The 72,089-nt window shown below is 33.9% G+C and overlaps 2 protein-coding genes across 4 annotated transcripts; one reads left to right on the top strand and one right to left on the bottom strand.

Moving 5' to 3' along the window:
- Positions 1-3,532: 3,532 nt before the first annotated feature.
- Positions 3,533-15,841, bottom strand: LOC131020046 (QWRF motif-containing protein 7). 2 transcript variants are annotated; one of them, XM_057948680.1, is made up of 5 exons: positions 15,228-15,841; positions 8,898-9,134; positions 8,242-8,331; positions 6,255-6,362; positions 3,533-3,846 (listed from the first exon to the last, which is right to left on the bottom strand). In XM_057948680.1, the coding sequence occupies exons 1-5, from the start codon at positions 15,726-15,728 to the stop codon at positions 3,835-3,837; spliced, it is 948 nt and encodes a 315-aa protein (XP_057804663.1). In that variant the 5' UTR covers positions 15,729-15,841; the 3' UTR covers positions 3,533-3,834. The 2 variants fall into 2 exon arrangements, with proteins under 2 accessions (XP_057804663.1, XP_057804662.1); XM_057948679.1 differs by having other exon boundaries at positions 3,533-3,770; positions 15,228-15,840.
- A 26,537-nt stretch (positions 15,842-42,378) lies between these two features.
- On the top strand, positions 42,379-66,392 carry LOC131020045 (structural maintenance of chromosomes protein 6B-like). Of its 2 annotated transcripts, none has more exons than XM_057948676.1 (28): positions 42,379-42,640; positions 42,775-42,880; positions 43,698-43,834; positions 44,766-44,821; positions 47,561-47,647; positions 47,796-48,116; positions 48,568-48,687; positions 49,060-49,194; positions 51,050-51,126; positions 51,217-51,292; positions 54,642-54,716; positions 54,799-54,903; positions 55,879-56,048; positions 56,137-56,239; positions 56,660-56,772; positions 57,338-57,542; positions 57,923-58,054; positions 58,205-58,319; positions 58,398-58,483; positions 58,574-58,669; positions 58,970-59,103; positions 59,197-59,299; positions 59,402-59,481; positions 59,598-59,676; positions 59,815-59,872; positions 64,047-64,144; positions 65,384-65,478; positions 66,108-66,392. In XM_057948676.1, the coding sequence occupies exons 1-28, from the start codon at positions 42,481-42,483 to the stop codon at positions 66,163-66,165; spliced, it is 3,180 nt and encodes a 1,059-aa protein (XP_057804659.1). In that variant the 5' UTR covers positions 42,379-42,480; the 3' UTR covers positions 66,166-66,392. The 2 variants fall into 2 exon arrangements, with proteins under 2 accessions (XP_057804659.1, XP_057804660.1); XM_057948677.1 differs by having other exon boundaries at positions 42,620-42,674.
- The last annotated feature ends 5,697 nt before the right edge of the window (positions 66,393-72,089 follow it).

Genomic DNA, 72,089 nt, shown 5'->3' with positions numbered 1-72,089 from the left:
TTTTTAGAAATTATAATGAGTTATATTAATTTTTCATTTTCGAAAGTGCCCTATTGAAATGAGACATCTATATAAGGAACATGGCCTATATTGTGCATCATTTGAGTCTTCCTTGGACAATCGTATTTTTTCATCTTCTTGTGCATCTATATTACAAGATTAGAAAAAAGATACAAATATTAACATCTTAATAAAAAAAATATAAATAAAAAATAAGTATATTAAATTATAAATACAAATATTAATAACTTAATAAGTGATTCAATTTTTTATTACTTTTCTATTTTAATATTTTTCTTAATGTATAGTTAATTATAAAACAAGGTCAGAAAATCCAAAATCCTTGGACTTTTAGCCCCAGGCTCAATTAGTCCGACGGGTCAGAAAACCCAAAATCCTTGGACTTTTAGCCCCAAGCTCAATTAGTCTGACGGGCCAGCTGGACGAATATTTTAGGTCTGGTTCTTTTTCTCTATCTATTAGGTCTAATCCAACCCTAAACTCGAGCGGATCGAGCCAACCCATTGAACCGAGTCAATTTTGATAGTTGTAGTTATTGCGCTAATTCGTTTGGGTCATGAAATAGAAATAATTTTGTATATTTGATTTTGTGTTACTAATGAAAATTACCGATTTTAATTTTGGGTTAATTGCATGAAAATACATGAACTATAGTCACATTTTCATTCTGCATACGAACTTTGAAACTTACATTTTTAATCATGAACTTTGCATTTGTTCCAATTTTTCCATAAAATTGATTTACCCCAAATTTGATGATGATGTGGCGCTTATGTGGCAGTCGGAAGTGTGCCATTTAAACCGTCGTCCGACAAATTAAAAGACGTCGTTTTTATAAGTGATAAACGACGTCGTTTTGCTCCAAAAATGGCTGAAAATATAGCCCAAGCAGCCTTTGGATCGGAATTGGCGCGCCCACGCCCAGATCCATGCTTCAGCCCAGGCCCCTTTGACCCCTTCCCTGTTGACCCGCAGCAATTAGGGTTCTGCGGCGCCGCCTTGCCTGCTTCTGTCGTTCCACCGCCCACTACGACGTCGCTCGCCCCATGCTGGTCAAGTTCACCATCAACAACAGCAGCTCCAGTGACGCCTAGCCGAAGCAAGAACGCGTGTGCGAGGCCGTTTGTGCGCAACCCCGCCTCAGAAAATGCAACGATGCACAAGTCCTCCACGGCGGTTGGGCTGTCAAGGTTTGCCAACCTAGCCCTAAATCGCCGAAGACCCTGCCTTCTTTTCCTCCATCGAGCATCGACTTCCAGACCGCCGGACTTCGCCGCGCAAAAAATGCGGTTGCAAGACTGTGCTCCCCCACCGCCCATAGAACTAGTGCCGCCATCACTGCACGGCCGTCGAGTTGGTAAGGGACGTCTGAGCATCCCCAACCGCCGATGCCTGAAAAGCAGATGCTGCGCCTGCCGTCAGACAGAACAAGTGAGCGCGTCGGGAACTCGCCGAAGCAACAGACATGGCCCCTGCTCGCCAGAGCACCGGGCTCCATTCTAATCTACAGCGAAACGCAGTGTTTTGACAGCCAGTATTAAAACAACGTCGCTTCCATGTCACGTCGTTTTAATTAATGACGTGTTACATACGCATGGCATGTATAAAGACATGTCAGCTTTCCGGCTGCCGGACTTCAATTTTATGGAAAAATTGGAACAAATGCAAAGTTCATGATTAAAAATGTAAATTTCAAAGTTCGTATGCAGAATGAAAAAGTGACTATAGTTCGTGTATTTTCATGCAATTAACCCTTTAATTTTTAAGGAAAAATATTACTCATTCTTCCTAAAATATACTCCAATTCATGTTTACTTATCGGAGTACAAAGACAATATCTATGTTTACTTATCGGCAACAAAATGCAATTCAACTGGTAACATTCTTTCGCTCCAATTCATTAGGTCGGGGAGCTTGAGTCATCACATGGGAGAAGAAATGAGGAACTATTATATCTTTAGAAAAATTAAAAAAAAAAAAAAATCTCCTCTGCAATATTTTTTTTCTGTAATTTTAGAAAAGTAAAATAATAAAGCAAAGGTTTTCATTAAATATGATCTTTTTTGTACATATTATATCATGAACTTGTATAATATATTGATGAATTAATTAAATAATAATCATGCTATTGCCTATTACAAATTAATAACCAAATAAGTACAACCCAATAAACCAAATAAAATACAATCCACACACCACCAATGAGAGATTCATGCCTCGGCTTTGCTACTTGAGATGAAGATTAAAAATTATATTTTTAAAGATAATATATAATAATAATAATAATAATAATAATAATAATAATAATAATAATAATAATAATAATAATAATAATAATAATAATAATAATAATAATAATAATAATAATAATAACACAACTCTAATAAATTATATAATGTCATTAATTTATTTATTTAAATAGAACTTAAACCATGAAAAAAAACTTTATAGTACATATTCTCTATAGAAACTGAGTTATATGAAGTCACGTAAATAGAACATATGAATTCAATACACATAATATTACATTTTTCAAAGTTATAACTTAAATATAACTTTACTGTTTATTCATCTAATATTATTTATAAAATAGAGTAAAATTTTGGAATAGCCAAAATGAATCATAAAACACAAATTATGGCCACTCATTGAAAAAACATAAATTTTGGCCATTTTTATAGCTTTGGGACGTTTTTGCCCTTAATTGGGCGGACTGGGTAGGGTCAGGAGCGCGGGTCGTGTGCCGGGTAGGATCAGGCACGCGGGTCGGGTTAGGCACTTATGGCACTATTAGTGCCATAAGTGTCAACGAAAATTTTTTTTTACTCCCCCTGCCCTGTCTACCCCCCAGACCCCCGACCCCACCCACCCCAAGCCAAAAACAAAAAAAAAATTACTCCCCCTAGATAAAAATAAATCAAATTTTACTTTTGTTATTTTATTTTATGGCATTAATAATGCCATAAGTGCCAACGAAAATCCAAAATAAAATAAAGTAAAATGGTCTTTTTAGCACTTATGGCACTATTATAGTGCCATAAGTGCCAAACATGCAGAACAAATATAGAAACAACAACATCATCTAAACCCTAAATGGAACATTTAAACCCTAAATGGATAATCTAAACCCTAGGGGAAGTGTTTAAAAAATTCCTTTTGGCTTGGGGGTGGGTGGGGTCGGGGGTAGACATGGCAGGGGGAGTAAAAAAAAATTCGTTGGCACTTATGGCACTAATAGTGCCATAAGTGCCTAACCCGACCCGCGTGTTTGATCCTACCCGGCACGCGACCCGCGCTCCTGACCCTACCCAGTCCGCCCAATTAGGGGTATATTAGGCATATTACCTAATTAATGGCCATAATTTGTGTTTTTTCATTTAGTGGCCAAATATTGTGTTTGCATGTTCAATGTGGCCATTTGACACCATTGTTTCTATAAAATATTTAATTTATTTGACAATTATATATGATATCAGAGCTTTTTTAATAACACGTTCGTGTATTGCACGAGTGTACTAATTTTTTTATTAGAAAAAAAAAATTGAAGTACTCCCACATGCGAGTGATACACTATTATAGAATTAATTTGGCAAAATTATGATTGTTACAAAGGGTGAGGCGCATGCAGAAATTGTTAATGAACCGAAACTAATTTAGTGAAAGCATTCCATATATGTAATGGTCTTTTCTTTTCCTTTCAGTTCCTTCACCAATTGAATATGTTGCACTCTCAAACCTCTTTCTTCATCCTGCACCAATTCATCTTGAAATATTCAACTTGAAAGAAAGGCAAAATAATACTCCCTTCGTCCACTAATTCATGACCTATGGAAGAAAAGATGGGTTTTAAAAAAATATATTATTTATTAGTTGAGTGAATAAAGAGATCCAGAAAATGTATTATATTAGTTGAGTGCAGAAAAAATGTATTATTTATTGGAATCCACCAAATAAAAAATATGTAAATAATTACTAAAAATGAATAGGATATAAATTGGTGGACGAATAAAAAAAAGTAGGACATGAATTGGTGAACGGATGGGAGGGAGTAATAATCTAACCCATTTGATTTCATGTTCCTAGTGCTAACTAATACATATAAAGTTTTGTAACTCTCACTTATCTCAATTTTGAAACTTTTGGAGATTTTTTCTTTCTTTCTTTCTTAATTAACTTACTTTTTATTTGGCAAATATAAGCACCTAAGGGCATCCATTATGGAGGAAAATAAATTGTTTTTCAACTTATTTCTCTTTGAATCAAGTTAATTAGATTTAGTGTTTTTTATTTATACTCTATACAGATTTGGCTTTTGATTTTACTTTCCTTATTTTATTTCTTTTTTTTTTTTGTCTTTTACTTTTCCTGCCTAAATGAGCATTATTTCTTCTTTTTCTTCTTCTTCTTTTAAATCTAATTTTCATCTTATTAAAAAATGAAAATGATATCATATTTATTTTGAATATGAATCTTTGTCTTTGTTTGAATTCAATTTTCAGCATATTTTATTATACAATATTAATTTATAATAAAATAAAATTTTATTAAGTAAATATAAATAAAAATCTTTAAATATATAAATATATAAAATTTAAAAGTATTATGACAGTTTGATACATAAATAGTTAAGTTTTGAGAAATATTGTAACAGATGAAATTAAAATTAAGTAAATATATTTAGGTGCTAGAGATGTGGTATCAATTTGGAGAAGTATAGCCGTGCTCTAATGCTAAATTCAAAATGCTATTTGTGTATTAATTAATTAATTCAATCAAAGAAGAGATTTATTATGTGAACAGCTCAGCCCGGTTCAAAAATGCTACTTGTTGGGCTTAAAAGCCTTAAACTGAAGAGTAAACACAAAAATATAGGACAGCCGTATGGCCGACTCTTTTTTTGTGGACAAATAAATGTATCAAAATTGACAACTTTTTTGCCTTAAAAAAGTACTATATTTGAGTTTAAACTAATACTATTATTTTCTTAAATTATTCAAGAAAATTATAATTCGATATACTAAGTGGACAGTATAAATAAATGTATAAATTATATTTATAATATTTTTAAATATAAACTAAATCTTTTTCATAAAAATAATGTTCGAACTATAATTTAATACTCCCTCTGTTTCATTAATAAATTTCTAATTTTATTTTTGGATTGTACCAATTTTTGTGCGCTTTCAAGGATTGTCTTTAAAAAAAAATTCTCTCTTTTTCTTTATATAATCGTAATCTAATAATTCTTTTTATCTCTCTCCTCAAGGCCAACCTTTCCATTGGGCCCAAGAGGCAAGGGGCTATGGCCCCTAAATCTAGGGGGATCCAAAATAAAAATAAAATTTTATTAATCATAACCATATTTTAAAAAAATATATCTAACACAACTCTTCATTTTTTTAAACTACAAGTGCTATAAATGTGTTGAAATATAGTTGTTTGGTGAAGCCAATGAGACCTAACTCAAGTAGCAAAGGAGTAGCAAAGCTGAGACATCCAAATACTCTCTTTTTTAAAAGATCTTTGGTTCTTGAAATACCTCTTGTAATTCTAAAAGGAAAAAAAAAAAGTTGTTTGGTGAAGTTCTTGAATTTGTGAAAGTTTCAGATTGATTCCCTAATGTTTCCATGGCATAAAGAATTTTGCTAATTATACCAGTTATTTATTGTAGCTTCAGCAAAAGGAAATTTTTCAAAATCTAAAATTGATAAAATCGTATTTGCATTCTACTATGTCTCAAGAAAGGTTAAATGGGTTAGCGATTTTATGCATTAAACATGAGGTATTAAAAAATTAAAGCTTGATCTTCAAAAGGTCATTGATAATTTTGCTTCTCAAAATGTTAGAAAATCTAATTTATTTCTATAACTATTCGATCATTGTTCAATGATTTATTGCACTTATAGTTAATGTTACAATTATACAACTCTCTCAAGTTTGCTACAAAACTCTCGAAGCTTCATTTTCTGAGACCCTTTTTCCTTTTTGTCTAGGGCCCTTGAATTTGAAATGTCATGATCGGTCTTGTTTCTTCCTCTCCTCATCTATTTTATTTTTATTTACTTTTCTACTGCTATCTCTATTTTTTTCTGTATTTGTTTTATTTATACTTTCTTAAATTACGTGTCGTATTATTTGAAATTTTATAAACGAGAGGAAGAAAGTAATAAATAAAATGCTAATTAAATACGAGCATGCAGAAGAAAAGAAAACGTGCGTTGGCAGTTGCATACCTGAAGTGATGCAACAAGAGCAACTGGGTTTTCCAGTTCTTGGAAGAATTGTTTGCATTGTTTGAGCATCACCGACAGCTCCGTTACCAGAAAACATGTCTTCTCAACCTTTAAAAATGCACCATTATTAATTACTAGTACATTATACTCCCTTCTAAAATAATTTTATTTCTTTTAGATACGAATATTAAGATATAAGTGATTAATGTTTGGAAATGTGCATGCAGATTTATGTCGCAATTTAAAGAGTTACGTTCGTCGTGTATCGAGTTTCATGTCTACCCATTAGATAGTTTATGAAATAATCGTTGATCATAATTCATTTAAAGATGATTGTAATTCGTAAATCTAATAGTAACTAATAATAATAACGTACGTAACGTAAAGAAAACTTAAACTAGATTTAGTATATTTTTTAGATTATTAATTATACTTCACTAATCCAAACAGAATGTATAATTAATACTATTACTAAAGTTAATTTTATTATATTTTAATTAATCCATAGTTCGAGTAAATATAATTTTTATATTTTAAATTTTAATGATAAATATTAATTATAATATTATAGAGATATTTTGCCGTAAAATATACGAACTTTCAATAAATTCTGATTTTTTTCCATGACCTTTAAAATTTGGAAAAATAAATAAATTACAGCATCTTTTGATTTTTTCTAATTTTTTTTTTCCACAGGTATAAAATACTCCCAAATAAAAGCTAATATTAGGGCTTTTGACTTAAATTTTTTGATACTTAAGCGTGAGGGATTTTCAACACAAATACATCGACTTTATTATGCCACCTTTATTATTCCTCACGCTTAGGTATAAAAAAATCTAAGTCAAAAGCCCTAAAATCAGCTTTTATATGGGGTAGTTCATACTCGTGAAAAAATAAAAAAAAATAAAAAAAAAATTATGTATTTTTTTTTCAAATTTTAAAGATTATGAGAAAAATTAGAATTTGTTGAAAATTCGAGTATTTTACGACAAATATCCCTTATTGCTATATAATTACCTTTTATTTTTATAACAAATCTTTATAATTATGGTGGGACAAAAGAATAAGTAAAAAAGGATTCCATCGAAGATCAATATATTTTTAAACTTCTCAAGAAACACAAACATACTTTTTTTTTATCAAGAAACACAAACATACTTTTTTTTTTATCCATGTTATTGAATTACTAAATTTTTCCTTAAACTTCTCAAGAAACACAAACATACTTTTTTTTTTATCAAGTTGGGAAATAATGAATTGACAAATTGTATCCTGATTATTCATCTTTTAAAAGAAAGGAATTATATTGAACTACAATTAATGTCAGGTGAAAAACACAAGCGTGCTTAATTAATTACACATTTATAAATTGCTATACTAGATTTGCTCTTTGTGCCATGCATGAAAAATTAATGTTTTATATTTTTATATTTTTATATTTTAAATTATATATAAAATTATATTGAGGATGTATGTAAGAAACTTAAAAATCATATACATGATGTAACTGTGTAATAAACTTAAAATTATAATTTTAAATATTATGAAAAGGCAAAAAAAGCTTTTAAAAAATGAAAATAAAAATAAAAAATAGAAAAACAGATTTATTCAAAAAAAGATGGGAAGAGGTGAGAGAATTTTTTTAAATTTGAATCTTTCAATAAATATAAATTTTTATTTAAAATTAAATATTTCACATGAAATATATCAAATTAAAGCTTTTATCGTGATCTTTAATTTGATATGCATATTAAATATTTTTTTAATTTGTCGAATTACATAGTTTTAGAAATAAATAAAACAGAAAAAAATAAGAAGATAAAATAAAATTAAATATAAAGAAAAATTTAATTTACAAATAAATCTTCAATTTTTTATAACTATAATATTATCAGTCAAATTTTAAAATTAATTTTAAATTAAAATCTTGACTTCTTGCATATAATAGATTTACTTGAATTAATATATATTCATTTTCAATTACCTGGCAATACATATCCAAGATAATTGCTTTGATATTTTCAACCACCTCGGAGGCGGTGGATATTGCATCATAGACGGTCATCACGTCTGCCTAAATAATCAAGCAAAATAGTATAGTTGAGATTTGAGAAAACAAACTACTATCTGCACTTCTTTTTACAAATGAAAAACAAACGAGGAAGGAATGTTAGTCTACACGTACGTTTTCTTGCATCAATCGTGAATACATTCGCATAAATTTGATAATATAATATGTGGGGTGGTCTAATTGCAAGCAAACAAAATTCTACTCGTCCTTAAATATTATTCCACCAAATAAAATTTTATTTTAATTTTTTTTTACATTTTTACTTTTCTTCTTTTCCTATATTTACCATTCTTTGTTACTAATGGACCACCACAAATAATTAACTTCTATAATTATCCACTCCAATTACTCCACTAATTCAGTAATTAGTGGACCCATCTTTATTAACCGATAAAGGTAAAAACACACAAAAAATATGCATCTTGTAAAACTGTTTTCCTAATGAAAGCTTAGCAAAACTAATCTAATATCTTAATCGTTATTTTTTTATCCAATTCACAACACCTTCTTCAATTTTATTAATCTCCGTATTCATCATTAAATAGGTTTTGTTTGATGGAGGAAGGTACCTGTGCGTCTTCAAGAAGAGGAAGACAGAGTGAAATGGCGGATAATTTTCTGACGACTCTCCCAACTGCTTCTACATTCCTAGCCTCAATTCTCGACCATTCATTCAGCAGTCCCATTTCTGAGCTCAATATATGCAACAACTTCATTTCTTGTTTTACCTTTTCTATTTCACATCGATTCTCCACTATTAACTTTCTCATCACTGAAATTCTTATCCACCCATTCAACAACTTTCCCTGCTTGGCTATCAATTAGTTAAACTTCTCATCAAATATATATGTAAAAAAACGTACTCCAAATTGTATCTATCTAAATCAGAGCCAGATAGATAAGCAACCACATATTGACATTATTAATATTTATATAAAAAAATATTACACCCTATATTCACAAAGAGTATATATAACATTGAGTTCCTCATTAATTTTAATAAAATACTTGATGGTTGTGTATTTAGTGGATATAGGATCCCATCATGTAAAAATGAGTGATTGTTGTTGAATTGAGTGTAAGCAAAAATAATTTCTTTTGTAAATAAAAATCGCTTGTAAGATTGAAATATAAAGATAGAGTGTGAGTCTTGTCCTTAAAAAAATCTAGTATTCCTAAAGAAAGTCGTCACAGGTTTTAAGAAAAATTAGTTGTATATTTGGTGAGTAGAGGAGGGAGGGGTCTCACCATTAGAAAAAATTGTGATAGTTAGTGGAGTTACTTTTAAAAGTGGTGGGTTCATTAGTGATAATGTGTGTAAATATATGAGAATTGTAAGGGTGATAGTTAATGAAATTATTTCTAAAAATAAATTAGGAATATGTTACGTGAAGTTGAAAATAAAAAAATAGAAAAATGTTTTGTGGACGAAAAGAGTATTTACTTTGTAGACATTAAAGAAAAATGATTATTTTTTTTAGATTTTTTTTTTGTAAAAAAAAAAAACAATTGTTTATTTGTTGTATACTATTTGTGAACAAAGATTGTAATTTTTTCGTGAAATAGGTATACTACTTTATTCAATTTCAAGTAAATTATAAATATATCGCCACTTATTTGTATCTTGGATTATTTCAAATTACAGTGCGGAACTCTTTGAGGCTACCCCAACTAGGGGTGTGCAGCGGGTCGGACCCGAACCGATCCGCCAGGTTCGCACACCCGAAAATTTCAAAAAAATTGATCGACCCGGATCGAAACATTCGTGCGGGCCGACCCGGGACCGAACCGAACCCGGGCAACGGGTCCGGTTCAGTCCGGGTCAGACCCGCTGATAACCTACTTTTTTTTTTCTATTTTTGCACCTATTTTTCAGATCTAAAACATAAATATTAATATTATTATAAATATTAAATATATAAATTAATTGAAGTTTTAATTAATATTATTATAAATTAATTTAATAGTTGTGAAGTTCCCTCTCCCCAAACGTGAAGTAGTGAAGTAGGGCTAGAAATTTAATTTAAGTTTTAATTAATATTATTATAAATATTAAATATATAAATTAAATATTAAATTTATAAGAGTCGGGTCGGTTTCGGATTCGGCGGGTTCGACCGGGTTTCGACCCGGACCGACCCGAAAAATATTCGGTCTAGAAAATGGACCCAACCCAGACCGATGACATACAATGGGCCGGTCCGGTCCGAGCGGGTTCAGTGGGTCTGGGTTGGGTTTGCTCACCCCTAACCCCAACTTACGTTTGGCTCTATCACACTACGTACTTCATCAAAAAATTTAAAAATTCGGAACGTTGTTCTATAATTTAATATTTATTTCGTCCATAAAGAGTATGCTATGGAATGGAGGGCACGAGTTTTAATAAAATAGTTAAAAATATAATTTTAGTGTTGAAGGTAGTATTGGGTCCACCAAATTATAAAAATAAAATATGGATATTTTGTATGTTCTAAATACACCAACTTTCCTCCAATTTCTAATTTTAACACGAACTTTCATTTTTTTTTTTCAAAATACATGAATTTTGATATCTTACTCGATTAATTTAGATGAAATGGGGGTCAGTGTTACAAATCGAGTAAGTATCAAAGTTCATGTATTTTAATAAAAAAATTAAAAAATCATGTTAATATTCGAAATTAGGGTTAAATTAATGTATTTAAAAACCCATAAAAATAAGGGTGAAAATGACATCTGTCCAATTTAAAAGACAAAACATAAAAATTACCCACTTTTTACAAAATATACAAACTATATTTCATTCATCCACAAATAATAATTTTAGAAGGGGACAATACATGTTTTAATAAAAATGATTGATGTCTCACTTAAAAGTTAGTGTTAATAATGATAATTAATTGTATTATGAGTGAATAAAAGGGTCATGCATGTGCAGAGAAGGGTAAATAAGTAAATGTATTGAGGATAATAAGTTGTGAGGTATATTGTTCAAAAAATGGAACTAGACTAATTTTTGCGGAAGTTCCAAAATGACAAAAAGGGTTAATTGCATATAAATATCATGAACTTTGTCCGAAATCCATTTTCCCCACAATCTTTAAAAATTCCATTTTTATCAAATACTTTGACATTTGTTCAATTTCGCCCGATTTTTTTTTTCGATGACCGGAAAAATGACATAACAGTGACGTGGATTTAATTTTACACGTAACACTAACGTATAATATATATGAATTTTAAATTATACATATAATATTAAATCCTAATAAAAAAAGCCCTAATTTCTTTTAATTTCTCATTTTTATCAGGCAAAAGGAGATCAAAGATTGCTTTTGGCGCTAGAAAAAAAAAACGATTGCTTTCCTTTCCACCACCTCTGTAGAAGGGTTCCTCTCCAGACCAGTGCGGAAGTCTTCACGTCAAGGTCTTCCAAACCAGTGGCGCCGATTGCTCGCTGATTGTTGGCGTTGATTGCTTCGTGTTTCTACTCTTCCAAACTAGTACGCCGATTGTTGGTGTCGGTGCTTTGCCCATTGGCGGCGTTGATTGCTGAAACGAAGGTTTTAATTTTTAAACTTAAACGCATCGTTTAATTTATTGGAATGGCGTGTGTCGGTGAGCCACATCAGCGCCACGTCGATTCCGATTTGAGGGTAAGAAAAATCGAGGGGAAATTGAACAAATGTCAAAGTATTTGATAAAAAATGAAATTTTTAAAGATCGTGGGGAAAATGGATTTCATGCAAAGTTCGTGATATTATATACAATTAACCCTAACAAAAAATGACTATTTTTTTGTGGAGGGATGAAGTATTATTTAGGACTATTTTACGCTTACGTCGAGCATTAGTGCATTTTCTACAAATGTTTGATTGCTCAACTCGCAATGGCCAATTATGTCGAGCATTAATATATACATTTTCTACGACTGCTCGATTATTGGTTCTCGACATGTGGTGGTCGAGCATGTTAAACATTAATGCATTTACTACTATTACTCGATTCGTTTTGGTTGAATATGTCGAGTAAAGTTTGCGATTCAAGTAAATATAGAACAGTGAGATGAAGCTTCAAATTTATTAAGTAAGGGCAATTTTGTCCTTTCATGCTAAAAATAGATAATTTCTAAAGTATTTTACAATATGAGTTTTTTTTTTATGTCTTTTAATTTTGGAAGTGAGTTAAAAAAAATACCATTAACTCTGAAAAATAGTATAGGCTATTCTATTTTGATGAATTATTTAATGTTCAACTTGCTTGACCATCTTATCATTCGAATTCTCGATCATATGTCTTATCTATCTATCGTGTTAAACAAAGTAAACACCCCTCCTTGACTAATCCTCACCGATAATTAAACAACCCTTATTGAATTGCACATGGGATCTTTTAATCACTTTTGATGTCTTGCTCTGTTTGGCTAACATATTTTTTATATAACTTTAATAGAAAATTTTAATTTTAATTTATAGTGTTTTAGTTTAATTTCAAAATTATTTATTGATCAAGTTCTCTAATTCAATTAAATTTTAGTGTCAATGTATTAAACTACCCACTTTCATATAACAAAATTAAAATTTATCCACTCAAATAAAAACTTAAAAAAATACCCACTTTTTATATTGAATGACTAAATTGCCCCTAAGATAAAAGTTAAAAAAATACCCACATTTCACTCTCTCCTCTCCGTCTCTCTTTCGGTCGCTCTGTTATCTCTCTCTCTCGCCAGTAACTGCGCGGCGGTGGTGGCGTCGAAGCTGACGGCGACTCGCAGTCCCAAGCTTCGGCGGGAGATGAGTGGAGGAAGACGGCGACGCTGACCTTGGCGGTGGCATCATAGATGGCTTGACAGAACCGTCTCGATCTGCCGGCGAAGGACGCCGCCATGCGCACCATCGACTTATAATCAGATCTAGTTCTGAATATAATCAGATCTCCGCCGCCCCTCGACTTCTCGGAGCAATCTCCGGCGCTCAGGAGATCGGCGCAGCAGATGACTCCAGCGAAATTTCGAATTTGTATTTTTCAATTTTGTATAAAAATTGGGGAAATTAGTTAGAATGAATGGTTGTTAATTGGGGAAATTGGAGTGGACAGTTGATTTCTGGAGCCGGCTTGATTCGCCCTTTCTCAGTCACCGATTTTCCATAAACAGAGTTATTGAGAGAGAGAGAGAGAGAGCTGCAATTCTATTGATTACCATTTTAGCGTTTACTTGTTTTCAATTAGCGGAGGAGAGGCCTGACATTAAAGAGGCAGCACAACAGATTGAGGAGGTGAGGGAGAGAGATACAGTTTGAATTTAATTAGAGCTAATTGATTAAGAAATTAATGAAAATCGCGCAATTTTGTACAAATGTTCTTGAATTCACAACCAACTTTATAAATTCACAACTGAATTATCGGCGTTGGTTGTGAATTCACAATTGAAATAGTGTTGATTGTGAATTCAAGTTTTATTGGTTGTGAATTCACAACTTGAAAAAAATTTGGTTGTAAATTCAAATTTTATCGGTTGTGAATTCACAATTTGAAATAGTGTGGGTTGTGAATTCACGCGAATTCACAACTAACACTATTTATAGTTGTGAATTCAAACTTTAAAACTTGAATTCACAACCAATACTTGTTATTCAGTTGTGAATTCGAGTTTTAAAGCTTGAATTCACAACCAAAATTTATTTTGATTGTGAATTCACTGGTTGTGAATTCGTGGGTATTTGTAAAAATTTTATATGTAAGGGTAAAATAGTAAATGTGGGTATTTTTTTAAGTTTTTATATTAGTGGGTAAAATTTATTTTTACTATATAAAAGTGGCTATTTTCAAAATCCACTCTAAATTTTAATTATACGCAATTTTACTCTTTTTTAAACTTTTCTTTAATCAATTGAGTCTTATGATAACTTAATGTGTTGTGACTACGTAAAACATACTTATAAGGGTTATTGACGTCTAAATACACCAACTTTTGGGGTAGTTTGGTTTTGCACATGAACTTTAAAAGGTGTAAAAAATACATGAACTTTAATGTTGTAGCAATTTTATCACAAATTCAAATATTAGATATTCAAACTCTAAAAATCTTACGATTTACAGGTTTAGAGATGTCTTATGCGATATTTTTTAGAGATGTCCTATACGATGTCATTTTTAAAACGTCCAATGAATATACGTCATATTTCACCTTGCCACGTGATCAGCTTTAATTTGAGCAAAAATTGAATTTGTGACATTGTATTGGACATCTGTAAAAGATATCGTATAAGACATCTCTAAATCCGTAAATCGTAAGATTTTTATGGAGTTCGAATATCTAATATTTGAATTTGTGATAAAATTGCTACAACATTAAAGTTCATGTATTTTTTTACACCGTTTAAAGTTCATGTGCAAAACCAAACTATCCCCAAAGTTGGTGTATTCATGCGCAAATAATCCTACTTATAAATGACTATGGGAAGTAGAATCAAATGAAGTAATATGCCCATAATCATCATTTCATTAGCAATAACACAACTACATTAGTAAATTTTCGACAAATCATGCTAAACCACAAACTCGAGATACTCCCCAAGGACCCCAACTAAAAAAGTTACTCTACAAGTTAAAACAAGTATACACATAGGGTGATTATTATACAAGCCAACATTACAAATTAAAAAAATAGAATTTCGTTATGTGTAGAATTCGAACTTAATCACAAATTTATTTAGTGAAGTTACGAATTTATTGTAAATTTTCATTATGTAAAGATTAAAAATAATTTTTCTATACTATATATATTTATACTCATTTGAATGACTTCTGTTGTGTTCAATATATTGGAGCAACAAGTTTTGTAATAGTGAACTAACAAAAAAAAGAGATTAAACGTGAGAATAAAGGACATCATCTTTTAATCAAAATTAAAATACCTGAGCCGCAGTGTTGACGGTAGCCATTGAAGATTGAGCTCGAGCATTCGCAAATCTCCACTGCAACAACCTGTTGTACGCTAGGCGAAACTGATGGTACTCTTCTTCCAGTAAAGGTGAAACCTTCTTCTGCCTGAAGTATTTTAAAACCCCACTCACACTCACGCCGCTTCTCACTTCCCGTTTCAGGCCGCCGCTCGGAGACTTCGGCACCGGCGCCGGCGCCGCCGGAGACGAGGACGGCAGCGACCTGCCCGGCGATAAAGCCCACTCAGAAGGAGAAGTCGACGCCGAACGCTTCCTCCTCGGCACCTCCACCTTGCTCATGCTACGCGGCAAAAACCTCACCAAACCGCCGCCCGCCGCCGCCGCTGCCTCCTCTTTTATATTTTTGGCTTCTCTTTTCGGATAGATTGGCGCCGCCGTGCTGCCGCTCTTGCTCCGGAGCATACCGGGGGAGCTGCCGCCGTGCTGATGCCTCCGACTTTGTGATTTCTCCATCTTTAATTGATTCAATTCAATGTGAGAAGAAATTCGTTTAATTATTAGTATTTGCAAGACTCTCTATATAGAAAATTGCGCGCTTTTATTTTTGTTTTATTAATTTTTAAGACGGCGGATGGAAATAGTCTTACTATATATACGTAGCATGATAATTGGAAATGTGAGAGAGAAAGTTGAGGGCACGTTACTGCCTTGGCCTATATGGCTTTGAGTTCGAGGACTCCCACGAAGTGGTTATTTTGATGCTTCCTTGCACATCAATTTCACATATTTAAAATAAGCTTAGTATTGTTTCCAAGGGGACATCAAGCGGTGCGACCGTGCGAGCTTCTGTCTACGAATAGTGAGGTTCATGGTTCAAACTCCACCGCTCCCCCTCCTCTAAAGTAAAATAAAAAAATAAAAAAATTAGCTTAGTATTATTTTATATTTTCTATAGTTGGCTATTATAATAAGGGGATGATTGCGCTATACTAATTTTGGATCATTTTTTTTATATTCCGAACACAGATTTTTAGATTACATCATAAAGTACGTGAATTTAAAATTTTTGTAATTAATTGTAATAAAATTGTAAAAGAATTCATATATTTTACCAGATGAAAATAAAGAGGGAAAATGTATGTGGGTGTATATGTCGTCTGTGATGTCCGCGTGAAGTGTATATTCGAATCTTGCACCATATGGATATCAATTGGTTGAAAATATGAACAATGGTATGATTAATCGCTTAAAGGTAAAAATTATGTATATTATGATAGTTGCTCCATCCCAAAGAGGATACAATAATTATTTAATTTGACATTCATAAAGAATATAATGTTTCTTTTTTTAGACATAACTCAACTTTCTCTTACAATCACTTATTTTTACACAACCTCACCCTTAATTACTCACTTCTACATGATGTGACCTTTAATTCACTAACTAGTGTATAACCCGTCGAATTTCAACGGGATTTTAAATTATGATTCAAATTATTTATATTATTTTTGTATAATATAATTATTTTTAATTAATTTAGCTTGATGTTATAGAGTTCATATTACTCCTTCCGTCCCGCTTTAAATTGTCCAAAATAATTAGACACGAAGATTAAAAAATGTATGATAAAGTTGTGAAGTGGTGGTGGGACAACAAAAAAAGTATTGTTAAATGCCCAATTTTATTTCTAAATTTGGTTTGGTTCATTTGAAATGGGACAACCTAAAATAGAAACTGAGTCATTTGAAGTGGGACAAAGGGAGTATATTAATCTCAATTATATTCGTCAATTAAATGTTAACTTTTTGCTAGAATAATGAAAATACTATTTTGTAGTATAAATTTTGTACTCCCTCTGTACCAAATTTTCTTTTTTGGCGTCCCATTTATAATGTCATAATCCGAAAAAAGGAAACATTTTACTTTATCTACTCTTTCTATCTATCTCCTCATTTACTTTATCTTTCTCTTACTTTTTCATTACTCTATCTTTCTCTCATTTCATTTACTTTATCTCTCTCGTACTTTATCTACATATTCTTAATTTACGTGCTCATTTTTTTGGGACGTTATTATTGGGACGGAGGGAGTACAATTTTTCTATATTAACAGATAAGAATTAATTTAAAATCCCATCTGTCATCTAAGCATCATCTCATCTTAACTCTATAAGACCACTTAATCATTAAGAACTCAAAAAATGATATATGATTTTTGAACGTCCAACTTTTGAGCATTATCTCGTCTAGGCTCTGATGCTTTAAATATCATAACTCACTTCTATTCATCATTTTCATTATGAGCTTGAAAGACCAGGGTTAACTTGTGAGATTATATAATGTGAAGCTTGTATGATCATACTCCCTCCGTTCGCCAAGATTATGTCAAATTGCTTGGGCACATGATTTAATAAAATTGGTGATGATTTTGATGTAGTGGAGAAAATTTTGATATAGTGGAAAAAAGGTCTCACCACTTTATGAGACGTGTGGTTGAGATTGAATTTTAAGTGGATTTTTTATAAATAAAAAGTGTTAGTAAGGATAAAATATTAAAGAGGATGGTGGGACCATTGTCTTAAAAGGAAAGTGACATAATCTTGGTGGACGCCCGATATAGTAATTGTGACATAATCTTGACGGACGAAGAGAGTAATTAACTTCCAAACATCATCTTATATGGAGTTTGAAAAAACATAATAAACTTTTGTGCATCATTACATTTGAAGCTTAAAATACCATAACTAAGTTTCAAGCATTATTCCATTTTGAGTTTGAAAAATAAAACTGACTCGTGACCATCGTCTAGTTTGAAGTTTGAAAGACCATAACTAAGTTTTGAGAATCATCTCGTCTAAGGCTTGAGAAAATTGATGTTAGATTCAAATTATATCATATCAATTTATTTAGTATTTTAATTGGTAAATTTTCATAAAAAATCAATGTTTAATCATTTTTTTTTAAATGTGCAAAATATCTTATTTTATGATTAAATTAAAATGAAGAAATAATTTATTAACACAAATATTTATTTTTAAAAATAAAATTAAATATTTTTTTATTTAATTAAATAAATTTGATCAACTTAAATTGACAAAGCAATTCAAATTGTATTAATCTCAATCACTCCACCAATTAAATGTGGGTATTTGGTTTGGAGAGTAAGAGCATCCTTTTATATAGGTTTTTATTTTGGTGAATTCTCATAAAAAAAACAATACTTAGATAAATAAGAATGAAGAGATATGTAAATGTTTGGAAAATTAGGATGAATAAAAATGCAAAAATATGACGATAGCACATAGGAATAGCACATATATATATATATATATATATATATATATGATGATTTTAATACATATTCTCGTCATAAACATATAATAATACCAACTAATTTCTTGAATTTATTTAAATTTATAATTTATATATATAGGGGGGGAGGGGGCGCTCCAATGAGACCCCCTAATTTTCGTGTAACATGAGGCACGATCTGGTGCGTTTATTTTATCAATCCTATGGCTGATATTATATCTAGAGGGAGATTTTTTTTTTTGCAGGGTTCGAATCCTGTAGGGAGCAGAATATTTTAAGTTTTGTTATTCATCAGTATATATTGAATTGTTCATCAGTATATATTGCCTTGTTCATCAATATATATATATATATATATATATATATGTCTTATTTATTACTACCAATTTTTTAAATTTTGTTTTTCATCAGTATATACATTTTGTTCGTTAGATATATGTCTTGTTCATTAGTATTATATGTCTTATTCATTGTCCTCGTGTTACACGAAAATTAGGGGGTCTCACTAGAGCGCACCCCTATATATATACATATATATAATCAAATAAAATATATAAAGAAATAATTGGTCAATAATCTTGATAAAATTTCAAATAATAAGAACCTATTTATTTCAAATATATTTTTATTATTTTTTCAAAGTTAAGTATCTTTTTATTTAAATTTATAAATGGTAAACTTAATTTAACAATAATTTTATTTAAACTTTGAATTGTGAGATTTAATATAAATTCAATATATATGAGAATGTGTAAGATCAATTCAAGAAGGATAATTTATGTGAAATTATTTTTCATGAGTAAATTAAATAGAAGAATCTATTTGTTTTAAATGCATCTCAAAAGTATCCTTTTATTTATATTTTTTTTTCATGGCGAAGTTCAATAAAGATCAATGTGAGAATGATAAAATATCAATGTGGGAACGATGATAAGCTAATATTTTAGTGAAGATTAAACATTTTATTTAGATATATCATTATGAGATTAATGTGGGAATGAAGATTTATTTCAAATTATTTTATATGACCTAATTAAATTGAAGAATTTTTTTTATTTTATATATATCTTGGTATCATTTTCTTTATTTTATATGATCCAATTAAATTGAATAACTTATTTATTTAAAATACATGTAAGTATTATTTTATTTATTTTATATGATCAAATTCAATTGAAGAACATATTTATTTCAAAAACATCTATACTTTTATTTAGGTTTGAAAATATCGAAATCTAATTATAATTTTTTTAGACCTTGAAAATTATGAAGTTTAACATAAATATAAATTTAATGTGAAATACTATTGCAACTATAAAAAAATGTGGTAAACTATTTTTTGTCTGAAATACATATTATAAGTATTTATTTATCAATATTTTCTCATGATTAAATTTAATAGAATATCAATGTGGGAAAGATATATAGATGATCTAATGTATTCATGAAGATTGAGCCTTTTATTTAGGTTGTGAATTAATGAAGTTTAGTTGTTAGGTCTGGAGGGTCTCGAATAGGTGTATGGGGGGGAGGGAATACACCTATAGACTATTTTCGATCTTTACAAGAGATCAAAACGAAACTTCAAACTCAAACTCACACAACCTGTTTACTAAAAAGAGTTTTGACCAAAACAGGGTTGACGACTGATACTGAATACTCTTCAGTAAAGAGTTATCAGTTAAGTCAAAGAACTTAACTGATGCACGTAAGGCTTCAGTCGAGTTTGTGAAACAGAGATGTTATGAATCTTACTGAATATCAGAAGATAGATCAGTTAAACTGATAATACACGCAGCGAAAAACTTTTGTTTCGCAATAGCCTGTGAGTTAAACACGTTGTCAGTCTTTAGGTTTCTCTTTGCAATTAATCAGTTTTCAGTTTGCGAAGGGAAGAATACAAGTAAGAAAGTAAATACTGAAAGTTATAAATAACACAGAGATTTTTACGTGGTTCGGAAAACACTTCCTACATCCACGGTCGGTTGATCAGACCAACAACTTCACTGGCAAGTGCTTACGAGTGCACAGCAAACCTGAACGTGTGCTTGCGGGTGCACACAACCGAAACAACTGAAGATCCAATCGTCAGTACCAACACGTCTTGTTGGATTTCTCACTCCTAGCACGCACTGGGCACTAGGATCTCACGGAGACAGAACACCTTTCTGAATTCCTTTACAACACAAACACTCGATTCAGTAGGTTGAAGGGAGGTTTGAAAACTTGCCATCTGAACTTCAAAGAACAAGTTCTTTGGAGTTAGTTTAACCTAGGCTTTGGATAAACAAGATTTACCTAAGGTCTAAGAGAATATATGTAATCAGCAGTGACTGATTTTTGGCTTTGGGATTCTCTTCTTCGATTCAAACTTTGGAGAGTCTGGGCTTTAGTTGAGAACCAATTTTGGCAGCGTTTCAGCTTATGTCGTTGAATCGGTGAAGATTGAAGTGATCCTCGAGCGCTATTTATAGGAGAAGTCTTGAATAGATCCGTTGGCGGAGAAGGTCTTCAAGATTTCTTCCGTTAGAGAGTAATTTGAATTTGGGCTGATGCTTCAATCTTCGAGGTTCCTTGTTTGGTGAGAACGGCTATGTTGAAGAGCAGGAGATGCGACATCTTTGAAAGGGTAATCACCAAAGAGGAATGACCTCTGCAGAGAAAGGACGATCCTGAGATCTCTGCGTTTAATGCGGCTGTACATCTAGAGTTCGTGGCTTCCTTTGAACGTTGGAGGTTCAGTCCGAGGAAGAATATTTAACTGATACTTGACTTTAGTATTAGTCCGCTGATTCCACGTGGCTCGCATTAAGTAATCAGTCAAAAACTGATTCTTCGACTGATGCTTCAGTCGGCAACTTCAGTCTTCAGTCTTCAGTCATTCGTTTTTCAGTCTTCAGTCTTTAGAACAGCAACTAAACTATAAAAAGAACTCTAACACTTGAGTTCAAGCAGTTCTAGTCTATTATAAAAGAAACCTATTGATTTTGGTATCATCAAAACAAGGATTATGATATTTCATTAAGTTCCCAACATTAGTAGAAATTCAATGTGGGATAGATGAAAACAAATGTAAAAATATCATAAAGTGTAGAATTGAGAGTGAAACTGTAACGCCCCGCATTTCCCTAGCTAAATTTAGAGTAAATTTTGCACTTAGAAGTAAGATGATTCACGCCGGATAAAAGAAAATGAATTTATTTAATTCCAACAAAAATGATTTACAAAAGCATTTGTAAATTTTAGTCATTTGAATTTATATGCATTGCATATTTATTTAATTTAGCATTCAAGCATTTTCACAAGCTTTTAGTCAGCAAACCCTGAAGAAATATTACAGTTCCCATAATTCAACCCAGAAGATTTATTTGTCAAATCAACACCCATGACCTAAGCTCCTACCAGCCACCCTACACACCATGCTGTGTACCTCCAAGCTCCCCAAAATTAACTCTTAGCCATACTTTGCAGAGGCAATCAACTCCAACACTCCTACTCCTCCTCTGCCAATTTAAAGTTACTGCAACCAAACTCCTCTGCTCACTCTCCGACCTATTCGAAGCACACTACCACCACTTTAGAAATTCTTTCAACTTCAAGATATCTTCCAAGTTCTTGCTAAAATTCAAGTGTAGAGGTAAGGATTCAAATTATTCTTTTACTCTCTTAAGAAGAGCAGCCCTTCATCTCAATAATGTTCATTTCTGAATTTTCCAGCCAACAACCAGACGTGAACACCCATTTCAAACTTCACCAAGGTAACCACTTGAATTTCTGCTTACCATCACTCTCACAGCAAACTTCAAACTTGTAAAACTCAACATATGCACAGCACCCCATATAGCATTCTCAGTGATCAAACAAAATGGCATTTACAAATGCATCTACATACACTCTGTTTTATATATATATACACGTTTACATACAAGCATGAATCTGTTTTTGAAAGAAAAGTAGAAGAATGATTAGAAGCATGTTGTTAAAAATGGAGTCTTGAACTTGTTTGTGCTTGAGCCGTTGATGTTGTCGGGTGGGAGTCGTTGTAGTGTGTCGGGTCTGAAAAGAATCGAGGGAGGCGGCGGCGACGCCGCCGCTGCCAGGAGAGGAGACGGCGCAGGGGGGCGTCTGAGAAAGGAGAGAGTCAGTCAGGGGAGGCTAAGCCTAGGGCTCCGGCGGGCGGCCCTGTTGCTGTCAGTCGGAGCGAGGGACCAGGGTGTTCAGGCGGCTCCACCGTTAGTTGTCCAAAGCAGGGGAATGAGAGGGAGGCGACAAGGCGGGGCCTTGTCGCTGCTGTCGGCGGAGAGAGATATAGGCAGAGGGAGGCCAGAGCGCGGCGGCCCTGCCGCTGTCGCTCGGCCACGGACGGAGGGAGAGAAGAGAGGAGGCTGAGGGCAACTGGATTGGGGAGGCTAGGGTTCAGGCGCAGCAGCGGCCCGTCGCTGTTGTAGCCGATCAGTTGAGGGTGAGGAAGAAGTGGCCTGAGCGACGTTCGTCGCCGGGCACGATGGAGTAGCAGCGGAGGTGGAGTCTGTCGCCGCTCGCTTCTCCGGCGAGCGTCCGCGGCGGAAGAGCAGTTGAGAGAGAGAGACGAGCAGTTGAGAGAGAGGGGAAACTGATGTATGTGTGTGTGTGCGTGACTGATAGGGAGGGGGGAAGAAAAGAAGGGAGTTGGGCTAGGGTTGAAGTTGGGCTACTGTGTTGGGCCGATTTTTATTTAGTTGAGTTGGGCCTTTACTTTGTTAAATCAGTTGGGCTGATTGGTTTATTTCAGCTGGACCTTATTTAAATCCCCTTTGGGTCAGTTATTATTTTAAACTTTGGGCTGCCCTATTTTTAATTAATTGAACTATTAATTAGTTTAATTAATTTATTCAATGATTAGTTTTCATAATAATATTATATTATTATTATGTGCATATTTTGAGTAAACACTTATTATATGCGAAGCATGACATGAAATTGCATTATATTTTGCAATAAAAGTACTCATAATTTAATTGGTTTATTTATAAATCCAATTATTTAAGAAAAACCGAGTAAGGATATTGTTGGTGTCCTTAACTCAAGAATTTAGTTTTCAATTATTTATTTACTAAATTTTGAAAACCCGGCGTGATGAATCAAGTATGTTTAGTACATCCACTAAGACTTTAAGTTAGCTTCACGAGACCTATTAAGAATAGAATTTCTTGTAGGCTTTATGAACCAAGGGGATGAGCGCTGCTTTCCCAAGACGAGTTTATGTGATTATGATCTTCAGGCTTTGCCTATCCAGGTGGGCTTACTTTCCAAATGTACAAAGTATGATTGAGTTATTAAGCTCTAAATGTTTCAATGAAATGCAAATTATTTATTCAATGAAATGCAAACTGTTTATCCAATAAAATGTTTATGTGCACTCTGCTCTGTTTAAGGCTCGCAAAGTTAATCAATTGAGGTTCTCTTATGACCTAACACGTTGTCTGAGAATCGTGTACACATGCTAGTTGACCTGGTGGGTTGATCTCCATCGGGCACTGGCCAGAGGCGTTATAAGGGTGCTCGACGGGATGTGTTCCGGAGCATGTATCATGTAAGGCCTGCCTGGGTAGCGTCCCGAGGTCAATTTAACTTGTCTGAGTTACGTCCTCAGGGCAAGTGCAATGGGAGAAATGGATCCGTCGGTGGCTAGAGGTCCGGGATCACAGCGAGTAACAGAAAGGGAGTGTGACATGTGCGCACAAATGAAAGAAATATTTTAACATGCTTAGAAGTTATTTCACTTTAAAACCTTCTAAGTCATGTCAAGTATGATTGGATAAACTGTCTTTACGAAAATATGAAATGTTTATGAAAATGCATGCCCACTGAGTACATTAGTACTTAGCCCAAAAATACTTTCAAATGTTTTCAGGTTGGCTGGCCGGTGCTGACGGGACGGAGCTGAGGCTAGAGTTAAATTCCTATGTTAGACTTCCGCTGTAGCAATTACTCATATCCGTCTTTTGTTATCCCAACTTAAGACTTTCATGTTAAATTTCAAATGATATACCTGACCGAGCTTAGACTCTTCACTACTAGATTTATGCTAATGAATGTCGGTTGTCAGAAGCATGAAACAAAACTTGTGATCCAAAGGGGCAAAGCCCGACTTAATATTTTATTTCTCGGCTTTAACAAGGTTTTTCCCTTGTTTATTTCCATGAATTATTCACACCTCGATTGTATTTATTCATTCAAGAATTGGGGTGTGACAGAATGGTATCAGAGCCTAAGTTTTCTTTCATGACTCTGATAACCATAAGCTTTTGATGTCGAGTCTAAAATAGTATCTCTAGACTTCTAAGAATGTCAGTAGCCCTCAGCTCGCCGTCACACTGCCGCAACTAAGGTACGATAATAGTTTCAAAAATATACATATATGTATTTCAGATGTTATGAAAGTTTTCAAGAAAATGTGCGCCTTATGTTTACAATGCTATGTGAATGTTTTTTGTCGTGTTTGGGACTACCCGAACCCATAACGACTCAATGAATGTATTTCGTGTTTGGGACTACCCGAACCCATAACGACTCAATGAATGTATTTCGTGTTTGGGACAACCCGAGCCCTTAACAAATCAATGTATGTATGTATGTATGGTCGAGTTAGATTCCTTGAATCTTTCCGGCATAAGCAAAGTTTTTCATGAAAGGGACATTTAATGTCCATATGACTCAAAATTTCAAAGAAAGCAAATATATGTATGTATGTATGTATGAATGAATGATGAGAAAGCTTTATGTTATCATTTTAGGTTCACTGCCTATATGATTAGAATGATGAGTTCTTTTACAAACCGTTTGAGAACCACCCAATAATGCCTTACGAATGTTAGTCGTGATAGCACCGCTAGAACGACATAGAATGGACCTATATGATACCAAAGATTTATGATTGAAGTACTTAGAAGTAAGTGCTTTAAGTTAGAAGTTGACTTAGAGCTTTATAAGAGATAAGAAGTTGACATGATTAGGGGTGAAGCTCCCATTTGACTGAGTGATTCGTTGTGCTGGGTCTGGCCAGCCCACATAACTAAGATCTTGGTGATTATCAATTAGGATTTTGACCTTGAGTAGAGCGTCATCCCAATGTATAGACTCACACTATGTAGTTGTCACAATAAGATCTTCACGATAAGCACAGTAATGACTAGAATGACTTAGTTTGCTGTCAGTTCTCGAAGTACTAGAAGGTGATATTCTCACAGTTAGAAAGATACACTAAGCATCAACCTATCTTTTGACCGTCAGTCGGTAGAAACAAAGCAACTTCTGGAATCCCAAGTGGAGAACCGGGGCAGATAACTAGTATGATAGAGTTTTCAACAAAATGTCAGGACGTGCTCCAAATATGGTGGACACTTATGAGAAACGTGTGAAGGAGTTCGCAAACGAATGGCGTCATGAGATATTCAATTCCCCTATCAAGCCAAAGAAATATTACGTAGGAGCAACCAACGAGCAAGACTCTCACCATCGAATCACTGCTACCAAGGGAGAATGGGAAGACTCCGACACAATCTGGATATACACCACCTCAAGATGTGGTGAAGGAAAGAAAATGAAATGAAGAAAACAACAGAAACTTCGAGAATAGAAAAAGGACTTTAGAGTAAGACTTAAGATCCAACCAGCCTCAGAGCCAACAACCTCACGCTAGAAGGGTGATTGTTTCGGCTAAAGTGTCAAAAGCTCCATCAATAGGAATGTTCAAAGGAAGCAAATACTTGTTTTAAACTGCAGAGAACTTGAACACTATGTCTCATTAGCCCCAAAGTTGAATTACCTTACTTATGACTTAAAACTCGTTGTGGTTGTGCACGTGTTGGAAATTTGGAGACACTATCTCTACGGAGTTAAGTGTGGGGTCCTGGCAGATTACAAGAATTTGAAGTGCTTTTTCGAGCAAAGGGATTTGAATGTAAGACAACAGAGACGCCTCGAACTAGTGAAGAATTATGATGGTACCATCAATTGGAAATTAAGATAAGATGTCTCGTCACTAAATATGAAGTACTGATTGGTGATTGCCTTATTCAGTTTAGTAATTGTTCACCATCCGGAGACAATGTCAAGCTGTGTAGTTGCATCAATAGTTAAGTGTGAATTGCGAGAGAGGATTATGAAAGCACGAAATGAAAATGGATATTGGCGAGAAAATGTGTCTCGCCTCAAGAATAAGAAAAACAAAAGGATTCACGAAAGTCAGGAATAATGCACTAATGGTTAGTGGAGGATTGTGGATGTATACACTAAGTATGTGATTAAGAAAGATGAAATAGTCCAAGCTTAGGGCTTAAGTTATGAAGAGAAATCAGTTTAGTGACTAGATTGCAAGGTTCAAGTTTTACGGAACAATGATATTGTTCTCGTCATGTAGTGGAACCATCACAGGATGGAAAAGGCCACAAAAGAGATGAATGAAACGAATGACTAGTATCACAAGCTAGAATACCAGATATGCAATTCCGAGGACGGAATTTTTATAAGGAGGGAGGGATGTAACGCCCCGCATTTCCCTAGCTAAATTTAGAGTAAATTTTGCACTTAGAAGTAAGATGATTCACGTCGGATAAAAGAAAATGAATTTATTTAATTCCAACAAAAATGATTTACAAAAGCATTTGTAAATTTTAGTCATTTGAATTTATATGCATTGCATATTTATTTAATTTAGCATTCAAGCATTTTCACAAGCTTTTAGTCAGCAAACCCTGAAGAAATATTACAGTTCCCATAATTCAACCCAGAAGATTTATTTGTCAAATCAACACCCATGACCTAAGCTCCTACCAGCCACCCTACACACCATGCTGTGTACCTCCAAGCTCCCCAAAATTAACTCTTAGCCATACTTTGCAGAGGCAATCAACTCCAACACTCCTACTCCTCCTCTGCCAATTTAAAGTTACTGCAGCCAAACTCCTCTGCTCACTCTCCAACCTATTCGAAGCACACTACCACCACTTTAGAAATTCTTTCAACTTCAAGATATCTTCCAAGTTCTTGCTAAAATTCAAGTGTAGAGGTAAGGATTCAAATTATTCTTTTACTCTCTTAAGAAGAGCAGCCCTTCATCTCAATAATGTTCATTTCTGAATTTTCCAGCCAACAACCAGACGTGAACACCCATTTCAAACTTCACCAAGGTAACCACTTGAATTTTCCAGCCAACAACCAGACGTGAACACCCAATGTTCAGTCTTCGTTGGTAACTGCAGTCTTCAGTCTTCAGTCTTCGTTCTTCAGTCTTCAGTCTTCAGTCTTTGACACCGCAACTAAACTAGAAACGAACTCTAACACTTGAGTTCAAAAACGATTCTAGTCTATTACATTTAAGTCCTATGAATTTTGGTATCATCAAAACAAGGGTTAGGATATTCCACAAGGTTCCCAACAGAGAGCTCTACAATATGTAGATAATTGATATAGTACATAGATAAATAACAAAATATATATAAAAAAAGAGTGGATTTTGAAAATAACCACTTTTATATAGTAAAAATAAATTTTACCCACTCAAATATAAACTTAAAAAAATACTCACTTTTGTGTTAAAGGACTAAATTACCCTTCTATATAAATGGGCAAACCCTAGCCTCCTCTCATTCTCTCATTTCTCTCTCTCTCTCTCTATCTCTCTCTCTACACGCTCTCTCATCTCTCTCTTTCTCTCTCTGGATCTCTCTCTTCCAAGCGGCGTCGCCGCATGCTCCCACGGCCACCGCCAACTCCATCGCCTACGACGAGGCCAGCAGTAGAGCTACCGACCCCGGCGGCGGCGAATCCATCGTCTCCGCTTCTCCGATCTCAGCCGGCGCCGATTTCTCTCTCTCTCTCTCGATCTCTCTTTAAATCATCCACCTCCACCACCGTGTTGCCGCCGCTGCTGTCGTCGGCTTCCTCCCTGCTTGCGAAAATCTAGCGGCTGCATTGTTCTGCTTCTGATCGCGTCCAGCAGAGCCTGACCTATGCCGCGCCGCCCCGCCCTTCACCACGCCGCCGCCTCAGCTCCGGCTAGAGTAAGACACAAATCTGAAGATCTCCGTCAGCGTCTACGAGGATCTCAGATTATTTCTCTATCTTGGAATCATTGGGATGAGAATGAGAATGATTTAGGGATTCTAGATTTTGGGGATTGTTCTTATTCAATTACTTTAAGAAAGTATGCCATTTAGAAGAGAAATTTGAGGAAAAGTTGAATTCAATTTGAATTTAATCGAAAAAAAAATATAAGTAACGAAAAATTTAATAAAAATCGCGCAATTTTATACAAATGTTCTTGAATTCACAACCAGGTTTATGAATTCACAACTGAATTATCGGCGTTGGTTGTGAATTCACAATTGGAATAGTGTTGATTGTGAATTCACAACTTGAAATAGTGTTGGCTGTGAATTCAAGTTTTATCGGTTGTGAATTCACAACTTGAAATAGTGTTGGTCGTGAATTCACGCGAATTCACAACCAACACTTGTTATTCACAACCAATACTTGAATTCACAACCAGTGAACAGTGGGTATTTGTAACAAATTTATATGTAAGGGTAAAATGGTAAATGTGGGTATTTTTTTTAAGTTTTTATATTAGTGGGTAAAATTTATTTTTACTATATAAAAGTGGCTACTCTTATATATTAACACAAAAAAAATCAAATTTAATGTACATATTTGGATATTATACAATTGATTAAACTCATTTTGAATTTATAAATCCATACCCGTAATCGTTTGAAAATTAATAAAGAATTATTTACTATACATTTTGATTGAGGACCAATTTATAATAATACCCACTATACTCGTACTTATTTAAGTTATTGAAATATATAGATAATTAAATATAATTTGTTACCTTAACTGATCATCCGTCTCAATAAAAACTCGAAAGATGAAAGGCTAATATATGAATAAAAATTATGCCTTTTATTTAGATATATCTTTATGAGATTAGTGGGGGAGTGAAGTTTATTTCAAATTATTTTACTTGACCAAAATTAAATTGAAGAAATTATTTATTTCGTATATATCTTAGTGTTGGGAACCTTGTGGAATATGCTAATCCTTGTTTTGATGATACCAAAATTCATAGGTCTTAATTGTAATAGACTAGAACAGTTTTGAACTCAAGTGTTAGAGTTCGTTTCTAGTTTAGTATGCGGTTCTGAAGACTGAAGACTGAAGATTGAAGACTGAAGGACGAAGGACTGAAGACTGAAGATACCAACTGAAGTATCAGTTGAAGAATCAGTTTGGAACTGATTACTTAATGCGTGCCACAGACTGATACTAAAGTCAAGTATCAGTTGAACATTCTTCCTCGGACTGATCTTCCAACGTTCAAAGGAAGCCACGTACTCACAAGAGTACAGCCGCATTAAATGCAGAGATCTCAGAATCTTATCTCTGCAGAGGTCATTCCTATTTGGTGGTTACTTTATCAGAGACGTCACATCTCCTGTCCCTCAAGATAGCCGTTTTCACCAGACAAGGAACCTCGAAGATTGAAGCATCAACCCAAATTCGAATTGCTCTCCAACCGTTCTACGCCAACGGATCTATTCAAGAGTTCTCCTACAAATAGCGCTCGAGGATCACTTCAACCTTCACCGATTCAACGACATAAGCTGAAGCTCTGCCAAAATCGCTACTCAGCCTAAAGCTCAACCTCCCCAAAGCTTGAATCGAAGAAGAGAATTCCAAAGCTAAAATCAGTCACTGCTGATTACATACATTCTCTTAGACCTTAGGCAAACCTCTGTTTACCCAGAAGCCTAGGTCAAACTTGCTACAAAGAACTTGTTCTTTGCAGTATAGTTGGCACTCGTTCAAACCTCCTTTCCAAAAGAAAGATTTGAGTGTTTTGAGTGATTCGGAGTTCAGAAAGGTTTTCTGACTCTGAGAGTCTTAGCGCGGGTTGTGCTAAGCAAGAGAAATCCGACACAAGTGAAGTGTGGGTACTGAAGAAGGATTTTCTTCAGTGGTACGGTTGTGTGCACCCGGCAAGCACACGGTTTGGTTTGCAATGCACCCGTTAAGCACTTGCGGAGTGGATTGTTGGTCTGATCAACCGACCGTGGATGTAGGAAATGGTTTTTCCGAACCAAGTAAAAGTCTCTGTGTTGTTTACAGCTTTCAGTTTTACATTCCTACTTGTGTTGTTTCATTTGATAAACTGAATACTGAATAACTGCAAAGAGAAACCTAAGACCAACAACGTGCTCAACCGAGGCTATTGCAAAACTAAATTTAATTTCCGTTGCGTATGATATCAGTCTGACTGATCTATCTTTTGATAGTTAGGAAGAGTGTTATCATCTCTATTTTAGCAAACTCGACTGAAGTCCATATGTGCATCAGTTAAGTTCCAGCAACTTAACCGATAACTCCTTATTGAAGAGTTTTCAGTATCAGTCGTCAACCCTGTTCGGTCAAAACTGCTTTCAGTTAAACATGCGTCTGTGTTTGCATGCAAAGTTTCGTTTAGATCTCTATCTTGAGATCTCTTTCTTTGAGGAAAAGAAAAATAGCCCATAGGTGTATTCCCCCCCCTATACACCTATTCGAGACCCCCCGGGACCTAACACTTAGTATCATTTTCTTTATTTACATGACCAAATTAAATTGAATAACTTATTTATTTAAAATACATTTAAGTATCATTTTTTATACGACCAAATTCATTTGAATAACCTATTTATTTCGAGAATGTCTATACTTTTATTTAGGTTTTCAAATATTGAAATCTAATTACAATCTTCTTAGACTCAAATTATGAAGTTTAATATAAATCTAATATGAAAAACTATTGCAACTATAAAAAAAATATGGAATACTATTTATTTGAAATACATATCATAAGTATTTCTTTATCAAGGTTTTCCCATAATTAAATTTTATAGAATATAAATGTGGGAAAGATAGATGAGCTAATATATTCATGGAGATTGGCCCTTTTATTTAGGTTATGAATTGATGAAGTTTAGTATAAATTCAATGTGGGATAGATGAAAACAAATGTAAAAATGTGAGAGTGCCACATTGGATAAAGAATAGTGGAGACCTCTCAATATGTAGATAATTGATATAGTACATAGATAAATAACAAAATATAAAAAATCAAATTTAAGGTACATATTTGGATATTATACAATTGATTAAAATCATTTTAAATTTATAAATCCACACCTGTATTCGTTTGAAAATTAATAAAGAATTATTTACTATACATTTTGATTGGGGACCAATTTATAGTAATACCCACCACTAGTCATACTTACTTAAGTTATTGAAATATATAGATAATTAAATATAATTTGTTACCTTAGTTGATCATCTCAACCAAAATTCAAACGATGAAAGGCTAATATATGAATGGAGATTAAGTGTTTTATCTAGATTATTATGAGATTATTTGGAAATGAGGATTTATTTCAAATTAATTTGAAGAACTTATTTATTTAATATATATCTTAGTATCATTTTCTTTATTTCATATGACCAAATTAAATTGAATAACCTATTTATTTAAAATATATGCAAGTATCATTTTATTTATTTTATATAGCCAAATTCAATTGAATGTGGAAAACTATTGCAATTATATATATATAAAAAAATATGAAAAACTATGTGCTTGAAATACATAATTTAAGTATTTCTTTATCTAGATCTTCAATGATTAAGTTCAATAGAATATTAATGTGAGAATGATGAAAAACTAAAATCTGAATGAAAATTAAGCTTTTTATTTAGGTTATGAGTTTAATGTGAAAATGAGGATTATTTCAAATTATATACATGATCAAATTAAATTGAAGAACTTATTTATTTAATATATATCTTACTATCATTTTCTTTATTTTATATGATCAAATTAAATTAAATTACTTATTTATTTAAAATATATCTAACGATCATTTTATTTACTTTAACCAAGTTCAGTTTAAGAACCTATTTATTTCATAAACTGTTAGGTCCGGAGGGTCTCGAATAGCTGTATGGGGGGGGAATACACCTATAGGCTATTTTTCGAAAATGAAACTTTAAATACAAACTGACTCAACCTTTTTACTGAAAAGAGTTTTTTCAAAATAAGGTTGACGACTGATACTGAATACTCTCCAATAAGGAGTTATCAGTTAAGTCAAAGACCTTAACTGATACACGTAAGGCTTCAGTCGAGTTTGTTAAACAGAGAGATGTTATGAATCTTACTGACTATCAGAAGATAGATCAGTTAGACTGATAACACACGCAGCGGAAAAAATTTGTTTCGAAATAGCCTGTGATATTAATCAAGTTGTCAGCAGTTAAGTTTCTCTTTGCAATTAATCAGTTTTCAGTTTAAGGAAGTAAAAGCACAAGTAAGAAGGTAAATAATGAAAGCTGTAAATGACACAAAGATTTTTACGTGGTTCGGAAAACACTTCCTACATCCACGGTCGGTTGATCAGACCAACAACTTCACTGGGCATGTGCTTACAGGTGCACATCAAACCGATGCGTGTGCTTACGGGTGCACAACAAACTTGAACGTGTGCTTGCGGGTGCACAACAAACCGAAACGACTGAAGAGCCTATCTTCAGTACCAACACGCTGGATTGGATTTCTCACTCCTAGCGCACACTGGGCACTAAGATCTCACGGAGACAAAACACTGGTCTGAACTCCTTTTCGATACAAACTCTCAATTCGGTCTGTTGAAAAGAGGTTTGAAAACTTGCCAACTAAACCACAAAGAACAAGTTCTTTGCAGTCAGTTTTACCTAGGCTTTGGATATACAATATTTGCCTAAGTTCTAAGAGAATGTATGTAATCAGCAGTGACTGATTTTTGGCTTTGTGATTCTCTTCTTCGATTCAAACTTTGAGGAAGCTTGGTTTTGCTGAGTAACGAATTCGGCAGCGTTTCAGCTTATGTTGTTGAATCGGTGAAGATTGAAGTGATCCTCGAGCGTAATTTATAGGAGACGTCTTGAATAGATCCGTTGGCGGAGATGGTCTTCAAGATTTCTTCCGTTAGAGAGTAATTTGAACTTGGGCTGAGGCTTCAATCTCCGAGATTTCTTGTTTAGTGAGAACGACTAGTTTGAAGAGCAGGAGATGAGACATCTCTGAAAAGGTAATCACCAAAAGAAATGGCCTTTGCAGAGAAAGGACGATCCTGAGATCTCTGCATTTAATGCGGTTGTACTTCTGGAGTGCGTGGCTTCCTTTGAACTCTAGACATTAAGTCCGAGGAAGAATGTTTAACCGATACTTGACTTTAGTATCAGTCCGCTGAATCCACATGGCGCGCATTAAGTAATCAGTCGAAACTGATCCTTCGACTGATAAGTTAAATATCAGTATTTGACTTTGCCTTAATTGTTACATCAGTCGGCATCTTCAGTCTTCAGTCTCCAATCATCAGAACATTAATTAAACTAGAAAAAGAACTCTTAACACTTGAGTTCGAACCGTTCTAGTCTATTACAAGAGAAACCTATTGTAAGTGGTATCATCAAAACTAGGATTATGATATTTCATTAAGTTCCCAACAGAAACATCTATACTTTTATTTAGGTTAGCAAATATTGAAATTTAATTTCGACTTTTTAGATTTTGAATTATGAAGTTTATTATAAATTTAAAGTGAAAATCAATTGCAGTTGTAAAAACATGTGGAAAACTATTTATTTGAAATAGATATTATAAGTATTTCTTTATCTATATTTTCCAATGATTAAATATAATATCAATGTGGAAAAAATAGATGGCCTAATGTCTACATGAAGATTGAGCCTTTTATATAGATTATGAATTGATGGAGTTTAGGATAATTTCAATGTGGAATGGATGAAGAAAAGATGTAAAAATGCCATATAATATAGAATTGATAATGATCAAAATACTAACTTGTGGGAGTGCCACATAGGATAGAGAATGAAGGAGAGGTCTTCAATATGTATTCTATTTAATAATAGATAGATAATACATCTACCAACCATTTTATTAGAACTCATGCCAAACTCAACATAATATATTATTGGTGAACGGAGGTATCATGATTTAAAAGTTGTGTATTAAATCGAAATTGTCAAAACTTGTGCATTTCATTGCCATTATTACTATTATAGAACCATGAGTATATAATACTCCCTCCGTCCCATGAATCTTGACACGTTTTTCTTTTTGGGCCGTCCCACGAATCTTGACACATTTCTAAATAAGGTAATAATGATTACATTCTCTCTCCTACTTTATCACTTTTATACTTTATTAATTACGCACTTAAAACACTAATATACAATTCCTTAACTTCCGTGCCGAAACCAAACGTGTCAAGATTCGTGGGATGGAGGGAGTAATATATATTTTGACTCGTTAATTATAAGATCATATATCTACGAAGCTGATTAGTATGATGAAATGAAGGAGGAATTAATGGTGATTTGTACAAATAAAATATACTACTAAACAAATTAATGACATAAAGGTAGGAATCATTATTTCATTTGGAATATTTACCATTCCTACATGTATGGAAATCATCATTTCTTCCACCACATGGTATTTATCATTTCATTCCATTCTTAATCTTTCTAATGTTAAGTTTTGACATGTATATTTGTATGAAATATGCGTATATGAAACATCATCATCATCATCATTATTAAAAGATTTGTTAAATTCATTTTTACTCAAATTTTGAAAAAATTTAACGGGTATTTGGAAAATGCTAATTGATGTGAAAAAAACTTTTTACGCAGTTCAACTATATGCAAATATCGAAAGCATTTTTTAAAAATAAACAATTATTTTTTATAAATTATTATAATCATCTTTATATAAGCTTTGGACATATATACCCTCCCTTACTTTTAAAATTACTACACTATACTAATTGGGCCCACCATATTCCATTTTAACATAACTAATTAATCTCACCTAATTAAATTGGGCTAACCTATTTAATTTGTTTTTGCCATTTTCGGCCCATGTATTCTAGGGTTGCCTCCCCATTTTATTCCCTAAAATGGGCATTGCAACCTAATCGGCTGAAACCCTAAATCTCCTCCCTTCCGCCGATTTTCATCTTCTCTCTGTTCTCCGATCTTCTTCTTCGTCCCACCGGTTAACTTTCGATGGCTTCTCTTCCGACGTCTCCTCCCACTTATCCAAGTGAATGGGTTGTCGATTTGGAGGAAGAAGCGGGTGGATCCGGCCTTCCCTCCATGGAAGAAGTCGCCATTTCTTATGTGGCTTATCTTCAGGGGTTGGCGCCGGAATCCGCATCTTTCGTGCCAGAATCTGAATCGTTCGTACTTTCGACGGAATCCATGGTGCCAGAGACTGAATTTTTTGTAGATTCGACGCCGGCACCTGGATCTGTTGAGCCGTGGTCGCCGCCGACTCTCACTCCACCTTTAACAACGTCGGCACTATGATCTGTCGAGGAAGCCCCTTTCTACAACTTTGCTCAGTTCGAAGCCAAAAAATACACGAAATACGTTGGTATCAACGTATTTCGGAGTCCATCCGTGATGAAAGTGAGTACCAGGCATGGGTTGCTACTGGTGGCCTCATCTCTGATGTAGAGCTACCGCCGTTTGTCAGAACGGAGGCCGAACCCTGTGCCAAACGCCGCCGCCTTCAAATCTTAGCCATCTGGCTTCCCGCGTTGCTAGATATGAGTGATTAAGGTGATATCTTTATCATTTAGCTTGTGTTCTAGCATTTTCTTTTGTTTTGTTGGTGGCTAGTGATGCCATTGGGTTTTGTTGGTTGGCTGGTGATGCCGTTGGGGTTTGTTGGTGGCTGGTGATGCCTATTGATTGCTGGTATTTACTGATTTGCTTTGTTGGTGGCTGGTGATGCCTATTGATTGTTGGTATTTGCTAATTTGCTTTGTTTGTGGCGGGTGATGCCTTTATGTCAATATTACATTGATAATAATACTGATACTAATACTTGGACTTAGTCAGCCCCAATGATGATGTATAATCTGAGGGAAATTGTACATCTCCTAAGAGAGTCACCACTAAGGTTATAACTTAGTTTTTGGAGGTTTCTTAGGAGATAAACATAAACAAAATGAGATTAAACTGATAATGATGTGCTTCACTTAACAAGTTTACATTCTAAACATGCAAAATGCATAGGTGAATGATGTTTGGTTCTGTAAACCCAAACCCAAAATGAATTTCAGTCCCTATCCTAAGTGATTTGTACATGCTGCATTCCCTCTAGGAGCATATCCAGGTTTTGTTAAATTTGCTCTTCCTTCATCCTTTGTTGCATCTGTGCTTCCTCCATCCTTTGTTGCACCTATGCTTCATTCATGCCATCATCTTTTAGACCTTCTAGGTACTCCATACACTCTTGTACTAGCTGTTCTTCAGTGGCTACTGCATCTGGTAGAATCCCTGCCATTTCCAATCCCTCTTTGTTCATACGAGGGATTGTGTAGTTGTCTCATTTAACTTTGAGTATCTCGTGGTAGCAACTCTGTAGAGTAAGGAAAACATGGTTTATCTTCTGTGGTGGGTACTCCATATATGTTTCTTGAACATTTTTGAGTAATTCTTCCACATCCTTGGCTGGTTTCTGGTCCTTTAATATTTGAATGGTTCTAAAAAGTCAAGATCATTGACATTGGTGTCCGGTGAGTTCGCAGGTTAGCAGACCAGTTGGAAATTGAAACCACCTGATCTTGCAACTGCTAGGAACTCAGGGTCATCAAGCTTGATGTGTGGTTTGACATTGTCTTGCTATATTACTATGTCTTTGCTTGCAAATGCAGGCCACTTGGCCTTAAAAAATACTCCCTCCGTCCCCAAAATAAGTTCATCTTTGGGGACGGCACGGGTTTTAAGGAAAATGGTAAAGTGTATTGATAATGGAGAAAAATATGTTATAATTAGTATTGGGAGTGGTGAAAAGGTGAAAAAGTGTTATAATTAGTATTGGAAGTGGTGAAAAAGTGAAAACTAAGAATAAATAAAGTATTATTAGTTGTGGGGTAGTTGTCCAAAAATAGAAAGAAAGAAAGAGGAATTTATTTGGGGGACGTCCCAAAATGGAAAAAGAGAAACTTATTTCAGGGACGGAGGGAGTAGGTAACATCTGTGGAAATAATAAGAAAAGCTAAATGATGATCTGGTTCACTAAATTCTGATAGCATAACATACTAAATGCATACCTTTGTGATCATGCAGTCCTTCATGATGTTTTTTGTGATGTTTGGTATTGGTTTCACTTTCATAGTGCCTTTTGCTATATTCTTAGAGTTTCTTTGTGCTGCCTCTTCACTTGTGAATAGAAAAATGCCCAACTTTCCATAAAAAAGAACATTCCCCTGTTCATCAATAATAGGGCGTGCAATTGCACACACAAACATGATTTTGGGAATAAATCTCTTAGATTTGCAACATCTATAAGGTTCCTTCTCACCCGACATAAGGTAATACATATCCTTATTTTTGGTTAAGTAAAACTACTTCTCGTCTATGTGTATAGTGTCAAACATTGTTTGAAATTTCTTCATTCCATCTCACTTACACTAGTAAGTTGAGATAGGCTCCATTGCAGCCTTGTAACTTTGTTTTGAGGTGTTAAGAAGGGCTTGACGTATGTGATCTAAGTTCCTTGGCTTTCACCCACTTACGAATAAGTGACTTACTAACACCTAATGAACATGCCATCACTCTAACTGATGATCTCTATAGTACACTTAGATTTTTTACCTTTTCTGTATCAAGTTTCCACTTGTACTTCTTTGTGAGTTGATCTTTTTTTCATGCTCTTTAATGCTATAGGTATCCCGACTGCTTGCTGCGCGGTTGCTTCTTGTTGGCTAATTTCTTAGCACACCGCAAGTGCACGGGTGCAATTGTGTATAGTGACAAACAAGGTCGAATCCACAGAGACCAATTAAAATCAATTCCTATCCTAGATCCTAATCCTCTATCTGGATAACTGAAATTAAAAGTTTTTGTTTTAAAGAACAATTTAAATAAACAACAGGAAAGAAATAAATCAAGCTGAGAAATATGAAGAAACAAATATGAGAAGAATTTTCCAAGGTAAAAGTTTCAACAGATTCTCATAACTAACAAGTTCAATTCAATCATCAAGATAATTTCCTAAGACAATCTCAAAGCTAATATATACCCACTCCCGTCGCATACAAACCGTTGATTACATGCAAGACTACTGTTAGGTCCGGAGGGTCTCGAATAGGTGTATGGGGGGAGGGGGAAATACACCTATAGACTATTTTTATCCAAGTTAAAACGAAACTTCAAACACAAACTGACTCAACCTGTTTACTGAAAAGAGTTTTGACCAAAACAGGGTTGACGACTGATATTGATTACTCTTCAGTAAGGAGTTATCAGTTAAAGTAAAAGACTTTAACTGATACACGTAAGACTTCAGTCGAGTTTGATAAACAGAAATATGTTATGAATCTTACTGACTATCAGAAGATAGATCAGTTAGACTGATAACACACGCAGCGGAAAACTTTATTTCGACATAGCCTGTGTAATTAAACACGTTGTCAGTCGTTAGGTTTCTCTTTCCAATTAATCAGTTTTCAGTTTAAGAAGATAAGAGCGCAAGTAAAATGTAAGTACTGAAAGCTGTAAATAACACAGAGATTTTTATGTGGTTCGGAAAACACTTCCTACATCCACGGTCGGTTGATCAGACCAACAACTTCACTGGGCAAGTGCTTACGGGTGCACTGCAAACCGATGCTAGTGCTTACGGGTGCACAACAAACCTGAACGTGTGCTTGCGGGTGCACATAAATCGAGACGACTGAAGATCCTATCTTCAGTACCAACACACCTGGTTGGATTTCTCACTCCTAGCGCACACTGGGCACTAAGACCTCACGGAGACAGAACACCGGTCTTAACTCCTTTTCGACACAAACACACAATTCGGTTGATTGAAGAGAGGTTTGAAAACTTGCCAACTAAACCTTAAAGAACAAGTTTTTTGCAGTCAGTTTTACCTAGGCTTTGGATATACAATATTTGCCTAAGGTCTAAGAGAATGTATGTAATCAGCAGTGACTGATTTTTGGCTTTGTGATTCTCTTCTTCGATTCAAACTTTGGGGAGGCTTGGTTTAGCTGAGTAACAAATTTGGCAGCGTTTCAGCTTATGTCGTTGAATCAGTGAAGATTGAAGTGATCCTCGAGCGCTATTTATTGGAGACGTCTTGAATAGATCCGTTGGCGGAGATGGTCTTCAAGATTTCTTCCGTTAGAGAGTAATTTGAACTTGGGCTGAGGCTTCAATCTTCGAGGTTCCTTGTTTGGTGAGAACGACTACTTTGAAGAGTAGGAGATGTGACATCTCTGAAAAGGTAATCACCAAAAGGAATGGCCTCTGCAGAGAAAGGACGATCCTGAGATCTCTGCATTTAATGCGGCTGTACTTCTGGAGTGCGTGGCTTCCTTTGAACGTTGGAGGTTCAGTCCGATGAAGAATATTTAACTGATACTTGACTTTAGTATCAGTCCGCTAAATCCACGTGGCACGCATTAAGTAATCAGTCGAAACTGATCCTTCGACTGATAAGTCAAATGTCAATATTTGACTTTGCCTTATTCGTTACTTCAGTCGGCATCTTCAGTCTTCAGTCCTTCGTTCTTCAGTCTTCAGAATAACACCTAAATTAGAGAAAGAACTTTAACACTTGAGTTCGAACAGTTCTAGTCTATTACAATTGAAATCTATTGATTTTGGTATCATCAAAACTAGGATTATGATATTTAATTAAGTTCCCAACAACTACCGTTCCCGAATCACACTTCTAACATGCAACTCCTAAAAGTTCCTAGGATTAATGTCCTCACAAATATCAATTCCCTTTAGAATTAAAATAAATGTGTTCTATGTTCTTAGTTCAGGTAATAATTGTCATCTTCCGATCTCAAATTAAAACCTATGATTGTGCTAAATTGTTGGCCAATTAATAAAGCAAACAATATAAACAAGAACATAAAAAGGAATAATAATCTTGATTAATTGAATCAAACAATCAGAAATTCAAATCATGTTTATTCCCTAAAACCTGGAAAAAAGAGATTCTAGCCACACATGAACATATGAACTAGAATCAATATCTCAAGAAAACAGGAAAACATTCAACAATAAAAACCGTAGTAAAATCAAGATTCTTCAGTTTTTGCTCAGGCTCTGTTCTCCGTCTCTCACAGCTCTCAGGAAAAGTAGAGTATGATAAATGTGATAAAAGGTCTTTTCAATATGTTTCTAGGGAGTATTTATATGCCCTAGGTCTTAAAATATAGATCAAAATCGTGAAGGATCAAAAAATAGCCGAAATAATAAAAAAAACGTGCAAAAACTGAGCTGTCACGCGGCCCCAGGCGCGGCGCCGCGCCCAGCCCTCATGAGGCGCCGAATTCCCGACAGGGTCCTGACAGCTTTGCGCAGCGATTTTGTTTTGGCTCGTTCTCTCTCTTCCGAACTCTGATTTACGATCCATTTGTGCTCACGAACTCCTCTCGAGACGAACTAAAACTTGTATTTCAGCCACTTCTTCCAAATTATGCTTCATTATTTATGAAAATTTGTTCTAACAATAGGCAAGTGACAAGTTCTTGACCATAAACCAATATAAGCTCAAACAAACTATCAAACACAAAAAATCCTCATAACTAAACATAAAAAATGACATACCAAGAGGTAAAAATGCATGTTTATCACTTCTTTTCAGATTGTATAAACGGTCTTCAAGCTTGTTTTGAAGATGTTGGCAGCCTCCTTCTTCGCCCCATACTTCAATTCACCGTCCGAACTACGTTGCAACAGTCACTGTGCAATCTGATTCATTTTTTCATTTGTTAGTTTAGTGCTTTCCCTAATTTCTGTCATTTTATGTAGTTGGGGGAATTAAATGAGTTCAACCACCTCCCCACGTATTTATTGACTGATTTTAGTAGGTAGGTGGAATTGAAAATTCCCTCCAAATGTTTTGGAGGTATTAAATTGTAAAATGGCGCCATTTATGTTGTTCCAAATCTTTTAATCTGCCTTCAATGTATTTCAGCCTTTTAAATTTCAATGAAGTCATTTTTTTTAAGTACTCCCTCCGTCCACGAATTAAAGCCCCATTTGAGGGTGGGCACGGAGACTAAGAAAGCTGAAAAAAGTGTTGTGGATGAAATATAAGGGTAGTTGACTAAAGTGATAAAGTAGTTGACTAAAGTGTTAAAGGTGTTGTGTGGTTGGTCCACTAGTGATAAAGTGTAATAAATATAGAATATAAAAATGATAAAGTTGTTGTAAGGTGGGTCCATTAGTGGCAAATGGTAGTAAATATAGGAAAATAAGAAGAGTAAAAAGGTACATAAAGCACAATAGGGCTTTAATTGGTGGACAAAAATTTAAGTGCAAGTAGGGCTTTAATTCGTGGACGGAGGGAGTATATTTTTTGTGCTCATGCACTTAAGTTCTTTCCTTTATTTTATGTTTGTAAATAGTGCCGAACATAATTAAAGTATAAATGGATGAACAAATTTAATTAAAGAGTAGATAAAAAAAGGAATGAAATAGGAATATAAAAAAAGAACACTTTAAATTAAAGCATTAAAATAATGTCAAATAGCTAGTGAAAAATTAGTAAAAGTAATTAAAATACATTAACACTATCATTTAAATATTTTACACCAACTTTTTCAGCTTTCTTAGTTTTCGTGCCGACCACCAAACGAGTAGTTGATTGGTGGACGGAGAGAGTATTATTAACCCTAAAAAAAATGGATAGATGTTACCCATTTTAAAATATAAAAGTAAACGTGAGAAAAAAGTGAAGAGGCACGAGGTTAAAAATCTGAAATTGAAGCAGTTTCTTGTTCTCGTGATTCCCCGCGCAAAAGTCATCCTCTCCCACTCCCGCCGCAGAGATGCAGCCCTCTTCTCTCTTCCCCGACGACCCCACTCGCCGCCCCAAACGCCTACAAGCCGGTATAATCTCCAGAATCAGTCTCCTGAACTTCATGTGCCACAGCAATCTCGAAATCGAGTTCGGAGACTTGGTTAACTTCATCACCGGTCAAAATGGGAGTACGCTCCGCTCTCTCTCTGTCTGTGTGTGTGTGTATGTGTATATGAACTCTCTTACAGTGAATCTTGATTGTGTGCGCGTATGATTTGGTTCCTATTTTCATATTGTTTTCCCTTTCGCCCTGTTAATTTAGGTGGAAAGAGCGCAATATTAACGGCACTTTGTGTAGCATTTGGGTGCCGAGCTCGTGGTACGCAGAGAGCGAATACTCTGAAGGATTTTATAAAGTCTGGCTGCAGGTTTGATTGTTTGTTTGTTCCTCCTTTTTTTTAAAACGGAAAGGTTTGAGTTTGTGTTAGGAATTGCAACATTTTTGGATGTTTTTACTTTGTTGTAAACTTAGAGGATATTGTTTACAGAGAACATTAAAAGTTTATTGTTTAAAATTTCATTCAGACTGAAGTACAGCAACCAATTGCTTTTAAATTAAATTCTCAAATGTAAATATGTTGTATCAACAATGTAATTATGTAATGATTGCCTCTCATTGCCTAAACGCTCAAGTTATTTCCATTTGTTTTTTATTGGCCTTTTGAGGTTCCAATAGGTGCCATAATTATTGTTTTCCATTCCGAAGTTGTTTGTGAGCACATGACATGACCTTGTTAGTTTATGTGCATTTTTGCACTTAACTGCTTTTATCCTATATATATCCCTTTCTACTTGCTCTTGCTTTAGAGGGAAGTATGTATGTCTGATATGTACATGTTTGATTTGAAATTTTGTCTTCTAAATCAAATTTTCACGTCTCCTTTTCAAATTTGATTTCTTTCCTCTCTACCCTAGTTTATGAAATTGAAAATCAAACCACTCTAGTACATGAAACAACCAACTTGATGTAATTCATGAGGTGGCTTTGCATATAATTTTGTACATCTCATTTCTATAATGTTTTATGAAATGTGCCTATTATATACATTGCATTCTTTAGACATCATCTGTGCAATTTGGAGCTAGCAAGTTATTGTTAATGTAATATATTTATGGAAACTGCTTGACTAGATTGTTTCTTGTTATTTTTTATCTTCTTACAGACCTTTTTTTGTTCATATACAGCTATGCACTTGTTCAAGTTGAGATAAAAAATCAAGGTGAAGATGCTTTTAAGCATGAACTGTATGGAGACATCATCATTGTGGAGCGTAGAATTACAGAATCTGCTGGTGGCAACATCGCATTAAAAAACAGTCAAGGTTTTATTTACTTGGTCTAAGTTCGCATTTGCTTTGGGCAGTATGGCCAGAAAAAAATTGAATATGTTTTATTTACTTGGTCTAATCTCTCATTTGTTTGGGTAGTATGTCCAGAAAAATTTAATATCTCCAAAGTTCCTGCCGTTAACTGATATCTCAAGAAAATGTATAAGAGTAAAAGTGATTGTGAATTTGTCAACCCCTTTTGTAAATGCTTTGTTTAAACTGTCAGATATGTTGATGCTTTGTGTAAGGAAATTGTTTCTTACAAATAATCTAGAAATTCAGTTTTTTTTTTATAAATGTTATAGTATGTAAAGAGCATGAACGAAGAGGAAGATTGATCTATAAATCCCTAGGACTAAATTTCTAAACATGATATGTAGGAAAGTTGATTCCTTGAGAAATAGATGGAAAGTCAGTAATACATCTTTCTGGATTTTGAAATTTCTTAGAAACCAGACAGGTCCATTAGTCTTATTTGAAATTTGCTTCTGTGATTTTTGTTTTGGTCTTCTTCTGAAGTATTCTGTTAATGAAGACTCACCTCATGTTTGATACTAGAATAATATTTAAATAGAAACACTCTTCCAAGTGTTCTACTTGTGATGTGGCAAGGTTTACACTATCCAAGTAGAGCTTGTGATGATGTAATAATATCTCAGTAGTTAAAATTTTAAACTATTATTTTCCACCACCATCTCAAGTCATACCCCAGACTAATGATAACTGTGTACTCTTATCATGCTATGAATTGGTTTTATGAGATTTATTAGCTGTTCTGAATCCCTGACATCTTGGTCACCTTCAATTTTCTTATTTGTATCCTCATGCATGGTTTTTCTTTATATTATATATATTTTATTATTCTTAGTTAATGACAACTATCATATTCAATAATTGTATGCTATCCTTATTGCCCACTATCCAGGTAGGAAAATTGGCTCCAAGAGAGAGGATCTTCGTGAGATTGTAGAATACTTTAATGTCAGTACTACAAACCTTTTCCATGCATTTTTCAATTTATGAAAGATGAATTGATTCTGCTGCAAACTTTATCTAATTTTACTTTGTTTATGACTGAGGGAGGCTATCCTTTTTTAGTTAGTGATATGGACATGTTATTGTTTTGGTTCTTTGCTCCTTATTTGAGTTCTCGACTCTGATCTTGTTGATTTCAGGATGCTCTTACTTGATGTTTATAGATCAAACTTTATCAGGTCACTTAGCAAATGGCATAGACATTTGGACTGAAAGGGAGACCAGGAATGTTTTAGTGTAGACAGTAGACATATCATCCTATGCTGTTTATATTCCACCCATCCATGGAGCTAGTGAGATTGCATTATCTTGACGTGTCATGTCCCAACCTTAAACTATGCTAGTCTTTGTGGATTAATGTCTTTTATAGGTTCTAGGAATGGTTTACTAATGCAAATTATGCTGATATGTTGGTTAAGTTTTATATGATGCAGCGTGGAATATTCGATGCTTTATTATACTCAGCTATCTCTCACAATTGAGAATTACTACATTATATATAATACAGGGAATCTTTCTTTCTCTTCTAGCCAGAGGCGTGAGAAAGAGGTAAATCAGGAATTGGTTTTTCTGTCTACAAAGCTGTCCTCGAGTAAATCTGTGATTGGACTACCTTTGTGTGTTGATTTCTTATTATCATGGCCAGTCATGGTATCTATTGAGAAGAGGAAAATGCTTAGTAGCTAGAAGTGATTGGTGGTGGGAAAGAATTGTTATGTGAACTTTGTATCTTGTTGAAGCCTGAATAGAAAGTTGGAAAAGAAACATCTTAGTGAGAGTACTTCTAAGAAAAAACCATGTGATGAAAATCCTTTTTCTCTAACCCTTGTCTATGTATGGTGAGTAGAAGGAAGTATTTTTAGTGAGTAAAAACTTGATTTGTTGATTAATTGAGAGTTGGGTCAAAAATTTATAACCCTGAACTGAATGGTTAGAGGCATTGGAAAGCTAACACAAAATATTTCCAACCATATGTTTCTCATTCTTTGTAAGAGTTAACAAAATAAAGCTATAGTTAGAAGTAGATAAGTCACATGTAAGGATGTTGATTTCATTAGTGTTATATTTTCATTTACTACGTTCATGAATACATCTGAAAAATAAATAAATAGTGTTATTGTATAGAGAAACTCATATCTGAAAAATTGGTCGATTTTTGGTTTTACACATCAACTTCAAAATTGGTACAAAAGTACACAAACTTTAACAATTGTTGTAATTTTATTAAACCAAATGTGGCAGCCGATGGCATAAATTGCGTGAGTTCGCTTCAACATCGAAACAATGTCGTTTTGGTTATGAAAATTTATGCCACTAAGTTGCAATGTCAGTTTTATTTTTTGCGAAAATCTCATTGATGATAAAATTACAGTACTTTTGAAGTTCATGTATTACTGTGCCAATTATGAAGTTGGCGAGCAAAACCAAAAATCAGCCAAAATTGGTTTATTTTAACGCCAATAACCCTTTTTTAATAAATGAAGAAGAATATAAATATAAAATCATTAATGAAGTTGAAATTTGAGCTTCAAGAATCAGAGATGAGGGCCATTATCTTTTCTTTTTCTTCAAATCTCTTTTGGTGTATTTGTTATTAAAAAACACCAGAGAGGAATATCATTTATGTGATCACCGATAAACAATTTACACAACATGTCCATTTATTTTTTAAATTTGTCGGCCCGGCGGGCTAGTCTGAAAACCAAAATTTCTAGCCTAGAAAATCTAGTCTGATTGGCCTGGACTGAATAGGCTGACAGTCCACTAGGTTTGGCCCTAGACTTTGTGAATTGCTGATTGACATCCCTCTTTATAATTTTCTGGGTTATCCTCCCACTTGAGAAATGATCTAAATGTTTCGATTCTCCATTTTTCTCCTCAATGTTCTTATGTAAATTAACCATCAGTAGTATCAAATTTGCAACATGAAGATCATCATTGTTATACTTCAATAAATATGATGACTACTGTCAGAGTTGTGTGCTCTTGACTGTGCTAGTTGATGTTAAAATTCCATGTGTAATTTTTCCACTGAGGTTCATTTTCTGTTTGTTGGCAAGAATGTATCTTGTGCTTTTTTTTTATGTGTCTTGCACTGATAAAGCATATACCTCAAACTTAAAATACTTAATCAGCAGATTTAAGATGTCAAGTTGCTGCATTAGTTTTTTTTTGGTCATGGAAATTGGCAACAAAATCTATTAAAGAACATGCCTTTGCTTTTTTAATACATAGATAATAGATTTAGTCATTTAGAACATATGTTCATATTAATGTGGAATATCAATTTAAGTTTTCAGGGGGTTTGTCTTTATCTTTGGACATGCATGTTTGGGCTTGCTTGTAGCCAATCTTTTGGTGCAACTGATCATAATGTTCTGTTGGGATTCCGTTATTGCGTCTCATTTTAATATTTCGTTATCATACTGTTCAAGTATATTTTGAAAAATGTCCTGCTTCTTAAGCCTCAAATATGAGCGTGTTCTGGGAACTAAAAGGGATGTTTTACTCTTTTAATGGATAATTTCATTTTCTCTAATTTAATTATTTATATCCCTCTCTGTGGCATATCGGGGTTCTGCCAGAGATTGGAGTGAGAACCTGGCCTTGCCTTTACTTTTTGTGGATGATACTGTGATATTTCTTTTCATGTGGTTGACTTTGTCTTGTGATTTTGCTATATAGATTGATGTAGAGAATCCATGCACGATCATGAGCCAAGACAAGAGCAGAGAATTTCTACATTCGGGGAATGGAAAAGACAAGTTCAAGGTAATAGTTTACTTGCAATTCACTAATTTGTTACTTCAGATGTTTGAAGCTCTAAATTCAGTTCCGCTAGCCAACTGAATCTCAGTTATTTGGATAAGTGCAATCAGTAGTTTTAGTTATAACAAAGCAAGTAACACCATCTTTACAGTTCTTTTTCAAGGCAACACTTCTTCAACAAGTGGATGACCTACTACAAGGTATTTCAAAGCAACTGCATGATGCAAATGGCCTGGTTAGTCATTTGGAAGATTCGTTGAGGCCGGCGAAGAAGGAACTTGATGAGTTACAAGATAAGATTAAAAACATGGAAGCTATGGAGAAGATATCACAACAGGTGCAGTCATTAAGGGAGAAACTAGCTTGGTCGTGGGTATATGATGCTGATAGAAAGCTTGATGCGCAGCATAAGTTGATTGAAAAGCTAAAAGGAAGGATACCTAGCTGTCAAGCGAAGATTGACCAGAAGCATGTATGTAGTTTTTATGTCTTCTGAAAAAAACTTTTATCTATTTTGCGTCTGTTTATTTGCTGCAAAGTGGCCTGAAAGCATATCACAGAAGATCTTCTATGTTGATGTTTGATTTACTACCACCGAGTCATGAAAATTAGCTCAGGGTGATTTTATTTCATTTTGGTTGTAAAACCTTGTTAATGGGGGATATATGCTGGCAAGATGCTCTGAGGAAATAATGGGCCACCAAGAACGATTTAGGGAAACTAAAACCCTTATTCTTCGGAGTACTCAATAAATTCTTATTGGGTTGTTTCCAAAGATAAGATTAGCTAAATGGGAGCTATTAGTGCATCCATCCCGCTGACTCCTTTTTTGGCCAAATTTCTTTTGCCAAATAACCAAAGTTGTTGTCTGAGATTTGATTGAAAGACTTGGCTAACTGAAAATCTCCAAATTCTTATCACAGCACATGATGGAAGAATTGAATGATCGATTGGCAACAAAGAAAAATGAAATATCAAGTATGATGGAAAGAACATCTGAAGTTAGAAGAATGAAGGAGGATCTGCAGGAAAGTCTTTCTATGGTATGATAATTATTTGATATTATGTCTTCCACTATTATCTATAAATGATCAAAGGCTTAAAAGTGTATTTTTGCTCACATTTTCCACTTCCCTTAGGCTCTAGTTTTGTCACTTTCTATCATATTCCTCTGCTCGAGCCTCTAGCCAATAACTGTTGTTTGGAAATTGCCTCCATGAAATCTTCAAGTGATCTTCTCCTTTTCAAGTTTCTTTGAGAAAACTTGCTGGCCTCATCTACTACAGCAACTGCGTGAACTTGTTTTCTTCTACATTCAGCAGCATTATTACTTATTAGAGAACTCACTCTTTTGGAGATTCACAACAGTGTTGTTTTTGTGATTATGATCCTTACATGTAAAGATTTTATTCTAGGCTGCGAAGGAGCAGTTTGAGCTAACAGGGGAACGAGATCGCATAAATAGGCAAATTGCAAAGATGAGTCAACAGGTCAGGTCACTTGAGAGGCAGATTCAGGAATCCCATGAGCAGTATGTGAAAAATACACAGGTAACTCACTTGCTGAAATATAATATACAAATACTGAGCGGCCTTTATAAAACTGACACAGGTGAAACATACTAATCCGAGGTCATTGCTGTTACTTTGAGATGTGTGTTGATGTTTTTCATCCTTGAAACTAATATAAATTACTCCGTATGTGCAATTTCTCCCAATTCCAATGTATTTTAAAGAACTGCCCTCATTATTTCCCAATAACTTATGTTTAAATCTACATTTACTTGCTTAATTAAAGTGATTGCTGGTTATGCCTTTTTATTTCTCATCTATTTGGCATTTTCTGCGCGATCTTGTTAGAAACTTAATCAGAGGTCATGATAGAAACCCTATGGAAGTAACTAAAATTTATATGAAATCAAAAGTAGCTTACTATGGAAGGTATCCCAAACAAATTAAATAGTAAAGGTATCAATAAATCTATTTGCTCTCCAATAACAAAATCTTCAAGGCCTTACCTGCTTGATCCTTCTTTCGTCTGCTATGCATGTGATATAGATGATTCATATAAGATAGGAACATGTCAGTTCCTATAGCATTACATTTCGAAGTTAATGTTTGTTCTTACTCTCTTTTTTTTTTGTTTATATTCCATTAGCCCCTTTTATGGGCCTCACAATGCCATCAACTCTATGTGATATTCTCCTTGTACTAGCGATTTGATTTTAAAGCATCAATGGAGTGAGTTCTTTAGTTTGTCTTGGATGGCTATATGAGGTGTGAAGCAGTTCTCTTCTTTGCAATTTACTGCCTGCTGTAAAAATTGTTAACTGTAATCATTATTATTATTATTGATTATGATTATTGTGATTATGATTATGATTATGATTATGATTATTTGGTTTGGGTTGTTTTGACACTTTGGACTAGGAATAAATGTTTCTTCATGTTGGTTTGAACTAGATTTGTCAAATTACAGCGTTGTCATGTCTTTCAAAATATTATGTCAAAATTCACTGAGAATAGGAAATAGATATTATCGTGTTTCAAACTCAAATAAAAATGGATTATTATACATAATGCACTAATTTTAGGATTACATGTCAGCTTCTTAAACACCAAACCAGATGACTATAAAAGGAAGAGAAACTAGATTTTTTGTTGATGTTTGTGATTTCTGACATCAATGTATTTCTTCCATGTCCATGCATGAAGAATTTTCTACTGAACATGATAATGAGGTTTACACCATTTTTCATAAATTTAGGCATATTGACTGAATTATATCACATCTTGGCATTATTTGTTCTCTCCACTTCTTATGATCCAAAATTTAACTAATACTTGTTATAGATGTTCTCTTCTTGAGTAGGTGCATGATCATAACTTGCTTTTTTTTCCCTAGTAATATCCTATTAAAGTATTCTTGCCATTGTCAAGATTTCAGATATGCTAATCTGGTTTGGCAGAATATAAAAGAAAGCCTAATGGATTATGTTCTCTCGTGCTAAAGTAAACTTCAGCACAGCAGGATGCAATTACTTTTTTTTTTGCTCAAGGCTAACATGCAAAAATGATGCATTACTTCAGTTTTAGTTACTAGATTGGAGTTATGCATGAGACTAGGTCTAGGAGCATTTCAAAATTGGATTGATGGCTTTTAACTTTGGTTAGCAAACCCATCAACTTCTTTGGCGTAATATCATATAATGGGTACTAGACCATTGAAGATATGTTCTTAGAGTGATTTGATGGTTTTGAATGTGACATTGTTAATATGAGATAATATGAAATCTGTTCCTAAAATCTATTTCTTTCATCAAAATACAACTGAATTAGCTATAATTATTATTATTATTATTATTATTATTATTATTATTATTATTATTATTATATGATTCAATAGGCTGAAGAAAATGAGATGGAGGAAAGGGTTAGAGAACTTCAAAATGAAGCTGATGAAGCTAATGCCAACATTCTGAGGTACATGCCAAAACTTCATCTGCTATGTTCTAGCTTCTTAATGCTTTCAAAGTTCAATGGACTTTTCATCCAAATGAAATTGTCATTCAGATTGAAGGAAGAGGAGGATAACATGATGCAAAGGATAACTACGGTAGAAAATGAAATACAACAAATTTCTCATCAGGTAATGGTATCTGTGTGATGCTTCAACTTGTGCATCTTGTAAACCATGCATCAGGACAGTGCAAGCTAAAGGCATGAAATGGAATTGCATACCAAGAACTGGCTGTAAATTCTTGATGTGATTTGTCAACAGAATTGAAGTCTTTTCAATGTCCATTTTTGCTCTCCCACCATGGAATTTAACAAATTGAACCTTTGCAACCTGTCGTGTTTCTAGATTGTAGAGTAGTAAAATACTGAGGCATGTATGAGAGAAGAAGGATAGAATATTAGTTCCGTGTTCATAATACAAGAGACTCCCACATATAAATAGGGAGAACTAGGGTTACAAATATACAAGGAAACCTATGTACAATAATATTCTACAACACTCCTCCACAAGCTGGAGCATATTTATCAATCATGTCCGGCTTGGTGCAAATTTGTGACAAACGTTTCGTGCCCAAGGGTTTAGTGAAGATATCAACAATCTTGTAGGATGAAGAAGTGGAAGGAGTAGCAATAGTATGACTTAATACACACTTGCGAATGAAAGGCATTCAACATTAATATGTTTAGCCCTCTCATGAAACACTAGGTTATTGGCAATATAGTTAGCTGCTTGGTTATCACATTGCATAGGTAAAGGTTCATTGAAAGTAAACCCTAATTCTCCAAGTTGATTCTTTATCCCAATCATCTAAGTGGCAGTGTGGGCCATAGCTCTATACTCAGCCTCGGCAGAAGGTCTAGCAACAATGTGTTGTTTCTTATTTCAGCAAGTTACCAAATAAGTGCAGTATCGAGAAGTAGACTTCCTCCCAGTCTTAGAACTAGCATAATCAACACCAAATTTTTTAATCTTTAGATGACCATTATTCTTAATAACAATCCTTTCTCCAAATATCTCTTGATATATCAAAGATTTCAAATAGCAGCATTCCAATGAACTTGCTTAGACTCATCCAAGAAACGGCTAACCAAACCAACTACAAAAGGAAATGGCAGGCCGTGTTACTTTCAAGTAGATATGTTTCCCAACAAGCTGTCTATACTTAACTTAGTACTCCAAAAAGTCTCCACTGGCATCCCAAACACTCGGGTCAACATCCATAGGAGTATCAACTGTCTTCGTTCCAAGCAATCCCATTTCTCTCTCAGAGACGGATGAACTCAAGACATACTGTGAGCAATTTCAATTCCTAAGAAATATTTAGGACGTCCCATATACTTAACAATAAACTGTTGCAAGATTTTTTAGTCTCATCAATCCCATAATCATCAATGCCAGATATAAATATGTCATCAACATATACAACGAGAATAACAATTCCAGATGTTTGATGTCGCACAAAATAGAATGATCTGACTTGCATTGCTTAATATTTTCGAGAACATCGCCGAATTTATCGAACTAAGATTTCGGACTTTGAGCAAGTACAACCATGTCATGCGTGAATAATCATCAACAACTATCATAAAGTACATGAAACCCTCTCTAGACTCAACTTGACTAGGACCCTAGAGTGCTAGACATCAAACGAACTAGTTCAAAAGTAGAAGAACTACATTTATCTACTTGATAAGGAAAAGATGTGTGATGGTGCTTGCCCAACTCACAAGACTCCCATTGAAAATCAATAGACACAATAGGAACTAAACTTCGAAGACTGGCAGAAGACGGATGACCAAAGATGACAATGCCACTGATATGGAGAAGGCAGAGAGCGCATGGGAAGATGCAGGTGAAACTGAATCCAATGTAAAATAAGTAGTCACGCTCATTTCCTCCATCAACCATCCTCTTTGTCTATAGGTCCAGAAATTACAACAGGAGGGATAAAAGGTGCTGGAACAATTGTGAGTTTTGGTTATCTAACTAATGACTAATAAGCTAATATAAAATTTAGGAGCAAACATGAGATTATCAAGAGTGATATGAGTAGTAGGTTTGGCAACACCAATTCCCATCGTCGGAGGATAAGTGCCGTCGGCATGACAATCAGACTGACCATCTTGTGTATGAGAGAAGAGTTTCTCATACAACTTAAACACACGAGAGATATTCTTGTCATTAGAATACATCTCTTGTAAAGTATCCCCGTAGCTTTGGCTGTGTTAAAAAACATGATGTTTTTACTAATTGATTCATCCATGCTATTGAGAAGCCAAGTTATAACAGAACAGTCATCATCACTCCATGCTTCATATTTAGGAGTCATAAGAGCAGGGGTAGTAGTAGATGGAACATGATTTTGTCTTTTTGAGGTCCTAAAAATAATAGGAAAGCCCGAGACCATAGCAGATAATTGGAACCCTTCAATTCAATGGTGGTTCCTAAGGCAACAAATTTGGATCTAGACATGATAAGAGAAGGAAAGAACACAAAACCTAGAACAAAGCAGAGTATTAGCTGTGGCAGGAGACGGAGCGTAATCGTGGCAGATAGTAAATAGGTCAGAAAAGAATTCATACCTTGTAGAATAGTAAAGTATTGACACATGTATGAGAGAAGGAGCAATGTTTTAAAAAATGTTTAAGGCGTAGGAACCGAGGCGCTCCTCAGTTCCATTCGGCCGAAAATCACACCTGAGGAGGTGCCTCGGTTGAATTTACTGAAATGTGCGCCTCGATGATTGAGGCGTACCGAGGCAGTGCAAAGAACCAGTTCGGTCAAGGCTTAAGCCTCAATTAAAATCTGAACTTTTCAGCCCAATTTGAATGGGCTTTGTAAATTTTAACTTAATTACTCATGGGCTTTTTAGTTTAGGCCCAATTTGTATTAAAGTAGTTAATACATGTAAGTGTTATGTAGAAACTACGGCAACAACATTTTTGACTTCCTCTCCCGCTACTTCTTGCCTAGTCTCCTTCGTTTTGCTTAAGCCTTTTCTTCACTCAGATAATTAAGTTAGATTATTAGATATAGTTTTGGACCTGTGGTATTATTTTGTTATGAACCTATTATATTGCTTTATGGTTGTTTAGTTGGTATTTAGATATAGCTTTTCACTTGTGGTATTAGTTATTTTGTTATGAACCTATTATATTTATGTACCTATAATTTTTCTTAAAGGCTTACGCCTCAGTTCGAATTGATTCCTACGCCTCAGTTCCTGATTTAGTTTTTTAAAATATTGAGAAGGAGAATAGAATATTATGTTTCTATATTCATATAATACAAGAGACTTCCACTTATATATTGGGAGAACTAGGGTTACAGATATACAAGGAAACCTATAAACAATAATATTCTACTCCAAAGATGTTTCCTGTTCCTATTTTTTTGTGAATATACTTATTTTTTTGGTTTTTTACATTCTTCATTTATGGATAATTTAGTCAGTTATTAACTTATTACTGTCCTCCAGATTGAAGATGTCGAGCAAAGCAATCGTGAGTTTTCTTCACGGATCCGTGAAATCCAAATGCATCAAAGAAACAAGGTCCTGATAATCATTTTGTTGATACTCTTATATTCTGTTTCGTTTACTTTATTCTATGAGCTCAGTTTTTTTGTTCTTAAAGGTTACTGCATTTGGAGGAGGTCGGGTAACCCATCTCTTGCAGGTGATCGAGCGGAATCAACATAAATTTAGTATGCCACCCATTGGTCCCATAGGCGCCCATGTGGTAAATTATTGAAGTTTACTAGCATGCTTCTCCCCATCTATTTATGCTTGTTGATGGATCTTCATGATTTTTTGTTTTGTTTATTTTGTTTTGTTTGTTGATGAATCTTCATGATTTACTGTTGGTTTTTGCTACATACTTTTCTGCTTCTGTTTCTCCATATATCCCTTAATGAAATGTAACCAGATAGTGCTACTTGAGCATGAAAAGTATTATGTCCCAGAATTCTGGTGGAAAGGAAAAGTAGATCACTTTAGCACTAGTTTGAGTTTGAGAGCCATTAAAAGCAAGCCATAGAATCTAATGTAGTGGAGTTTCTCTTGATCTAACTTAAGCATTTATCTACTTGGAAGATACATAGTGGGATGTGTTTTTATGTTCTTTTGTCGTAAACTTCAAAGTATCATCAGGTCGCACTTGTTTCTTATCAAAGTAATAGCCACCTGCCCATTATCTTCTCCCCCCCTCCCCCTCCCTAATGAAGCATCCATACTGCTTCAATCACTGACTCAGTAAGTTGTAGGTTGTTAACCCTTCTTGTTCTTTGATTAGATTGTAGAAACTTTTAGGACTATAAACTGGAATCATATCACAAGTTGATTCTTGTTCTGAGTGAGGCCATAAAAATATATACTTATCTTACGAAGTCTTGTATGTGTTTGATGACAATATCAAATGCTTCTCCGTCCATGTCATTTCTCTTTTTTAATTTCCTTGTTGAAATTTCACATTTTCACCACAGAGCATTATGTAACTTAGTAATTAAGTCATTGTAGAGGACATACTTTTCTAGCATGGAGATTACTGTTGTAAAAATCCCTGTCTAACCTCACCTAGATCCGAACTTTGGAGTAACAGGATAGACACTGTTGTCTGTGACTAAAAGGATCACTTGGTTGTTTTTCAGGCATGAGAGGCTTCTGTAATTTTCTTTAAGGTAGTGTAGCTCCTTACATTGTTGAAAAAATATTGCAGCAACTGGAACATGGAGACATGTGGGCTATAGCTATTGAAAATGCAGTTGGCAGGTTGCTCAACACTTTCATTGTCACAAATCATAATGATTCTCGTATCTTAAGAGCATGTGCAAGAGAAGCAAACTATAACCACTTACCGATTATTGTACATGATTTCAGAAGACCAAGGTTGTTTGCATGTCTATGTAGTAGCATCAATTTTTGACAATGTTTTGCAGTTGATTGGTTCTAACAGTTTAGCTGTTCCTATTGGTAGGATCAACATTCCGAGGCTCATGCTTCCTCAGACTAATCATCCCACTGCATTGTCTGTTCTGCATACAGACAATTCTACAGTACTCAATGTTTTGATTGATAGTGTAAGCTTTCAGCATTTTCTTGCAATCTCCCTTGTTTTCACTTAAAATAAACCTATTATCTTAAGGTTTTGCACTATATGGATGGTTCGTTCCTTGTATTACTTTTCTTTTGTTGTTAATAAAACCTACTAATTACCAAAAAAAGGAAGATTGCATACATCCATTGGTGTTTGGAAGCAGTTCTTGTTCTTATTGTAGCTGATTTCTTGTATCTTTTTCCATTTCCGTAATATGTATTATCATGTTAATATTTTTTAGAAATTTACTGCAGACATTATGGAGAAATGGCTTTTGCTGTTGGGTGATGACGTGTTAACTTTGATTCACACTCTTTAATCAAGAGTCTCCCTGTTTATGTTCTATTTCTTCAGCAGGGTATTGGCAATATTACTTGTTTGATAATATGTGCATTTCTTGTAGGGTAATGCTGAGAGGCAAGTCCTTGTTAAAGATTATGAAGTTGGTAAAGCAGTCACCTTTGATCAAAGGATACCAAACCTTAAGGAGGTTTACACATCGGATGGGTACAAAATGTAAGCTGATCTGAACCCCTTTACAATTACATACAACATGAGTCTTCTTTTACTTTTTCTTTTTTAGGAATGCATCTGATTAGGTCATCTTAGGCTGAGCATTAATTGATCTACTTTCAATAGAAAATCATTGGGATGTGTAGTATTGATATTATACTGTTTGATATAATCTATAAAATGATAAATTTATGATTATGACTGGTTGTTAGATTCTGTGTAATTTTTATGTACTACTTGTGAATTAGTTAATAACCTACTAGGTAGACAAAAGAGGAGGGTACAGTTGGAAATTTGATGATTGTCTCATTAGCTTACGAGTTCTTAAGGACCAAGTAAGTGAATTCATATCACAGTAAATTGATCTGAATGCTTATTTATATCAATTTTCTGTGTATAAGCAAGTAATGTTCCTATCATATTGCATTTATTTTCTTTGAAAATTTGCATTTTTCTATTTTTGTTGCTTAAGAATTGATATTTTCCCCCTTTTATTTGTAGTGTGGTTTCAACTTTCAAGTTTAGTTATTAGGTAGAAGCTCAATGATTAAATAAAGGTACTTTGCAGGTTTTACCGCAGTTCAGCCCAAACTATTCTTCCACCAAACAAAAACATAAGGGCTGGTCGTCTTTCTGGTTCATTTGATGATCAAATTAAATATCTGGAGAGAGAAGCATCAGAATCGAATTTGAAAGCTCAACAAGGCCGAGGACAGAAACGGGCGAAGGAGGAAGAGTTGATGGATCTTCGAAACATTTTAAACAATGTAAAGGTGGGTCAGTGACTGTCTCAAAATATTGCATTAATTGTAGTCTTTGGTTTGCTGATTTGAACTGTACCATTTAAAGCCTGTGGACAATTCTTGGCTTATCATTCAATCTCAATTGCCTATTCATGTTGATATGTAAAATCAAAGCAATTGTAAGATTTTGGGACTTAAGACTATTGGAGTTTCTCATATTCCTTTATATCTTGCAAATATCTCCAGAGTGTCATTTACCTCGATTGTGCTTCTAGTAATATTCTGATTAATGATATGCACTGGAGGTATTCTTAATTTATGAAATAAGTTAAAATTCGGGATACATTCTTTGTTTTTCCTGGTACGTTGCCTGGCTATGCTGATTCATATCTGCTTTAAATTCTTTGTAGAGAAGGCGCATCACTCTGGATCGGCAATTTATGTCAAAAAAATTTGAGCTGAACGATGCGAAGAATTTACTTTCCTCAGAAGCTAATGCAGCACATGATTCTAATCTGGATGAGCTCCATCAAGATATATCCGTGCGTCTTTCAAATAATTCCACCTTAATCCTTGTCCTATTTTTTAAGTTATTTTAATGGTTTGTAGCTGGAGCCTGGAGGTCTGGTCTGCATATTGGGCATGTCATATAGTTATGTATTCATATTCTCTGACTTGGAATTTATGTGCAGAAACTGCAAGATGAGATACGAGAAAAAGAAGCTTTGCTAGCAAAGATTCAGGATAGAGTGAATGAAGCAGGAACTAAAGCTAAAAATCTTAAAATGTCATTGGAGAATCTGTGTGGTATCCTCTTTCTGTATTCGATTGTTATATTGAGTCTTAGTGGTTACTTTATGCCTTATTTTAGCGTTTATATCGTAGATTCGGCAAAGTCAGAAATGGATGCATTAGAAAAAGCAGAGAATGAACTGATGACGATTGAGGGAGATCTAAAAGAAGCAGAAAGGGTTTATTTCTTTCCTTCTTATTTATTCTGTCACCGTTTTTCTTCTTTTGCTATAAGTTCTGTGAAGTTTATTTATATCATTTTTGTTCAGGAAAGAAAGCATTATGAAGGAATTATGCACACTAAAGTCCTTGCTGACCTAAAAAATGCTGAGGCCGAGTATCGGGAGCTTGAGCACAGCTGTCAGGTGCTATAGAAAGATATAGATTACATTTTGCAATTGTAGTTGAAATCATGCTGTCTTAAGCAGAGATTTTAAGTTTCTTCAGGTCCTGATATATTTTACTTTTTCTAATATCTTTGCCATGCCACATCAGTTTAAATGCAATAGGTTCTGATCTTACTCCCCTGCAATAGTCCTTTTTCTCATGGTCACACTACTCTTTTAAACCCACATTACTTAGTCACCTTACTTTATATTTCTCTAACGGTTTTTGTTCTAAGTTTGTTCTCAAATATCTGCACTTGGTTCACGGTGAAATTGCAGGAGAGTCGTCGCAAAGCGTCAATTATAATTCCTGAGAGTGAGATTGATGTAGGATTCGTTAAGGAAAGCAATCCTGAGAAACTCAGTGCCGAACTCACTAGGTCTACTGAAAAACTTAAGCGTGAGGGCCAAAGGTAAGTAAATTTTGAAACACTAAATCCTATGATCCTATCAAACATTGGGTTGTTTTATCCTTCTTCAGTTTGAAGAGGTAATTTCTTATGCAGATATCCAGAATCTATTGATGATCTCAGAATGTTACATGAGAAAAAAAAGCGTAAAATATCAAGAAAACTGGATACTTACAAAGCCTTCCAGGAAAAATTGGAAGTGAGTTAAAGCATCCTTATTTCTCATGCTTGTCCTACGTTATAAAGGAGTTCTATGGTTGCTTGCTATCTTGAAGTATGTTAATTTTATGACTTATTTCAGGCATGTGAAAAGGCACTAAACTTGAGACGGAGCAAATTCCAGAGGAACGCAACACTTCTGAAGCGCCAGCTGACATGGCAGTAGGGCATCTTCTCTTTTAGATTTTTGTCCCCTCATTTGAAGTTTCTTTCTTTCTCTATTTGTGGGAGGACTATGATTTAAATAAGTATAGCTGATCTAATAATCATTCTGATAGATTTAACGGCCATTTGAAAAAGAAAGGGATCAGTGGTCAGATCAAAGTTAGTTATGAGGAGCAGACTCTCTCAGTTGAGGTAAAGTGCCTGAATGAAACAAAACTCTACTATTATCAAGAATGGTTACTTTCGAAGGTCCCCTGTATACAATGTCAAAATAATTGACAGTTGGCTGGATAATTTTCCCTCATTTCAATTGGTTTCTATCCTACTTAGGTTAAGATGCCGCAAGATGCATCAAGCAGCTCCGTTCGTGACACTAGTGGACTTTCAGGTTTGATCCTTTTTGTTTTATCAACTTCGATAGATGGGTTTGCTATTTTCTCATTATATGTTTCTATGTTTTGACTGCTAGCGAGCATTATAGAAAAACCAATTTCTGTAACATTTGTGCTAATCATAAGAATGTGAGGAAACTAGAAAAACAGTGTCTCTTAGGGAACAACTTTGTGACTTCCATTTTCCTTTTTGTCATAACAAAAGCATGGTAATAATTGTTATGAATTAATTTGTATATTGATACAAAATATCCACCAACTCTTTGAATGTATTATGTCAAAATGCCAAAGTAAATAATACTAACATGTACTTAGTTCATCACATTAATTACGAGTAAAGATAATATTCTAGAAAACTTGTCAATAATTCTAAAAGTTAATTATGAATCATTGCAGTTAGTGAATGAGGGTCCTGACGGTTTTTGCTTTGATTAATCATAGTTTCTCTGAGTGGATAAAAATAATGAAACAATCTGTCTAAACAAATAAAAATAAAAATAAAAATAAAGAAACAACTGGAAGAATTTGGCAAAAACTCTTGGACGTCCACAATTAACACTTAAATATTAATTAAGTAATAGTTAATCATTAATTAAATACTCCCTTTGTTCCTAAAAATTGTGATCGAATGGAGATGGCACGGGTTTTAAGAAAAAATGTGGTAGTTGTGTTTGAATGGAGATTGGGTCCCAGTGTCCCACATCTTTTTGTAAATAGTGAGAGGGGAAGTTTGTGGGATCATTTCCAAATAAGGAAAGGCCACAAGTGTATTACCGTTGGAGGCACATAACAGGAACTGTGAATTTTCTCAAGGAGAGGTAGGGGAAATTTTTGAATGTGGTTGGCATGCTTTTCGAGCTTTATCTCGTTGAAATTGGTTTTGCCTCCCTCTCAAATTCTTAAAATAAGGGCAATAATGTTATTATAAAGTCATCTGAATAATTTAATTTTTACTTGTACGTATTTTTCTAAATAATTATCTCAGTATTTTTATGATACTAGAATCCTACCCAAGTTTTAGGATTTTTGATATGACTATACTATTCGTAATAAGTACTTAAGTTGGGTAGTAGTGTAACTTTGTATTAAACTAATCATGGAATAGGATCAAATAAAAACCTCATTTAATGTAAAATTTGCGAACAGTTTGTAGTTAACACATAAGGTAGCTGCACTTAACCTGTAAAGAATTTGCACTGCCGTGGTCTTGGGTTCAAATCCCATAGGGGGTGCAATTAGATGGCAATTACAGGACCATGAAAGTGCAGCTACTTTATATGTTAAGTGCAGTTACTCTATATGTATGAAGTGCAAGGTTTATAATTTTTATGGAAAATCAGGTTTTCACTATAACTCAACCCAAATTATAGTCCTTTTTTAGATACAAACTATAGTACTTTTAAAGTATTTTATTTCATATAAAGTTTGATATGCCTATTATAATTAATTAATTTAAGATCAATATTGTAAATGTCATAAATATACAATTAAAAATAATTCTTAGTATTTAATTTATCATTTTATTAGAATTATAATCATATTAGGACCCTAGGCAATTACATCTGTCTTAATTTCTTTTTTTTTTCTTCCTGAAAAATCTATGAAGAATTGCATATTCTAATTTATTTTTCATGTTTTTTTTTATTCTTTTTCTCTTTCTTTAAAAAGGATTTACATAGTTCCTCTGTCCCCCAAAAGATACTCCCTTTTTGCCATTTTGGTACGTCCAAAAAAATTAGTACCTTTTCATTTATAGATACTACCCCACAACATATTACCCTCAATAGATCAACTTATTTACCTATTCTACCACATGGTGGGCCCCTTTCTCAACTCACATACAATTAATCACTACTAACACTAGCCCTAAGGTGGGACGTTCTTCACACATAATATATCCAACCACTTTTATTAAAACCAGTGTCGTCCCTTTCTAGGACTACGGAGCTGAGGGAGTATTACTCTCTTTCCAATATTCTTAATTTCTACTATTATACTCCCTCCGTCCCGCCCAAGATGCTACATATTCCTTTTCGGGCCGTCCCAACGAAGATGCTACATTTCTATATTTGGCAAAAATAAGAAATTTTAAACACTTAATTAACACCAATTAAGTATTTCTTTATTATCCCTCTCATACTTTATCACTTTATTACATTCTCTTTCTTACTTTATCACTTTATTATTTTCTCTCCTACTTTATCACTTTATTATTACACTTAAAACATTAATCTACAACTCCTTAAATCCCGTGCCGAAAAGTAAATGTAGCGTCTTGGACGGGACGGAGGGAGTATTTAATTATGTAAAGAGGTTTTTATTTGAAACAATATATTCACATGGCCATACAAAATCTGACAATTTTTTACATTTTAGGACTATTTTGTCCTTAATTAGGGCCATAGTTATTAATCACGCAGTTCGCGCGCGATCGCGCATCGCGCTAATCGCGCGCTATTTAGAAATCTGTTGCATGGGCTTTGTTTAAGGGCTTTTGAACACTTCCCCGTAGGGTTTAGATTATCAATTTAGGGTTTAGATTCCTCATTTAGGGTTTAGATTATTTGATTTAGTGTGTTGCACGAATGGTACTTATGGCCATATTAGTGCCATATATTCTCTTATGTAGTGTTGTACGAATGGTACTTATGGCCATATTAATGCCATTAGTGCCATATACTTAGATTTTTTTATTTTTATTTTATTTATTTATTTATTTTTCGGTTGACACATATGGCACTAATGTATCTAACCCGCGCACGAACCTGAATTCGACCTAAATCCAGTCCGCTCTAATTAAGGGCAAAACAGACTTTACACGTAATAAATGACCAGATTTTGTGTTTTTTCAATTAGTGGCCAAATATTGTGTTTCCTTCTTCAAAATGACTATTTCAAAAGCGCTCTCTTTTTATTTTCCCTCCAGTTATTTCAAAAGCGCTCTCTTTTTATTGATTTATAGGTACAATCCACGAGTAGGTTGATTAGCTTATATTGATGTTTACATATTGTGATCTGGATTGAACATTTTAAGGGTTGGGAGTACTTGGACTTGGGACTTACATATAAAGTGCTCAATATCCTGTCATCTTTTATTGTGATTTGCATGGGATTGACCATTGATGTAAAAGCTAAAAAACATTAATTACTATTAAGAAGGCTTATTATTTAATGTAATTTTATTTGGGTAGCTTATATTGTTTCTAATAAATTTTTGAGTTCTTTTTAAAGTTTATTTTAAAATTACGTGTATGTCATGTGGTTCAAAGTAGAAAATATTGTCCTTAGTTTTAATTTATTTATAATTGTAAAACTGTAAAAGTATAGAGGTTAATGTTTGTCTATACTATACGTTTCTATAAAAAATGATACAGTTTCTTACATCAGTGATAATTCTAGAAGGAAACTTTGTAATATGAGGGACTTCCATTTATAGTATGAGCATATTAGCATTCAATAAAAATATAAGAGCTAAGGGTGGATAGGACCTATTTGCTATAGCAAAAATAAATTATACCCACATTATAAAATACCTACTTTTTGAACGAATTGATATTAGGAAATTCAATTAAATTTAAAAATAAATCAAATAAATAAACTATAATGGAAACCTTAATTTTTACCACATCCGCCTTCTATATGTATCATAAGCATGTATGCGAGAATTCATATCCTTAAGACCTTAACAACTGATTTTTCAACTCATAATTCAATGTAAATGTAGACTATAGTTTATCAAATCTGCATATTCATTATAATTTATTTTGGTTGCGTTTTTTGTATCGGAAGGTAAATACAAAGTGAACCAAGAGTGATTTTACACCTAAATACTTAAGTTACTCTTATTTTTTAGAAATCGCCCAACGATTGATTCAAAAATTAAAGTACTAAAAGTAATATTCCTATATAAAAACGTGAAATTAATTATAAAAAATGATTTATTAGTAATTTTTCTTGCATGGGGAAACATGAACTTTTGCTAGAACAATTAAATTGTGTTAACGTGGAAATGGATTAGGTATAATTTGTTTGGCATGTCTGTAGTCTGGACGATTATGGAAATGCATAATGCCAAATCTAATGAATAAAAATTATAAACTAAGTTAACTGAAACAAAAAAGAATCGGCTAGTGTAGTATTGTGATTACTTGTTGTTTGATGTTTCAACAGGTGGTGAGCGATCCTTTTCAACATTGTGTTTTGCCCTTGCACTTCATGAGATGACAGAAGCACCCTTTCGTGCAATGGATGAATTTGATGTATTTATGGTATGTCCTTCCACAGTTACTTTTAGCTTCTTCTCAACAAATTGCTTCATATATATGTTTTCTCACTGATAATCTCATTTTTCTCTAATTGATGTAAATCACTTGGAGTTTAGGGTTGATATGTTTTAGGTCTTGTTATAATCTGAAAACCACAGGTTTACAAGGTTAATTTTGTGAATTCTTCAATATATCCTGTACATATCAACTTTAAATATGAAAGGAACAGTATGAAATGCATACTTCCTGAGATATGATAATTGCCAATAGCCTATATGGCTATACCATCAGATTGTTGTTTATGTGCTGTAGTTACCTCATATATGTGATATACTCCCTCCGTCCACAAAAAATAATCATTTTTTGTCATTTTGGGATGTCCACAAAAATTAGTCCCTTTATATTTTTGGAAACTATCTATCACATGGTGGACCCTATTCTCCACTCACAATACAATTAATTATCATTATCAACACTACCTTTTAACTGAGACCCTTTCTCCACTCACAATAAACTAAACCATTTTCATTAAAACATGCGTCATCCCCTTCTAGGACTAATTTTTGTGGACGGAGGGAGTACTAATTACTGGATATGTTGTCTTGATGTATGAGAAATATTTTAGGCCCATGAGTATTGGGAAAATCACTTATTTTAATGCAAAGTCTAGGCATATTTTTAGAGCTTTAAACTTTGTGCCAACACTGAACAGTATCACTATATATTAGCAAATAAAATACATAAAGGTTCCTATGTGATTTATTTGTTTTGAAAGGTTCCTATGTGAATTGTTTCAAAAGATCCCTAAACCATTGAGAGATATTCATGCAGTCCCCCTACTTAGTAGAGATGAGTAAATTTGTGGATTCTACATGCTTGCATAATTGCATTAGTTGGATGATTGGATAATAGTTTGTGATAAGTGCATAGTGGATAATGTTTTTGAGTTTCGACAAGAGGAAAACAGGCTTTTCCCTGGTGAAAAGTTTTGAATGCACCTAGGACTTACTGTTTCTTAGTTTTTTTTAAAGTTACTATTATTTCTTAGTTACTTGACCTTTTCGTGTAATTCAGAAATCACACTTTGAATCAGAACTTTATTTCATGTATATTTCAATGCTATATGGGGTATACAGTGTCTTCAAGTGCGGTGAGGTTGATGTAGTCAATGTGCATCTATACGATGACTTAAACTAAATTAATCGTTAAGATCCACAATTTCTATTCTGGTTTGGATTGCAGGACGCTGTTAGCAGAAAAATCAGCCTGGACGCCTTAGTGGATTTCGCTTTGGCCCAAGGTTCCCAATGGATATTTATAACCCCACATGACATCAGGTAACAGATCATAAATTAATCCACTCCATTTTCATATTCACTTCTAGACCTTTAGTTACTGCTCAAAGTCCTACTGGCTTCTATCGAACAACATCAAGCATAAAATCAGGTTTTGTGTAATCAAAGTATAGTCTGGTCCTATGTCAATCACACAAAATTAATGTTTCTCAATAACCATTGCTCCGTTTTGAGGGGGCAGGGGTAAATGTTTCTCAATCACCTAATTCTAATTCTGATTTTGCACATAAACTGAAAATTCTACCTTCAAATACACAAATTTTTGCTGTGCTGATTCCCATTGTTATCAATTTTTGACAAATTAATGCTATCGTGGCTAGCTGAAGTAGCATAGACACCCAACTACATTGCTTAGTATATTGATTGTTTAGGCCATGTAAATATTTCAAGCGTTTACCTCAACATTAATTTGGGGACAATTGATAATCGTGTAAAAAATCAAAATAATTGAAAGTTTATTCTATTTAGAGGCAGAATATTTAGTTCATGTGCAAAACTAGCGTTGGGTAAAGTTCGTGTACTTAGACACAATTACTCCTAAATTTACTAGTTTAGTGAATGTTAATATAGTTGTGCATACTTAAATATATCATCTTCTGCGTATGATCCAGTATGGTTAAGAATGATGAAAGGATCAAGAAGCAACAAATGGCTGCTCCTCGCGGGTGACTATTCAGAATTGCAGCTCGTACCATAGGGTTCGACTATCTCATCTGCCTAACCTCAAGATTTTTGCTTGCGAGTTTACTTAGTCTACGAGTCACATTGACGAGTGGCTTATTGTATATTTTGTTAACTTGGTGAACTTGCTTTTCCAGAGCATTTGTTTTGGCATGTTGCTCGCTTATGTAACATTACCATTTCTAGCATTAATCAATGTTGAAATTTGCATCCAACACATTTTCTCTGAAAAATTCATGGTCTTATATGCAAATATATATATATGGAAGAGTTCAATGGAGACCACTCTCCTATGTAGAGAACGAAGACCGAATTGCGTGTCTATTCTAGGATATTGTACGGTAGTGATTTGATTTGATTTGGCTGGTTTTTAATATTTGTTTTGGTTATTATTTTGCAGTAAGGATAAGTTGGTAATTGTCTTTTCAAATCATATCCGTTACCTCATAAAATTATATCTAATCTAATCAAATCTGTTAATTATGGAAACATATCTATAAGATTGGTCTGTTGCAAAGAAACTCCATTCACACAACAAAAAAGGGACGTGCTTCTTTAATTTTTGATTCATTAGTCTATTGCACTGCATCTTTAATTTTTGATTCATAGTTGATTTATGCCTAATTGTTCATAATTTGAGGGATTAGTTGATGATAATTTGAACTCTTAGTTATTGATGTGGTGAATTTAATGAAGAAAATTTCACTTTTTTGCAAAAGAGTTTAAGATGGAGGAAATTGGAATATTTAGCAAAATGGAGCAATTACATGTGCCAGAGCTGACCAAATTTCACTCGCCAGAGCCAGCTGCACAAAGCGCAACCTTCACTTCCAGCAACCGGAATTTTCTCCCGACGCTGAGCAGCACGTCGCCAGTCTTTGCGAGTGTCAGGCAGTCGTGCAGGGCGCCGCCTTGATTTCCAGACGTGAATCCCTTTGTGGTGAGAGAGGGTGTGGTGAGAGAGGGAAGGCGACGTAGCGGACAGAGGCAGCAGCGGCTCCTTCTAGGTCGTCAGCCGCTGGAGACGCGAGAGAAGGATGAGGAGAGGCGGCGGTGGTGGCGCTCCTTCCTTGGTCGTCCATTGCCGAAAACGTGAGAGACGGATAAGTGGGAGGCGAGCGGCGGCAGCAACATTCCCTAATTGGCCGTCTGCCGTCGGTTACGCGAGAGATGGAGAGAGGGATGACGCCATAGATGGTTCTCGTCGATGAAGCGTTTTGGCAAAACGGAGATTAAAAATTGGGTGCAGACTTTCAGAAATTGATTCAGCGATGAAGATATTTCATGAAACCTAGAATATTGCTCCATTCTAACAGATTAGATCACACAAGAATAGAATTTGCGTAATTTTCGGGATTGGATCAACATACCAAATTCTGTGAGTTCGAGATTACATAATTGTCCTTCTGTGATTGATAAAGGATAACTAAACAATTTTTAATTACATTAAAAATCATATCAGGAAATAATATGGACCGAGATTAGATGAATGGACTAGATGTGGTCTTTGTTCTTTATCTATAGAAGTGGTTGTCATAGAATGCAACCCTATATATATATAGGGGAAAGTTCAATTGAGAAGACTATATATTGTGAGAATTGAGAAGAAATCTTAGACGCTTATTTCCATTGATCTCACGGTCCATCTCTTTTTGATTTCTTTCCTTTGATTTAGCCGAAAAGGATACAAAGGTAATTCCTCTTTATATGATAATGTGTAATTCCTACGAATATGCGCAACCAAATCTCTATATGTTTGGTAGAAAATAACGGCTGCCATCATATCTTTAATTAACCTATTTAGACGTGTATTATGTATTATGTATTATGCATATTCAAAACAAGGTTTATCATTAATTTTATTTCTTGTACGATTAAATATAATATGCAATTCAACACTATTTTTTTTTGGCGAATTTTGCCGTGTCTATTTCTGATGTAATGATCTGGCAATCCAACACTATTTTAGAAACAAACAATTTTATGTTTATATAATTCTCTTAAAATTTTAGTTACATCATCTCCAAAATCAGTCTTTAATTACTTTTAAACAAAATAACAAAAATTCAAAATCTATATTAATTGAATTTGCATATGTATTCGTCTATTATTTGGTATATTTTTTTATTAACAAAGAAACATATCATTATAAATAAATAATATATAAAACAACATACTAAAATATCTTGCATAATTTTTTATATGATCAATTTAATAATTATCTTGAATAGCTTTTACTGATTTGTCGAACGTAATTTGCTCTATTAGGAAATATTTTCATAATTTGTATAATAAAGTATATTTTATTTAGATGTTTACAATTTTTTTAGGTGCTTATTCGAAATGTTTTATGTTAAATATATGATGTCAGCAAGAAACGAATATTTTATTTAAATGTTCATAATTTTGTTAAGCCTATTCGAAAAGTTCTATGTTAAATATTTTATATCAGGAAAAAAAATTAAATATTTTATTTAGATATTCGTAATTTTTGTACGTTTGTTTGAAATATTTTGTGTTAAATATTTTATGTCAACAAGAACAATTCGAATATATTTTTTGGATGTTCGTAATTTTTTACGTTTGTTCAAAATATCTTATGTTAAATATTTTTACAATTCTCAACCAGATCATATCAATAATATTATTCATGAATATAATACGTCACGAATAATCACAAATTTTCAATGAACAAAACATAATTTTTCTATTAACATAACACAATTTTTAAATGAACACATATAATTTTTCGATGAACAACACTGAATGTCTAATGAACAGAACATAACTCCTCGATGAACATAAACCCAAATAAAATACCCACGACAATGAACAAAACTCAATTTATAATGAACAAAGTATAGTTCTTCGATGAACAGAAATCCATATGAAAAATCCAATGAACAAAACTCAATTTCTAATGAACATATCATAATTCTTTGATGAACAACACTTGAATGTCTAATGAACATAACATAACTCCTCGATGAACATAAACCCAAATGAAATACCCATGACGATGAACAGAACATAACTCCTCAATTTCTAATGAACAGAGTATAGTTCTTCGATGAACAGAAATCCATATGAAAAACCGAATGAACAAAACTCAATTTCTAATGAACATAACATAATTCTTCAATGAACATAAACCCACATGAAAAAATTCCTAAATCTAATTCAACATTACACACAATTTTTCTACATTCATACTCTGAAAACAGAAATCATTCAAATGATTTACAACATTTGACTAAATCTTGCCACATTTTTAGCAAAAACATTGAAAGAAATCGGCGACGCCTGTTAGTGTTTTTCAGATGAGACACAAATGGTTTCTCTGACTCAGCCGTCGTCTGGCATAAAAACCTACACGGAGAAGTTTGGTGTGGAGAGTCAAATGATATTGAATGTTGTTTACCAAAATTTGGAGATGGAAAGTCGAAAAATGTGGAATTTGGTTGGATACGTAATCATTAGCATTTCTCTCATTGACTGTAATACCCTTTTTATTTATAAAAAATTAAGCTACAAATTTTCGAATCAATTAAATTGTAAATCTTTCAATTGTTAGAAACCGTTAGATTGTGTTGAATTTACGGTAGAGATTATTTCTCTATTCTTAATCTTAAGGTGTTTCTCTATTGATACTAACCCTATATATATATATATATATATATATATATATATATATATATATATATATATATATAGGGAGAGGGTCATGTGAGAATGTCATATTTTTGTGACACCTAAGAATAGATCTTAGTCCTTGATTATGTGAATCTAACGGTTGTGAGTTGATTTTACATTCAACGTATATATATGGAGATAAGGGGTATAGTAGTATTTCATCTATTCTTATAATCCGCTACTTTCCTAAATTCATGCAAGATAATATCCTATAATTATGATATTTTTGATTTGGTTAAAAAACATATATTTAATGACCCCACTAACACACGATTTTGTATAAATTTTATTCTATTGTTATTTAGTCATTTATTAAACAATGGTTCGTTTTGCAAAAATTGTCCTTATCTTTTATTCATGACTGTTGTTATTTATGAACATGCATTTTTCAATCAATGAGCATGTTCTTTGTTCATGTATTTTTTCATATGAATAAACTCGAATGCTGATAGGGCTTTGTTCACATGCATATTGTAACATCGACGTATGTTGTTCGTGCGAACATAAAATCACATTCATGACTGTTGTTCATTAATTATCACAATGTTCATGTATGTTGTTCATGTGAATAAAACGAATGTAGATTTATTTATTACATTAGTTTGTGCTTTGAACAATTTTGACTTTACCTTTTATTCATGTTTGTATTAAATTATGAGCAGACACTTTCCAATTAATGAATATGTTTTTTGTTATGAATTCTGAACATGACACATCATTTATAAAACATTAAAAAAATTACAAGGATGAGTCTTTGATATTACTGAACAACGATGCATAACCAAATTTCTGCACATTTTTTCATAAGCATATATGAGCAAAGTAGAACAATGAAAAATGAATAAACTTTGATTTCAACTACCAAATGCAATCATGAGTCTGTGCTTTATTGAAATATGACATAAAACGTATAGTATTTTTTGGAAGTCTATAACTTGTTCATATTACTGAATTGTCTCATCCAAGCAAGACATAGTTAGCACTGAAGTTACTATTCTTACACAACTCAAATAATGTGTAGACGCACATTTCAGCAGCCCTCCCCTAACATCATTGTACTCGCAACTTAAAATTGTGCCACAATATCTAATTCGCATACGACTCATATAACGTGGAGACGACGTCGACATTCCACTCTTCCAACTTGTTGATCCATCGCCCATAAAAATCTCCAAATGGCGCATGAGGTATAAACCTGTGTCTGTTGTGTTTTTGTTGGCCTTGCTGTGACATGAACAAGTAATGCCTAAAACATTCACACAAAAAACATACATGAGCATACGAACGACCAGTAGCCACTTGTCATGTTCATATCCAAATAAAGATATGAACAAAGCAGTTTGTTCATAAATAATTACTATGTTCACATGCACAAAATAAAATGAGTAAAACTTAATATGTTCATATGAACAACAGTATTTCCAAGAACAACAGTCAACCATGTTGTATTTAGTAATACTACAAAATTTTCAGAAACAATTGACGACAAAACCTTAGTTGCAAGTCTAAAGAAAAAAAGCTTCAACCACATAGTGACATGTTGGCCAGAAAATACCCACTGAAAATTTAAAAAACCCAATGGAAATAAAAAAATCATCGCTTTACAAAAAATACATACATTCACTGAAACAAATCTCCCTACAATCAATAATGTTCATATAAACAAATTGCAAAAAGTAAACAATGTTAAACACATACACTCACCGAAAATTGCAAAAAATAAAGCAACAATATTCATATAAACAAATCTCCCTACAATCCAGCGAAAAAAAAGGCCGTAGATGAACAAACCTTACTCCACATCACTAGATTTGCAAAATTTGTTCATCGAAAAATGGAGTATGAAAAAAAAAACAAAGGTGGACTCTCAAACCTTGTTCGATTGCCGGAACTTTCGACGAATATAGATGAATAGCGACCTCTGTAAGTGAGGGAAATTTCTTGTTGGCCGGAACTTTTACTTCTTCCTCGCTAATGGCGGTCGAGAAATGGAGATGAAGATGAAATGGGTAAATGGGCGGTGAATCAGGGATACATTAAATGTCAAATCTGATTCCTTTTTTATTCACAAATGTAATTACTTGTATGACCCTACTCATACTAATCGAGAGGTTAGATTTCATAGGGTAATATAATTTTTAATAACATTCTATTAATGACAACCATTGGATTAACTATAATCAATGGTCTATGATTGTTCTTAGGTGTCACATAATTTT

Source organism: Salvia miltiorrhiza, chromosome 4 (genome assembly GCF_028751815.1).
Source record: "Salvia miltiorrhiza cultivar Shanhuang (shh) chromosome 4, IMPLAD_Smil_shh, whole genome shotgun sequence".
Taxonomy (NCBI): Eukaryota; Viridiplantae; Streptophyta; class Magnoliopsida; order Lamiales; family Lamiaceae; genus Salvia; species Salvia miltiorrhiza.
This window is presented reverse-complemented; position numbering and strand designations above follow the sequence as displayed.

Coding starts and splice junctions, on each gene's coding strand:
- LOC131020046 (XM_057948679.1), bottom strand. CDS start 15,728: ATGGAGAAATCACAAAGTCGGAGGCATCAGCACGGCGGCAGCTCCCCC. Junction 6,363..8,241: donor TCTTGGATATGTATTGCCAG/GTAATTGAAAAT, acceptor GCATTTTTAAAG/GTTGAGAAGACATGTTTTCT. Junction 3,771..6,254: donor CTCTTGTTGCATCACTTCAG/GTATGCAACTGC, acceptor GAATTGGTGCAG/GATGAAGAAAGAGGTTTGAG.
- LOC131020045 (XM_057948676.1), top strand. CDS start 42,481: ATGCAGCCCTCTTCTCTCTTCCCCGACGACCCCACTCGCCGCCCCAAA. Junction 44,822..47,560: donor AGATTGTAGAATACTTTAAT/GTCAGTACTACA, acceptor TTTGCTATATAG/ATTGATGTAGAGAATCCATG. Junction 58,484..58,573: donor ATCTAAAAGAAGCAGAAAGG/GTTTATTTCTTT, acceptor ATTTTTGTTCAG/GAAAGAAAGCATTATGAAGG.